This window comes from Populus alba, chromosome 5, assembly GCF_005239225.2.
Source record: "Populus alba chromosome 5, ASM523922v2, whole genome shotgun sequence".
Lineage (NCBI taxonomy): Eukaryota > Viridiplantae > Streptophyta > Magnoliopsida > Malpighiales > Salicaceae > Populus > Populus alba.
Window position 1 is genome coordinate 16060662 of NC_133288.1, and position 52517 is coordinate 16113178.

At 33.4% G+C, this 52517-nt stretch overlaps 4 protein-coding genes across 7 annotated transcripts; 2 read left to right on the forward strand and 2 right to left on the reverse strand.

The window, feature by feature from the left end:
* Positions 1-2478: 2478 nt before the first annotated feature.
* On the reverse strand, positions 2479-3492 carry LOC118029328 (heavy metal-associated isoprenylated plant protein 24). Its single transcript, XM_035033201.2, has 2 exons — positions 3087-3492; positions 2479-2963 (listed from the first exon to the last, which is right to left on the reverse strand). Exons 1-2 carry the CDS (start codon positions 3241-3243, stop codon positions 2668-2670), a joined length of 453 nt encoding a protein of 150 aa, XP_034889092.1. The 5' UTR covers positions 3244-3492; the 3' UTR covers positions 2479-2667.
* A 9421-nt stretch (positions 3493-12913) lies between these two features.
* On the forward strand, positions 12914-14364 carry LOC118029329 (uncharacterized). Its single transcript, XM_035033202.2, has one exon. The coding sequence runs from the start codon at positions 13292-13294 to the stop codon at positions 14186-14188; it is 897 nt and encodes a 298-aa protein (XP_034889093.1). The 5' UTR covers positions 12914-13291; the 3' UTR covers positions 14189-14364.
* A 15772-nt stretch (positions 14365-30136) lies between these two features.
* Positions 30137-32547, forward strand: LOC118029330 (F-box/kelch-repeat protein At1g22040). 3 transcript variants are annotated; one of them, XM_035033205.2, is made up of 3 exons: positions 30137-30327; positions 30485-30632; positions 30824-32547. In XM_035033205.2, the coding sequence occupies exon 3, from the start codon at positions 30870-30872 to the stop codon at positions 32292-32294; it is 1425 nt and encodes a 474-aa protein (XP_034889096.1). In that variant the 5' UTR covers positions 30137-30327; positions 30485-30632; positions 30824-30869; the 3' UTR covers positions 32295-32547. The 3 variants fall into 3 exon arrangements, with proteins under 3 accessions (XP_034889096.1, XP_034889095.1, XP_034889094.1); XM_035033204.2 differs by having other exon boundaries at positions 30493-30632; XM_035033203.2 differs by lacking the exon at positions 30485-30632 and having other exon boundaries at positions 30138-30327.
* Positions 32548-37043: 4496 nt separating this feature from the next.
* Positions 37044-48161, reverse strand: LOC118029331 (uncharacterized). 2 transcript variants are annotated; one of them, XM_035033208.2, is made up of 11 exons: positions 47732-48161; positions 46717-46842; positions 45805-46005; positions 45560-45682; positions 45301-45338; positions 45102-45225; positions 39350-44599; positions 38463-38618; positions 38181-38282; positions 37964-38106; positions 37044-37659 (listed from the first exon to the last, which is right to left on the reverse strand). In XM_035033208.2, the coding sequence occupies exons 2-11, from the start codon at positions 46792-46794 to the stop codon at positions 37377-37379; spliced, it is 6498 nt and encodes a 2165-aa protein (XP_034889099.1). In that variant the 5' UTR covers positions 46795-46842; positions 47732-48161; the 3' UTR covers positions 37044-37376. The 2 variants fall into 2 exon arrangements, with proteins under 2 accessions (XP_034889099.1, XP_034889098.1); XM_035033207.2 differs by lacking the exon at positions 47732-48161 and adding an exon at positions 47186-47597.
* Between the last annotated feature and the right edge of the window lie 4356 nt (positions 48162-52517).

Consider the following 52517-nt stretch of genomic DNA (forward strand, 5'->3'; position numbering starts at 1 on the left):
ATTTTAGATTGTCGTATATCTCAGAGGCTGTATGGGTAGACTACATTTAACATGTGACATCCGCACATTTCACCTGACGGTCACAGTTCGATGCAAAGAACAACATTAGCATTTTCATAGTTCTGTTACCACACATACCAGAGACTCTTAGTAGATCCATTAAAAAATGTGAGGTAGATGGTATGATTTTTTTTATTACTTTCATTTTTTTAATTTGTTATTTTTTATAAGTATATTTAACTGTCAACATTTTTATCTTGCAGGCTATGGTTTTTGGACGCAAGTCAAGCCCGATGGAGTTTTTTGTTGAAACGCATGTGCAGAGTGATGAGCGCCAAAAAGAGTGCAGTAGTTTGTGGATAGTCAAGCTCGACACTTTGTGGTATGTTGGTTTTCAATCATTTTTTTATTAAGTTATAATTTCCTTTAGTTTGGTGAATGTATTTTTTAATAGATAGCCGCTTGAAGGAGATATACGGGGACAATCCTTCAACCCATCTGGATCTCGATCCGGATTTGTGGTTGGAGCATAATCGTTCGGTGGGCCTAATAGAAATCCAGTGTATGGGCTTTTTAACACTATGGTCGAGAATTTACGGACAGCTCGTTGTATTTTGACCGTTAGATGCTTGTAATCGATTCCGAGTATTCAAACTCTCGAGTTCGAGGCAATGTTAGATCAATGAGTATAAGATCACATTGGTCATCTTAATGAAAAATATGAATGACTCACTATAGCTTATGAAAAATTCTGTCGAGTGGTAATGAAAATGAGATCACACATGAGTGGTTCATGTGCTCCTTCTTATTGTATTTGAACATACAAATATTTAAATTTGTAATAAATATTTAATTTTTATATTATTTTAATTACTTTTCTACTTCTGTTTAATATTTTTTAAAAATATTATTAACAGAAAATAATTACTGCAAATATTACCACTACTGTTAACTCTCCAACATAATTATAGATTGTATTTCGTTGGTGATATGTTATATTTATCGACGGACATATCACCGGATAAATAAAAACACCGAAAAAATTGCATACAGTATTCCGTCGATTATATAACAAACTATTCAAGGGAAATACCAATGAAATGAAGCAGATAAATTTTTTAATGTATTTGGTGCATTTGTAAATTCATTAGTAAATTTATTACTGACAAACCATAAATTAGTGACAAAAGTTTTTCTTATGAAATATTTCTGTTTATGAGAATCGGTAAAATACCTATCGATGAAAAGTAAGGGTAAATATTCACAGAAATATGCACATATTACCTTAATGACCACAATTTAAGCGGACCATCGATCAAGTAAGCAATATTTTGCAGATAATGAAACTATAACTGAGATGATTCGAATGCTTATGCATGTCTCTATCTCGTACCAACTACTACATCTTAGTAGATTCTTTTTGTTCTTCGGAGATTTGCAAGCTTTTTTGCTCCCAATTAAAACCTATAATCTATAGAAAATCTACAGCCTCTAGTTAATAAGTATACCCCCTCCCAATTACAGCTAGCCAACAAAATATCTTTTCACCCACTTAAAATTAATTATATTTGCTTTAACTTTAGACGTGGCAAAATCAAATTGGACGATAGTACATGAACTGATTCAATTTTTTAAAAAAAGGGCATAGAAGAACCTCTCTCTCTCTCTCTCTCTATCTATCTATCTATCTATCTATCTATCTATTTATCTCTATCTCTATAACAGAGTAGCTTTGAAAGCTGATGAGATCACACTTAAGATTCGTGTGCAAGCAGTAAATATATGATCTCAATTTAAAATTTTAAAATTTTAAATGGGATTTTATGATATAATTTATATTATTATTTAATATATATTATTAAGTATTATTTAATATATATTATTAAGTATAAGTTGTTTAAATTTGAAATTTGTATAAATTTATTTTATTTTATATTTAAGTTTTATCAAATAAATAAAAATGATAAGATTCAAATTCATGACTACTTAATAATTAAGGTTTTAATATTATATTAAAAAATCATCTTAATTTAATAAATTAAATTATTATATAAAGTTGTAGAATAAAATTTATATTATTATGTAATTAACGAAGATTCAATTAAAATTTTGTAGATACTGTTTACAAGCTGGTTGCTTGTTCCCCTCAATTATCGTGATTTTTCCCCTTTTTTCATAAAGATTTGATGATTAGTTTTTTTTTTTTTTGTCAAAGAGAGAGTTTACATTAATATATTATTTATAATCTTTCATCATGTTGATTTTCTAGTATGCATAGCTCGTTTCTCTAATAAAATATGACATTTTAAACTCATTTGTACATACAAATGTGCTGCACTAGTTTCCAAATAAATAATTTAAATTTAAGAAACTTAGAATTTTATTTATTATCCTCTCATTAAAACTTGAAAATATCTAACGTTGCTTGTAAGATCAATTGGTGGTATAATCAACTAAAATCACACACACAAAAAAAAAAAAAAAAAAAAACACCATTAATTATAGACGTAGCTGTCGCACAACCACCCGCAATATTGGCCATATCTAAACCTCCACGTATCAACCACAAACACTCGAAAATAATTTTTTAAAAAATTTTAGTGAACCAGATTATATATCAACACTATAGTGATTAATTTAGCCTCAAACATTACATTTTATGTAAGTCTACATGATGGAACAGGCATTGGGGTTGTCATCACTAAACATGTTGGTGTAGTTGTCGTCCATGGTGGTCTCGCTGATGGTGGCGGTGACCGGAACGGCTCTGACATGATTAGCAGGTGCTTTCTTGTCATAAGCCTGTGAAACATAGGGGTTTGCCACTAAAGTGTATGGCACATAAGGCCACATCTCCACCTTCTTCTTTGTCGATTGAGCTGCCTTCAACACTTTCTTTGGCTCTGCGTACCCAGTCACAGTCACCTTTTGTTGCTTCATGTCGACGTCCACAGATTTAACACCTAGAAGACAGACATAATTTAGGTAGAAGCTTTGTTTGATCCCAAGAAAAGAAAGCAGAACAAACAGAAAAATAAAGAAGTATGGCAAGAGAAGACCGGAATCTATGCACAGTTAAGAAGTACCTTTAACTCCGGAGAGGACACTCTTGATCTTACGTTCACAGCCCTCGCAGTCCATCCTGACTTTGAGTGCTACAGTTTGCATTTGCTTCCTTTTCTTGCCCTTCTTGACATTGCTTAGTAAATCAGAGAAGTACTCCAAAGTTCCTGCAACTCCCATTTTGTGTTTCCTTTACACACTCGAAATGTTTAATTGTTTATCTTAATTATAGGAGAGACTGTGCTGTTAATTATATATATATATATAGTATGAGTTACTTGAAATCACAAGGATTCAAAAGAAGGCCTTATGGCTTGGTTTCAAAGGAGAGAAAGACTAGCACTCTTAACTTGTTCTTCTTTCAAATGTGTGTCAGAAGAATGCAAGAGACAGAAAAACAAAGTGTAGATAAAGGATGGCAGGTGACCAGAGGATACTCTAGCCCTGTTATATATATAGTAACCAAACTCCAAATCTAAAATATAAAAAAAAGAAAAAGAAAAAAAGATCTAGGGTAAATCTAAACAAAATATATAAAAAGTAAACACGATTAATTAATTTGTCTCCAAACTCCAAATCTTTGCAAGCACTTGCTTGGTCCAGAGTTCATTTCTTCGGGCACACGAAAGATAAAGCAACAGTAACGTCTGCGGGCAACGCTTGATAAAAAGTAGCAGTTAAAAGTTGATCCTGTATATTATTCAAGATTCAAGACTTCGTATACGGATGCATTTAATAATGGGGTGATACAAAGTTGCATGCCACGTTTCATGTGATCCAATTGCCACCTGTCCAGGTCCGAATCAAATGGCTGAGTAGGATTCCACGTGGGGGCGAAAATAAAGGAGGATAGGGCAGCTTCGTCGAGCCTGTTTGAAAGGAGTATTGTTTACTGGTGAGTGTCCGCTAGTGAATTTGCTTGGTTGAATGGAGAATTGATGAATTGGGCGGTGGCAATGTAGAAAAAAGAGGGAGAGAAGAGAATAAACAAAGCCTAAAATGAGAGTGGCTTCTTGACAAACGGCACCTGGCTAAAAAGTTTCCCCATTTCACTTCATGACTCTACCTCCATGAAAATGAAGTCTTTCTCCTTTTAGGTTAGGTCTTGATAAAGAAAATTATGCAGTTATCCTTTTTCTTCCTAACAGAAGATAGGGTTAGCTAGTTAAATGGCAATTATTTTGCTTTGATTAACATTTTTATTGTTGTCAATTTCAAATCATTCAAACGAAATCAATTATATATCGGGATAGCTAACAAGGGTTTGATTTCCGCTGACTAAAAGCAATAACAAATGAAGGGACACGAGCTGGCAGAGGATCTTCAAGCACTCGTCAGCTTCATCAGTAGAACCCTCTGGACAAAATTATGTTGAGCTAAAACATATTTCATGGGTTCCTTCAAAATAATGGGACATGGAAATTAATCACAGACCCAGAACGATGCATCAATGTCATTTTACAGTGCTGCCTGCAAGATTTCAGTAAACTAAGATGTCGGGTCGTGATCATCCAAGCCCAGATTTCACAGGGGAACGTTACTGTGAAGAGGCATTCGTTGGGCTGACCAGTCCCGACAGCTTCCGTCTCCTCGGACACATGCCACCACAATAGAATATAGCAACCAGAATTATCTATTAGCATCAAATACAATTATACATGACAAGCTCCAATGGCATATATACACGTGCCATGCCACCCCTTTGATCGTATTGACCATCACTCTGGCTAAATTCAGGTGTACTTTTGTTTATACATGAAATGTCTCCTGCCGTCTGCCGTATTGACCATCACCCTTGTGGTTTGTAGATGAATAAAAAAAAAAATGGTGTTTATTTTATATTGAAAATAAATATATTTTTAAGTATTTTTAATTTTGAATTTTTATTGGGTAGAAAATTAAGTGAAAGTTATGGTGATAGAACTTTTTTAATGAAATTTATAATGCTATGATATGAATATTTTATAATATCAAAAAAAATAATACTTAGTACTTAATATGTTAGTGAAATTAATTTTGATATTTGTGATTATTGAAATAAAACTGAATAACAATAATTTAATTTAATTTAAAATATAATTGTTTTATTAATAATTATATAGTTTCATTTACAATTATGATATTAAAAAACATAATGTTTCATTTGTCTTATCTTTTTATTTTTTTAGAGATTTAAAAGATTTAATTGTGTTTTAGAGTTGTTTTTGTATAAGACAAATAAACACTTTAAAAATAATATTTTTACGTTTAATTATCTCTTTATTTTTCATTTTAAAAAATTTATCGGAGAAATAGGATGTGTGCCTGAAGGAACGCCAAAAATAACATTTGACGAGCATAATTGGTAAGAAACCACAGTAAAGCAATAGTATTGATAGGCATAATTAATGAATGGACATGTATGCAATTAAGCACGCCCTAGTTTTCTCTGATTCCCCTCCTTTTGGTTCGGTTTGGGTAATGGAAAGAATTCCACTTTAACTTCAAAAAAAAAACACTTCCGTCTTCCTTGAAGGCCCCGAGCTACAGATAACATTAATGTCATGTCACAGACAAGATTCCAAGACTTTAAGGTAAATCAATCATGTTTATTTTTGTCAAATAATCCGTGCGAGAATATATTCTCTTTTAGATGGTTAGAATGGCGAGCGAAATGCCAAACCAATTAAGTTACGTGATCAAACACCATGCGACAGTGGAACAGTCTTCTTTTAGCCTTTGGCATGGAATAAGGTGAAAGGGGTCCAAGTGGAAGAATCTATACTCCTTCAAAAGTTAAACAAGTCCTAAACTGTAAGGAACTCAATTATTGTTCACAACTGTATACTTTTTGCAGCATTCTTTTTTTTTTTTTTTTTCTAGCCATCTAATGGATAGAAAGCCAGCATATACAAAGAAGAGAGATAATAACAGTTCAATATGCTATACACAATTATTTTAACAAGAGACTAATGGTCATTAGTAAGCGAGTGCATAAATTGACAAACTTTATTTACAGTATAAGAGATATCCGGGTGAGTAAAAGTTAGACACTGCAAAGCACCAATAATTTGTCAGTAACAGACAAGATCAAAATAAAAAGTATCTAAGGTCAGCAATAGCTTAGATGGTTAGAATCCAGCCACCTAATAACTATCTTTTCAAAACTTTTTTGGTAACTTTTCTCTCCTCTTTTAAAGTCTAGGGACTGAAACTAAAACAAATGAACTTTGGGAACTCAACAAAAAATCTAAGAATAAAAGGGAACAAATGTTAAAAATTCAAAAATTGAGGGATTAAAATGTAGATTTACAGGCTTATGTATGCATGGGGAAAAGGCTACCAAATTTTTTCAATATCAATGTTGATCAATAATGTTCCTTTAATTTTGTTTTTTAGAATTACTAAAAATCATCTCATGTAAAATTGATCTAACATTTAATCCCAAAATAATACCCAACATCGTAGACACGGTATAACATGTAATCTGAAGAGTGATAAATTTTAGGACAATAACAAAAGAACTTTTGGAAACTAAATTGGAAGAAATTAAAGTTGAATGATCAAATTAAGTGAAGACAATATAACTAACTGTGTTATGACTAATGGCTTATGATTTAAGGCTAAAAAAGAATCTTACATAACTAACTGTGTTATGAATAATGGCTTATGATTTGTTGTGCCCTGTAAATGTATTTATGTTGTAGTTTATGACTTATAAGAAGATACTGAAATAGAGTAAAGGGAGCAGAGTGTGTCGAGCAAAGCGGAACAAAATGAATATGGCATGTTTCTTGAATATAGGGTTTGTTAAAACCTTCTGGGAAGAAGTAGTGAATATGGAATGTTTCTTGATTAATAGATCACCTAGAGCAGCACTAGATAGGCAGTCTAGTATAATACTCTAGTTTAAGAGTGTTTGGATGTTTAGCCTATGTGCATATTTCTAGTGATGAGAGGTCAATACTTGATGTGAAATATAAACAAAATGTATCTTTTTATGGTATTAGAAATGGATGAAAGTTTTCAAGCTCTAAGATTAGAAGGCAAACAAGGTGGTGATCATTAAAGATGTGATTTTTTATAAGAAAATCATATCGCAGCATACTTAGGAATAAAAGAAATAAGTGCTAGAAAATTGAAGTAACAATGACCATAAGGTGAAGGTGGAGCTGAATACTCATATTAAGGAAGAAACCATTGAGAATTCAGGGAGTTCTAGTTCTAAAGATCAATAACATCATAGTATAGCTTTAGGTAGGCCTAAACGTACTATCAGACACCTATTCGGTATGGATGGGTGTTATGCAAGAAGAAATAGAATCTCTGCATAAGAACAAGACATGGGAGTTGGTTGAACTTCCAGGTAGGAAGAGGGTGATAAGATGCAAATGGGTGTATAAAAAGAAAAAAAGCAATATTAGAAAAAGAAGGTGAGAAGTTCAAGGCTCATCTAGAAGCAAAGGGTTACTCATAAAAGAAAGAGGTTTACTATGATTAGATATTTCCCCTTATAGTCAGACATACTACCATTAGGGCAATGTTAGGTTTAGTAGCACATCTTAATATACAGTAAGAGCAAATGGATGTCAAGATCTCTTTTCTCCATGGTGATTTGTAAGAGCAAATTTACATGGTATAACCAAAAAGGTTTAGCCAACCTGGATAGGAACACTTAGTTTAGAGTAAATCATTAATAGACTGAATCAATCTTTTAGTACAAACGATTTGACTCATTTATGATTAAGATTAAATAAAAAATGAGTATAACTATTATGTTTATGTAAGAGCATTGATTATGATTCTTTTATTTTTATTTTCTTTTGTGGATGATATATTGATTGTTATAAAAAAGCTCATCAATGAGACTTCTTTAGGATTTAGGTATTGATAAGAAGATTCTTGTCAGAGATAGAACTACCAGGATATCTAATTGTATAGTGCCCAAAGAAAGATAATGAAGTGAAAGACTACCAAGTTTCTTTCCAAATCCAGGACAACAACATTAGGATGTAGTCAAATGGGTCTTAGAGAGGGGGTACTATAGAATGAGAGTTACACATGTGTATCATGCAATATAGATGTGAGGTTTTACAGGATTAGAGAATCAGTTTCTTTTAGTGAATTGTTGCTTGAGAAAGCTCACACTAGAACAGTAGACATGTTGATAGGCTTGTTACCACATGTAAGTTCATGTATTATTTTATCTTGATTAATAGCTCCATATGCTAGATGAGAGACATCCCAACCTAATATCTCAGGTGGTGTTTTTCCTACTTTTCTCCTAAAGGATGAATATTTGCCAAGATAGAGATTTTTGTAGTTTATAGCTCATTGGTAGATGCTAAAGTGGAGTGGAGCGTACCAAACAAAGCAGAGTAAGAGCAAAGTGACTAGGATACCATTGGTGGTTTAGGGTCACTAGTAGAACGTTTATGTTTATCAATAGAGTTTTCTGTCAATATTTATAATCACAGTTTGTTTCCTTACGAGCTCAAAAATAGAAATAATTCGTCAAAAAAACTCTTGTTGGTGATTTGTGATCTATCAATAATAATTTTACCGATGGATTTATTAACAGAAAAGGCACTAAAAAAATTACCCAATTCCTTTCATTGGTATTTTTATCAATTAATATAACATATCACCAATAGAAAAACCATATTTCATTCTATTAGTGATTTTTCTTTTGTTATTTTCTTTGGTGAATTTGATATATAACTGTTAAATAGATCATTTATGTCATTGGTTAGTAAATAATGGAAATAACATTTGCAGTAATTTTTTTATAACTCTTTGGAATATGTCGACAAACTTAGGCCATCAGTAACCCCATTAATTATAATTTAGAAATTTGTCTTTTTTAAAAATGCATTAAATAGAAATAGAAAATCAGTGGCATTTGCAATAATTCTTTTTCAACTTTTTAAAATATAACGACAGACTAAGTTAATCAGTAACCCTGTTAGTAATAATTTAAAAATATATATTTTTAAAATCTAATATATAGAAATAGAAAATAATTAAAATAAATTAAATTAATATAAAAATCAAATATATATTTACAAACTTAAACATTTATAAGTTAAAAAACAATTAATCTAGAATAGAGGCGATTCAGGTCTTCACCGGGACCTTGGGGCAAATAAAAAGGAGCAAATGTATCACCCATCTGTTATCTCATCTTCATTGTCAATTGGTGAAGTTCAAATGTCTCACCACTAAATCGTTCATAATCAAAAGCAAGATATAGGTTATTTGAGTTTGAATTCGCTGATCTAAAATCACCTAGAACTCTAGAGTTTGAGTTCTCATAATTGATTGCGACCTTTCAACAGTTGAAACACTACAAACCACCTACAAGTCATCAATCGTAGTATTAGAGAGATCGTATACCTGATTTTTAATACTGTCTCCACTAATTTTTTTCGTATTAGATAGTACATGATTAATAAAACCCTAAAACTCATTACAATAATTAATCTTACGCAACCCTTCGGGTGAATATTGATACATCCATGAGTGATCACCCACTACTTATGTCAAACTTATATAGAATATTGATGACAAAACGTGTATTGATTAATAATGTAAATTAAATAAATAACATAACAATGTTTTAGCTCAATCTTATTCAAACTAATTTAATAGGACAACTAATTCATTATCAATTATCTATGTAAATTCAAATTTCTATACATTTACCAAAAATTTCAACTGATCAACAATAAAATTGATAAAATATAAAATAGACCCTTTAAATCAAAAATTATTTATTTCATCGCAAAACAATTAAGTCAAAAATCAAAAATAATTTTCATCAATTTAAAAAAAAATGCAATTTTACAAAATCTTAAACAAACTCTAACATGTACAAATTATACATTTATACAACAAATTTCTATGGAAAAAAGCTATAAAATAAGTAAACACACAAACAAAATACATAAAACTACAAAAATATACAATAAAAGGTAACATTTGAAAATTGAGTTCAAATAAAAATGAGTAGTTTTGCCTACTTAAAATGGGAAATCCTCAAAAAAATTTGAATCAGAGTAGAGATGTTGACAAACTAAGTGTTGGGGTGATTGGATTTCTAGTATGAGGTTGATTTGTGATAAAATTAGTGGGCGGGGGGGTTGTGTCGTTTGTTGCAGAAAAAAATAGAGGAAGAAAAAGAAATGGGAGAGGGAGAGAGAAGGGTCACTCATCAAGTCATAAATTAAATATTATAGACGGATTTACCGATGGATTTAAATTCATCAATAATTTTGTCTGTAAAAATAACTCATCATCATACTTTTAGTTTTTTTCATTCCTTCTTTTCCAACTAATTCCCTTGGTATTTATCAATAGAATATTTTCATCGGTGTGTATCGATGGATATTGTAAGGACATATTTAGTCAGAAAAATTTACCGCAATCTATCAATGAAAATATTTTGTTGTTACTGTGTTTGTTTGTATTTGTTAATTTTTTAATAGTAGGTCTACTATAAATAGATGTAAGGTAACCCTATTTTAATATAGTAAAAATAAAAACTCCTTGTTTTTATGGATATAAACACATTATCACACTATATTAAATTTTATATTCTTTCTAATTTCTCTTCTATTATAATATTCATTAATAAGTAGGTTTTTCACAACAATTTGTTAATGTTAATGTTTGTCAGTGGCTTTGCCTGGGTACTTTTTTCTGCCAACTCAAATTGGATATGGCACAATTTTCATCGATCGAACCGATCACTCTTTATATCATCTTAATTATATCAATTCTGACTCCGAAATTAAAACTTTCAACGGTTAGAAAACAAGAAACAAAGGCAAAAAAATTATAATTGGAATACAGATCATTAGTTCCTAATCCAACAAAAAAGTGGTAACCGCAATTTTATTTATTTTTAATTGTCGTGCGAGTTAAGGAACTCCTTACATGTTAAAGAAATCTGGAATATTTGAAGTCCTAAAATAAACAATTAACAGGTAAGCAAGGGAGGGATTGACCAAGATTGGTTGACACCCTAATACCCCTTAAAACCCGCACTAAGATATGCGACTATTTTCCAGAATCACGCTGATATTATATGGATAAATTATTTTTGAAGTTTTTTTCTTTAAAAATTTATTATTTTACCCATCAAGCAAATAAAAGAACAAATATACGACTTAAAAAAAAGATATAAATTGATAAGAGAATAAAATCTTGGATTAAAGCGTTGTGCCTCTACATTGCCTCTCTGTCTTGGTGCCTCTCGTGTTGTGAGTTGCCCTTCTGGGGGCATCAAGGCATCGTATCTTCCTCTATTCTGTGTAGTGTCCCTTCGTTGTAACAGCTTCGGAGGTGATGCTCCACAAGAACACAACGATTCATCATCTCCTCTCCTCTTTTATATATATATATATATATATATCCTTTCATTGGTAAGTTCTTTTCTATCCAATTTTATGATATCCCTTTTCATCTTTTGTGTATCACATGTTATATTGTTAGATACATGAATACATTCTTGTGATGATCATATGTATAAAATAAATGCTCGATTTTTTTTGGTTGATCTTGTGATATATGATCGGTCTTTGGTTTGTAATGCAGGGTTCCCTTTTCTGCTCATTTTTTAATCTTGTTTATCATTGCCCGTGTCGTCCGGATTATTTGTATCATCTTTTTGCTTGATTTGTTTCATCGTCTTCTTAATCATGTTCGTTCTATTTGTGGGTTTTACAAGTTGTGTTGCATCGGTGTGAATTAGGAGTATGTACTTTTTTATGGTATTGGTGATTTCCCCCGTTTATACTATTTTAATCTTTAGTTTCTGCTTTTGTTTTTATAGTATATTTAAGAAGATTAAACCCTAGAAAGCTTATAATTGCTTTCAGAATAATGCAAGACATCGTGAATAATTTAGTTAATAAACTCTACGCAGCACACAAGAATTTTGATGTTTAACAGCAGTGCATTCGCTGTTAAATACTGTGACCCCGATTGATTATTTGTTTTTTTTTTTAAATTGTTAAAAATACTCGAAGATAATATATTTTCCTAGAATATACAGAAAATTAATCTGTTTAACCTCCCAGAAAAAGAAAAGCTAGCTAGCAAATAGTCGAAGAAATGTCCAGGCTTTGTTTTCTGGCTATTAGTCATCCAACTTTGCATGCCAGATCTTTTTCTCTTCATTCTTCACTTTCAAGCTTATGGACCTTTTTAGACTTCCCTTTCTTTTGTTTTTATCGAATATAAATTCTCATACTGAAAAAAAATTGGGATACAGTTGGTTTTAGTCTTGGATAATCTTCAATTTTCGTTTCTTCAAAATGAGAGAGGTGTGCTGCTTGAATGATCCATCTGATGCTCAGTCATCTATCCATTTGATACCCAGTGGACGGCATTGACGGTTCATAATGAGGCTCTGTCTTGTGGAACCTATGGATATAAGGAGACCATGTACATCTTAATACCTTGGCCCAAAATGCCAGCCTTCGCACATGGAGGCTTGGCTACCGGTTGTTTACACGGTGGTGTTTTTTTAAGGAAAGCATGTTTGAGTCTGGCAATTTCAGTTTTCCTCCATTATAATGTAAAAGGAAAGCCTATCCCCGATGTACAGTATAAGCATGGGAACTAAAAACACAAAGCTAGCTCTGGTAAATTTTCATGTGCACTGAAGCTTTAGAAACTTTCATTCGACCATTTATAAATTGCATAGTTTCTTCTAGAAATTGGTCATTTTCTTGCATCTGTATCTTTTAATAATTTTATTAAAGAGATTCCATTTCTATATGTTATGTTTTATCCTTAGTAACCGTAAATGTTAAACCTCTTTAATTAGTGATAATATTACGCATGCAGTTTCCTGCTTCACAAAATCTTGTCTTAAAGGAGAACATGATTTTGATTGTGTATGGATGTTTTCTCTTGTTGCAGGCAAGTTAGTAATGGTACCAGATTATGAATATCTCAAATCCACATATGGAACCAAATCTTGACGTCACATATATCAATTAGCTGTCTTTTTGCTGGTATCTTTCCCTCTTCTCCATACTTTTCTTATCGATATCATATCACACTGTTTTCTCTTTCTATCTCCCAGCCAACATCCCACCCTTCTCTATTTTGAAAAGCTGCTGGTATTTATTGACCAGCCACACTGCCAACAGCACTGTTCTCTGCATGCAGTTCTTGATTCCCAATCCAATACCGAATCCCAAACTCCTTCGTTTATTTTTTAGTTTCCCCCTTTAAAATGAAGAGCCAAAACCAAGAAACAACATCGCAAACCCATAATTCACTACAACAGTCTCTTTTGGCTCTAAGACTTGAAACCCCAGAGAAGGAAAAGTTTATTAATAGTTGTGATAGCTTAAGTTCAAGCAATAGCATGACTTACAGCGTTTCATCACCATCATCTTCAACTCGCAATGATGAGTATATCGGTATAGAGAGTTGTCTTGATCTCGAGAACAATGAAGATATTTTCGCATCATCATCAAAGAAAGAAGAGACTAATTACGGGAGGTGTAATCGTGAAAAGAGAGATCAACGGTGGGCTAAGAAAAAGGAGTTTCCACCACCAATAACATTGTTGGCTCGTACGGAAAATTTGCCTTCTCATATGCCTTGGGTTTTAAAGAGGTACTATACAAGTGATGGAAGGTTGATACTTAGAGAAGAGAAGGTCAGGCATCATGAGTACTTTCGAGCTCACAGATGCAATGGACGCCTCACCTTGCATCTTGTTCCTTTAGATGATGAAGTTTCGGCCCTTCCTTTTGTTTTTAATCATGAGAGACGCCATGGCATTGAGAATGATCTTGAGTGCAATGATATTGAAGAAGATGAGCAAGTACTCGAGCAAGAACACGAAGAAGAGCAGGAAGAAAATGAAAGCCTGGTGGAAGAAAGTACAGATGTGGGAGTAAATGGCAATGATGGTGAAAATGATTATTGTGTTAAGAATGTTGATAGTGATGAAACACTAGTGGAGGAGGAGGAGGAGGAAGTTGTGCATGATGATAAAAGAGTTCCTTCTGTGGACAGTTCCGGTTGTGCAGGCAAATGCTTGAACTACAGCAGTGTGAGAACAAGCTCCACTTGTATATTCGGGGTGCCTGTACCAGCAGTAAGGCCAGTTCATAGTTAGACAAAAAAAGAAAAAAGAAAAAAGAATTGAATCCCATTTTGAGTTTTGATGGGTCTTTTTTTATTGATAGATTAAGTTGTTACCTCTCATACTCTTTTACGGAGAATGAGATGGATGGTGTATTCTTATTCTTATCAATTTTCAGGTTCATAAGAGAAGAGGTTTTTCATTTTGAAGTTGAGTTTTGTATTCCAGAGATACGGTGTTTCATGATTCATTAATTATATGTCGCCTTATGTGGGGTGCTAGTATCTTACCCGGTACGTGGGGCAAAGCCTCGTAATTAAGACACAGATTGAATTTTATTGCCAAAGTGGCTATTCTTACAACTGAGCAATTTGATAGTTTTGAAGAATATGTAGCTTCTGAGAATCTTCTATAATCTTTGTTAATAAACGTTGATAATCTTTAAAGATCTGCCTTGGTGAAACACAGAAATTCTTGCGCCAATTAACTCTTTCAAGTGACTGGGACGGGTTCAAAACTAGGTGAAGCCTCCTCCACTTCAACTTAATCCTAAGGAAGATAGACGATTAATGTTCCTCACTTCTGTAAATTAATGAGATTAAAATAAATTGCTGTCAGGATTTTTAATCGTTTCATTTGCTAATCGGGAAGACCTTGATAACAAATGAAACAATAATACAGAAATGGCAATACAAGTACGAAGTCTTGTGGGGGTGTGTGCTGGGTTCCATAATGGAGTGTAGAAATGATCACGCCCCTCAAAAAATGCCGAGAGAGGAATCGATTGAGTTGTGGTGGTGGTGCTACAGTGATGAAATGCAGTCTGGCAGTGGCTGCATCAAGTACACGGGACCGATTTCCGAGGTACACAACACTACTATTCATTTGTTTTTTATGTAAGACAGGTTGGAATTTGATTTTCTTTTTCTTAAGAGGAATGGAGATAGATACTAGTACTAATTGAATCAAATCTTTCAAAAACATCAAGTAAGCCAGTTCATAATACATTGGCTGCTGCTGTTGTTGATGATGGGATGACAGGGAAGGAATTCGATTTTGAAATCATCATGTAGTACAGCTATCAATCTCCTGTCATTCTTGTCAGTCCTCATGATTGGCTTCCTTTGACGCTTGCACAGTCTCTCACCCATTCTCTTTTTTTCTTTGGGACTCGTATCTAACACCGCGCATCCACCACTATTGCTCAACCGGGTCGACCCGTTTTCATTCCCTCCCACCATCATTTTTTAGAGTTGCCCATTATTATTGTATATTCTTAAGATCTTTGGCCAGGTGGGTTATATACTAGCTCTATGGTGCCTGCGCTCCGCCGCAGGCATTCTCTCTCTTTGTTGAGCTACGGTGTTCGCAGCGGTGTTAACGAAGAAAGAGCAGCAGTAGAACGCAAAATCTTTCTATGAAGTTTACAATCAAAAAGCAAGGTTGTGATATTTCATGCTAAATAAAACATTTTTAAGTCTCTTTGGTATAAACATAACCAAAAAACTAATAGAGAAACCAATGCAATGCTACAAGTTACCCAACAAAAGTGAAAAGTCCATGAACTACTAGAAAGAAGAAATCCAAGGGAAAGGAATTGGGATTGGATGTTTGAGAAGTTGATGATGAGGTGGCAGCAGTGCAAGCCTGGAATTGCATTTCATGTTGCTCTTCCGAAGCTGGCAAGCCCGGTAGTCACTGCCCCCGCATGGAAAAGAATGCGTCAGAACCTGTCAAGAGAGGGAAAGGAATTCAATGTAAATTAAGGTGGTGGTTTGAGGTTAACACATGGGAGGGAAAGCAGGTTAAGGTTTCGTGCATGTAGGTTGAAAGAGAAGGAAAAACAGTGGCTGTAAAACTGAAGGTTAATTGAAAAACAACTTAAAAAATGACCAAGAAGATAGCTGCATGGCAATAGAGGAAGCTGCAAGTCTCATAGCACAGGTCTCAAGCTAGACAGAAAAATGGAGGTCGTGCTTTCAGTGCAAGAAAGGAAGCAGCATGGACTCTCACAGCGTAACAAAAATAAGTGCCAACAAATGACGCAGAAATCGAACGTGAGTTGTGAATTCGTGGATAAAATTCATGAAATTAATAGACCACAACATCCAATACCTAAAAGAAAACAAACAATGGCAGCTTAAAAAAAACATCGAAAATGGATAGAAATCAAGCTATAAGAAACACAAGAGGGTGCGATAGCATGCAAGAACTTTTTATCAATGGCTAACTTAATTAATGGCTAAAAATTGCATCATGATAAGCAAAAAAAGAGAGTGTATATATAATTCACTACTGAAAAAGAGAGTCGTTAGCATTGGATTTCAGCAACCAAATAATTAATATGCTAATTTAGAAACGGATTAATAACGGATTATATATATATACACTAGCTTTGATACCCGCGCGATGTCGCGGGTTATTTTTTTTGTATAAAAAATATTTTAAAAAATAAAAATTGAAAAATCTTGAGTTTTTCTGCAAAGTTAATTGAATTAATTGGGTTAACCTTTTAAACTAGGTTATCCTGTAAAACCTGGGATTTGTGTCATGAAAGTTTGATAACTAAATAGAAAAAAAAATGACGGTTTACCCAGAATTAACTGGGTTAACCCATCAAGCCAAGTTAACCCGTCAAGCCCAGGATACATGTCATGAAAATCTGATAATTAAATAGAAAGAAAATTAATTTTAACAAACTAAACTAAATGAAAAAAATAACTCGTTAAATCAGATTAACCCATCAAACCCGATATTCATATCATGAAAATATGATAACTAAATAAAAAAAAATTAACATTAACAAAATAAATTCATTAAAAAAAAATTAAAAAGAAAAAAAATAGTCATATAATATAATACAATATAATAATTATTATAATGAAAAAACGTGGGGAAAGCTAAAGTTAAAGCTAAATTCTCAACCAACTCAATATTAAAAAAAATAAATTTAACAAAGATAATTTAAAAAACAAACATGTGGGGGAAACACTGCAGCTAAATAAAAATCATGTAAGGGAAACACTGTAGTAATCCATAGTGTCTTTTTTTTCTTTTTTGAAAAAAGCTACAAAGCTAAGTTCTCAACCAGCTTAATATAGATAAAAACCGAGATCCATGTAATGAAAGTATGATAACTAAATTAAATTTTTTTTTCACATTAACAAACTAAATTAAACAAAAACAATTCATTAAAAGAAAAAAAAACCCATGGGCAAAACGAAAAAAAAAAAAAATCAAGTGTTTCACTGTGTGCACAATGATACATTATATGTAAAAAACAGAAGAAAGAAAAGCAAGGAAAAAAAAAAACAAAGTTGCTACAGTGAAAAAAACATTTTAGCTATAGAAAAAAACCAAAAAAAAAAAAAAAGCTTTAGCTACAGTGAAAAAACATGACCCGCGCGATGCCGCAAGTCAATTTTTTTTGCATAAAAAATATTAAAAAAAACTAAAATCTAAATGCATTAGGTTTTTTTACAAAGTTATATTTAAGAGTCTTAGGTTTGACTGTAACGTCTAACCCAAATGTAATATTTATAATAACATTAAACTTGAAAGACCAAAGTTTAAGTGGGTGTGGCTGCAATACAAAACCCAATAGTCTTGGATATGAGTCTAGCTGCAAAGTTGTGTCATAAAAATATAATACTTAAATAGATTAATTAAAAAGAAAAAAAAACAAAGATAAAAAACCAACATGAAAAAAAAAGAAAACTGAATTAATTGGGTTAACCCGTCAAACTTGAGATTCGTGTCATGAAAGCCTGATAACTAAATAGAAAAAAAAAATTAATATCAACAAACTAAATAAAAAAAAAAAGTTAATAAAAAAAATAAAGGCATCAACATTTTCACCATGGACTGTATTGTGCAGTCCATAGTGAAAGGCATAAAAAGAAAAAAAAGCAAAAAATAATAATTAAAGACATCAACCTTTTCACCGTGGACTGCATATAATATTAAAAGATGAAATCGAAAGAACAAAACTAATAAGGAAAAAGAAAAACAATCTGAATCAATTGGGTTAACTCGTCAAACCAGGGATCCGTGTCATAAAAGTCTAATAATTAAACAGAAAAATTTTAATATTAAAAACTAAATTAAAAGAATAATTACAAAACAAAAAAATGAAGAAAAAAATATTTAAAAAAAAAATAAAAGCATCAGCTTTTTCACCATGGACTGCACTATGCAGTCCATAGTGAAAGGCTTAAAAAGGAAAAAAAAAAAAAACAAAAGCATACGCCACGGGTTATTTTTTTTTTCTTGCATAAAAAATATCAAAAAATACTAAGATCTAAGAGTGTTATGTGTTTCTGCAAAGACATACCCAAGAACCTTTGGTCTAGCTACAACGCTTGACCCAAGAGTAATATTTATAATAATATTAAACTTGCATGACTCAAGTTTAAGTAAGTCTGGTTGTAACACCAAACTCAAGAGCCTTGAATGTGGGTCTGGTTGCAAGGTCGTGTCATAAAAGTGTGATAATTAAATAGATTAATTAAAAAGAAAAAAAAATCAACACGAAGAAAAAACCTAATGAAGAAAAAGAAAAAAAATCTGAATTAACTGGGTTAACCTTTCAAACTAGGATAACCCGTCAAACCTTAGATTCGCGTCATGAAAGTTTAATAACTAAATAGAAAAAAAAAATTGACGGGTTAACATGTCAAGCTTGGAATACGTGTCATGAAAGTCTGATAATTAAATAGAAAGAAATTTAACATTAGCAAACTAAACTAAATGAAAAAAATTGATTAAAAAGAAAAAAAGCAAAAAAAATAAAATGTATAGTTACCCAGTCAAACCAGGTTAGCCCGTCAAACTCGGGATCAATTAACAAACTAAATCAAACAAAAAAAATTAAAAGGAAAAAAAAACTAAGAAAGAAGCAAAAAAAAAAATCCATAAAGGCATAAAAAACCAAAAAAATACAAAAAAAAAATAAAAACGAAAAATAATATATATTATAATAATAATTATTATTATTATATATTATATAAGTATAATTAAAAGGCATGGGGAAGCTACAGTGCTTTCCCCACGCTTTTTAGAGTTCTTTAATATATATCCCTTTCTTTCTTCTTCAAAAAAACCCTTAACCCACACATATGTCATTTCAAAGAGGATCAAAATCTATAAAGAACAATCGGCTACTAAAACAAATGACAAATTAGATATTCATTCTAGAGGTACTACATTATTTACATCATATCGAGCTAGCATGGTATGTTTGTTATAATGAACTTAAAATTTTTATATTTATCTTTTCTAATTTTATTTTTTTTTTGGGTTGATAGCAAGAAAAAATAGGTGGAAAGGAACCATTATAGGATAATGTATTTTTAGTGTTGCACCAGAGTTTCAAACACTACCACAATCTTTAGATATACCGACAGAATTTTCCATGGTATTTATACTATCATTCTGTTGGTAATTAATTTACTAATGAACTTACCAATACAAATGCTCCATCGGTAAATCTTTCATTGGTAATTGTTTTTTGTCGTAAGTCCATTGGTAATAAAAAATTATTATTACCAATGGATTTACTTATGGAAAGGCATGCAAATAAAAATTATTCGTTTCATTATGTCGGTATTTCCCTCGGAGAAATACCGTATGTAATTCTATCGGTAATTATTTAAAAATATTTTTAAAAAATCCATTATACAAGACTATAAAATAATTAAATTAATATAAATCAACACTCTATAATACTCAAAACACTAGGGGAAAAAAGAAGAAAATCATATGAAAAAAATCCTACAACAATAGTCATACAATTATTAAGAACAAAAACAATTAAAAAAAATAAAAAACAAATATAGTGAAAAAAAAAAACAAATCTTACCTTAATGTGGTTGCAAGTGAAGCTAAGAAGAAAAAAATAACAAATTCGTAAAGTATATTAATTAAAAAACTGAGAGGAAAAAAGAAGAAAGGAGAAGAATACATACCTAAGCATTGAGGAGCAGAGAAGGAATTGAGGACAGAAGAGAAGAGAAAGAAATGGATATTTATGTTTTTTCTATGTGGAGAAGAAGAAGAAAGGAGCCCCGTCTGTTGTGAAATTATGGATTCTAAACTTTTTATTGGGGTGTTTTACCGATAGATAATAAATATTAATATTTTTAATCCTTCCATCAGTGATTCTATAATATTTAATTAAAATTTTTAATTTAATTAAAAATTTTCAGAAACCATCAAATATCACCAACAACTTTTCAATCCATCGGTAATTCTATCTGCAATATTTAATTTAAAATTTTAATTTAATCAAAAAATTTTAGAAAACCACCAAAGAACACCGACAACTTTTCAATCCATGATTTTTTCTGTAATGAATAGTAATTAACAATGCAATTAGGAAGTGAACAGTTCCAAAGCCCTCTAGAAAATATCAATGGAATTTTCCGTTGGTGATTCCCTTTATAATTGACATGATGAATAGTGTTCATAGTTTACCAATGAATTTACCAGTAGATTTTATTCCTCATTTAGCTTTCATTACATAAAAAATGAGAGGAGCAAAGAAGTTTAGGCATTTTGGAATTAAGCCCTCATTTTGTGCTAAATATGACATCATGTTTAGTAACATAATGGCCACGAGACAATATGCATGAGATCCCTCTTAATGAATGTTATCTAATGAAGTTAATATATGTGCTGGATTGAGGAATACAATAACAATGAAATAAATCTTGAAGAAGGAAGTGGTAACTCAAAAGAGGATGTTATTCCTAATTTTGTATATGATGTTAGCAACATGGTTATTGGTTGCAATGTTGTGAGTAGTATTAGCGACCATAGTAGTGCTAAAAGAAAAGGCATACTACACCTCAAAGTTAGAAAGAAAAAAAAAAGATCTAGAATGGGAGCACAATTATTCCCATGTTTGGATTGACTTGTTAACAACATTTTGATGGTCGATGATTGCACATTAACTTCTAAAGATAAGAAATGATGTAGTATTAAAGAGGATATGTAACAAACACATTCTATAGATGGAGTTAACTTTGATAGTGAATTGCATACCTTTTCTACTATAATTTAACTTATGTACATTACTATTAAGATTGAATTTTTATACACAATATTAGTTCTTAATGTGCTCATATCATCCTAACTTGGTTGTGTAACTGTTTTCCACTAGTATAAGCTTTAAGGATTGTCTTTGTACAACAGGTAGTATAGGTAATTACAATGTGTTTTGTTGAATTATTTATTGCAACATGATTCTTTAGTATTTAAATATGCTTTATTAACCATATGTTGATGTCTAGATTTTTTTTCTCAAAACAATTTTTTTTTCCAACAATCCAAGCTTTCAGTTGGTGCTACTGCTTACTGTTAGTAAAAAGAAACATGGTTTAAATAAGTAACACCAAATTGATTGCAACCTTTATTTCTTGTTTGTGTTGTTTGTTGTTGACAATACTACAATTCAGTCAATCTTCACTTGTCTTTATTGTCATTGTAATGTCTTTTTATAACTTTTTATGCTCTTATTCTAATTGGATTCATTTCGTGCAACTTATATAAGATTGGTTGTAAAACATCACTTTTTATTGAATTCAAATGGCAGTAAGTTATTATAATTACATATTTTACACAATATTTTAGGATGATAGAAGCATGTTCTTGTATTTTTACTGTGATGTAACAATCACTTTTAATTTATTATGTCATTTAAACACAATAATTTATGTCATTGTAGATATTGACTCACAATGATTTGATGCGCTTTTTGAGGAGGATTATAATAATATAATGAATCATGTTGTCAATTATGTTAATTATGGTAATGGTGCCAGTAACGATGGCGGTGTCAATGATGATGAAAATATATAAATGATGATTGCTGTGATGTACAAGGCATCGAACAACAGGTCTACCTCCTGAGTGATGGTGAAAAGAGGTCCTGGATTTAATCAAAAAATTATGATTATAAGGTTTATGAGTAGCCATTTGGTATTATGGTTACTAGGAAACCAATTATCTATGAGAGTTTAGGTAAGAGACTGGTTGTATAAAGGGAAAACACATTATCACCAGTGCACCCTATTTAAGATAAGCTACATTGTTGTTTAATTGTCTTTTTAGGTCATGTTTATGTCTATTGATCTTGTCTAAGGTTCAAGGTAGATCTCCTTTCGTGAGAAAGTCTCTACCTTACTAGGTTATATCCTAGTCGTTCTAAGATCTAAATTTTAGAATTACATTTAGTTTTCATTTTGTATCTTTAATATTTGAGTATAATTTACAATGTAATTTTATACCTCAAAATATTAAATTCTACAGTTAAATCCTAACACTTTAAATATAAAATGAACAAAATAAATAGTGAAGGGTTTTTGATATTTTGATCAAACCCTAACAGATAATAATAAACTAATTACGATATCCATTTTGCATTTTAAAACATGAGAACGATGCAATTTTTGTTTCTTATAAAAGTATGCTTAGAAAAATTTTATGATTTGATCGTATGCACGAAAACAAAATATTTTTTTGTGTGTTTTTGAAATAAGGATTTTTTTCATAAATTTCAGAGATAATCAGGTATTTTGTACCAGTTTCCTATTTTATATTATAAGCCTGATATTGAATAAAATTGGTAGAAAAACATGCGAAAAAATCATGAAATTTCTTTGAAGTGACCTTTGGAATTTTTTTGAATTTTTTTTTGTTTTATTATTATTATTATTATTATTATATAGGCTAGGCCCAACCCGGCCATCCGACCCTGACCTATGCGGATCGTGTTGGCACACATATGCATAGTGTGTCTTTATGTCTCTAATCATGAAGAGTCTCCATGAGATTTTCATGAAAAAGTCTCCATTAATTTTTATTACATCGTCACGTTCTTGTGACTAGTTTTCCCTAAGTCTAGTGACCAATTGTCTCCAAGTCTTAGTTGCGATTAAGATGTCTTAAGGTCCCCATGAACACTTTCTCCAAGTCTCGTGATCATTTGTCTCCGAGAGATCATGGATCCTTATGCACAAAATATTGATTAAAAGATCTCATGAATTCACCAAAAATGATAAATATCTTAAGGAATGGAACATTTTTTGTTCAAACATGACAAAGGAAGGATTTTACATTGTATGCATTTTCTAGTCTCTTTATCTAGTTAAAGTCTTCCAAACATGTATGCTTACAAGACTTGGAGGGAAAATGATAATAACAAAAAAAAAAACTATGAGAATCTCAATTGGGCATCCTAATCGAGCTTCAACTCAAGCTCGATTAGACCACAACCCAACCAAGCTATTTTGGCTCTGTTGGGCCATGACCCAATCAAACTAACCTTTTCTCTCATTCTTTTCTCTCTTCTATTTCTCTATTTTATTTTACACATGTACAAGCTATAACTTCAAATATAGATACCTAGTGAAAATTACCAGCAAAGAAAATTGTCACATTTCCTAGTGAGCTACACAAGATATTCTCCAAATATTTTACAAATATAGGTTTTGAAAGAGAAAATAAGGATTTGATATGAATAACACTACACTTAGTATATCTTTGCTACACTAAAAAAAAAAGATATATTTAATTGTTTTGATTTTCTGCATGCTTGTTACTTGATCAAACAAACTCTAATATTGACTTAAGCATTAAAGTATATTTCATTTAACGAGAAACTTGTTTTGTAGGATCAACACATGCCCAAAACTCATCAGTCAAAAAAATTCTATTTTTAATGAAGTTGTTCCCAAATTTCATCACTTTGAAAGTTTGAAATCCTTTTAAATATTCATGCATCTAAAATTAAATGTATGGTATTTTTTTTATGAAATGCGTGTTCATTAATTTATTTATATACTCATTTTATTAACAAACTAAAAATTATATGTTCAAGTATTGAAACTAAAATACTTTGAAATAAGCTAATAGTTCAAATGGTGAAATTGAAAACAAAATGAAGCAGGATGGAGACCCTAGAAATAATATATGATTTGTAGGTTCAAGGACGATAAGCCTTATGTGTTTGGTATTGTGGTAGCTTTTATGGTTGTGGTTTGAAAAAAAATTATTTTATAAAAAATACTTTTAGTTGAGGTTGGTTTAGTGTTTATACATGTTTAGTTAAAACTGTAGTTGAAATTGAGGTTGAACAAAAAATAATTTAATGTGTTTGGTTAAAAATACTTTTTAAAATGAGGTTGTAAAATAACTAATTTAAATATTATAGATTTAACTACTACTATTACATCATGGAATAAAAATAATATTTTATATAAAATATTTTTTATTGTTCTATTAAACTATCTACAATTCCATTACTACAGTTTCCATGGTTTTTTTAGCGTTGAACAAAATCAGATAAAATATCATCATGAACAAAATTAGGATTATGATCAAATTATGTAAATATTACGCCATCATGTGATCTCCTTTTAATTTATGTAGTGCCATTAAATAATATTAAACACTAATTTTTTATTTGTGTGCAGAGTTTAATTCACTCTGCAATTCACTTCTGTAATGTGAACAATGAGTGCAGAGTGAATTAACTCAGAGCATATTAATTCACTCTGCAATCATTGTTTACATTAGAAAAGTGAACTATAGAGAAAGTCATGCAAATTACCTTTTAAAAAAATTTAAGATCTCGCATGATTATTTTGCAACATAGTAGATTTTAACTGCAAGACCATCTAATTTCTCCCCTCTACTCCCAACCACTTCCACACGTTCTCTGAATTAAACTATGCACAAGCAATAATTTTAGCTTTCAGAAGATAAAAGGTGCATAATGCTAACAAAAATAACAAAAAATAATAATTTTTAGTTTTAGCATGAACTCATTTTTCAGTGAGACTCACCTCTAAATCAAACATTAACTTCTTTAACCAAAACAGCTATAAATTGTGGTTGGACAAAACACAGTCTCAACTACAATACCAAATGGATGCTTTTTCAATTAAAAAAAAAAAAAATTCAGTGTAGTTGAAGGGTGCCATGGCCCCCTCGAGCCAAAACAAGCATAGACCCGCCCCAGATTAAAGAAGGGCGTAGATTTTACATGGAGAGCCATGTATAGCACTACAAATAGAAGGGTTATACGTGTCTTGAAAGGTTGTGAGTGGAGGAAGAGAGAGGAACAGAGATGGCATCATACATGGATGCCAGAGAGATCAAAACCAGACAAAATCTGTTGATGGATAGTTCCCCGAGTGATATTTGTAAGCATCTCAATGCACTTTCAAGAAACGCTCCAATCATTCATCACCAGGAAATGGCTTCGTAAATCTTGATTTGCCAAAAGACGAGCATCAACTGCCCAACCTGGAAATACATCGGTTGCAGATAATCCAAAGTTCAATCAATAAGCCATCCGTTTTCACTTGGAGGGTAGTGTAAAGTGTAAACATTTTTTTTTTTTTTAAATAGCAGTAATGTTCACAGCCGGTTAAGGGTACGAAGTGTTCATAAATGCCGTCGAAACAGTGTTTTTTTAAATTAAAAAAATATATTTTTTTATGTTTTTAAATATTTTTATTATACTAGTATAAAATTTATTTTTAAAAATATTATTTTAATATATTTTTAAATAAAAAATATTTTAAACAACAATCACACCTACAATTAAAAATACCAACAATAAACTCTAATAAGTGTAACTCAACTAGTTAGATTTTAGGTTTGTTTTTTAGAGATTAATAATTTGAGTCTTATAAATTTTATGTCTACTGAAAACTTATATGTTGGTTAATTTTAAAATCTATAAAATTAATCAAGATCCATAATAATTAACTTAAAAACTCATATTAATTAAAAAAAAAAAAAACCACCCCCACTAACTTTAACACAATGCCTTAAAATTTTCTATAAATAGGGACACCATGCTTGAAATGATTGTCCAGGAGAACAGGTTCTCTTTTCGAAATGAGAGAGTTTTAGTGCCTTTCCATCCACATGATCTCTCTCTCTCTCTCTCTCTCTCTCTCTCTCTCTCTCTCCCCCCTTTTTTCTCCACTCTATTTTCCAAGTTACGAATCAAATACATGGACTAATTGCCTGGCAAGGAGGAAAAGGGACTAATGTATCTCGTACACTAGTAATGTAAGATGCCCTTCTTCTCTATTTACATTTTCTCTCTCTCTCTAGATGCTTTAATTGATGTAATACTTGAGATTTTTATTTATTTTTATTAGAACGTCTTGAAAATTAGTCTTGAAAAAATCATTAAAGATATATATATGTATGATAATATTATTCCGAATTTACTCGCTCAACTTGTTCTGTATGCTCTCTCTTTAGAGAAAAGCGATAGTTTTTCTATAGGAAAACACAGTCTTTTCTCATCTGTAAATCTTATCTGAAGGAAACAAATTGAAAAATACAAAATCTCAACCATTGGCCTCCTTAAAGGCAACAAGATATCTTAATGATATGAGAAGTAAAATTCAGTACGTACGTGAATAGGCTTAAGAATATGACTAGCTAACAGAAAAGGTGAAGAAAACATTTGATATCAAGACAAGGAGATCTGTTCATTGGTAAATCTTGTTTTCCCGCTGTCAAAATAATCAAAAAAAGACAGACAACATAAGTGATGTGTCAACAAAAGAGCAGGTGTCTGCTTCACCCTTCAGATAGGGCAACAAACATGTATTTCCATTACATTTTCCTCCATCAGGATTCGATAAAAACAATGACCTTCGACGATAATAAATGGCGGTTTTCTTTTCAAGGAATTCACTGTTTGTTCTATATATTATTATTATATATTAGCAAATGAATACAGCTAGCGAGTATTGTTTTGAAGAGGCACAAAAGTTTATCCTTGGCCAACTAATTTCTTTTGGACGTAGCCACTCTTAATTTCCAGAGTACACGTATGCTTTTGTGTGTGTATTTATTTGTGTATTTTGGTTATACATAACCTTCTTTCTTTCTTTCTTTCTTGTCTTGCAGTTGCAGGTAATTAAGAAGATTTTACGAGATTAATTATTATCCCTTTGGTTAGCTAGCCGTCTGTCATAAGGAAAATCTCAGTGAAGGCAGCTTATTTTGCAAGGCTAAATCTGTAGTTTCAACTCTTTTTGGAATCATGATATGGACATCAGCATCGCCATCTCCCATGCGATTCCCAAGAGAATGGCCAGCCCATTCTGGTCTGAAAACCCTGTTACATTACTCACGAGGACCTGATCAAAACCTAACTCATACTTGCTACATTCTTCATTCCTACATGATACCTGCACCTTCACCACCATCGTGGTCTACTTCTCCACCTCTAGTTCGATCGCTCACTAATTCCTCGTCATACTCCTCTTGCTCTTCTGCATTGGATGATTTGATTGGGACTGAGAGTGGTGTTTACATGAACGCCAATATTGAAGAAGAAACTGCACAAATGAAGAAGCTTTCTCTAGAATCTTGCCATAACCAAGACAAGAGAAAACAGCGTTATGCGACGAGAAAGAAATACCCTCCACCTTTACCATTACTTGCAAGAACGGGGAATTTGCCTGGTCATATGCCATGGATTTTAACTAGGCACTACATCGATGGAAGGCTGGTCCTTGTAGAAGAGAGAGTGAAGAATCGTGAGTATTTTGAAGCACAGAGAGAAAATGGTCGTCTCGTTTTGAATATTGTACCCTTGGACGATAAGATAACATGTTCCCATTTTGTTTCTAAAAATGAAGAGGAGAAAGATCTTCAAGATGTTGATTTTCTTGGGAAAAACTCAGATCAGGAATTCGATGAAGAAGAAGAAGAAGAAGAAGGAAGAGAAGCATATCAAGAAATTGAACAACTTGCAAGTGATGATTATGTTGGTAATTTGGAAGACAGAGTCGCGGTGGATGATGAGGTAACAAATGAGAAATCAGTGACAGCATCTGCTTCTTTGCCTAAATCAAGTTTGAAGAATGGGAGTAAGAAGTCTGGAGATCTACGCAAGTGTTCTACTTATGCGGGTAGGATGATATCCGACATTAATCTACCTTGCAATGCTAATGCCCATCGAAATGCTGGTGAATGTATGAATAATATTCATGATCACCCGGGCAAGGAGGAAATGGGACTAATGTATCTCGTACACTAGTAATGTAAGATGCCCTTCTTCTCTATTTACATTTTCTCTCTCTCTCTCTCTCTAGATGCTTTAATTGATGTAATACTTGAGATTTTTTTTTTATTATTATTAGAATGTCTTGAAAATTAGTCTTGCAAATATATATATATGTATGATAATATTATTCCGAATTTACTCGCTCAACTTGTTCTGTATGCTCTCTCTTTAGAGAAAAGCGATAGTTTTTCCATAGGAAAACACAGTCTTTTCTCATCTGTAAATCTTATCTGATGGAAACAAATTGAAAAATACAAAATCTCAACCATTGGCCTCCTTAAAGGCAACAAGATATCTTAATGATATGAGAAGTAAAATTCAGTACGTACGTGAATAGGCTTAAGAATATGACTAGCTAACAGAAAAGGTGAAGAAAACATTTGACATCAAGACAAGGAGATCTGTTCAACGGTAAATCTTGTTTTCCCGCTGTCAAAATAATCAAAAAAAGACAGACAACATAAGTGATGTGTCAACAAAAGAGCAGGTGTCTGCTGCCACCTTCAGTTAGGGCAACAAACATGTATTTCCATTACATTTTCCTCCAACAGGATTCGATAAAACAATTCATGTTCTTGTCAGAAAAGGAAACAATAGCTAGCTCGTACTTGTTACTTTTGATGACAGCAGGAGCTGCCTTTCGGTTGATCTAGGACAGCCCAGAATTCGCCATGCATGCATCTGTACAAGTAGCTAGTCACATTGCTGTAACTCTTCCCTTAATCTTGATAATGCGTGTCATCCTTCCGCTGTTAATTCCTTGTGTGCGTCTTGTTTATCCCTCTACAGGAATCCATAGGCCAGGCTTGAGGCTTTCTTCTGTCAATCTTGAACAGATCCTGTACGAAACTTGGGAAAATTTACGAAAGTGACCAGGTTTCGAATTCAGGAGAATAGAAGGCCGAGCTGATAGCAGAAATAAACAGATAATAAGGTCGTCTTGGCCCACTTATGCTCTAGACTTAGCTGCCTTATTCCTAAATTTTCAAACAAGCAACACAACTTCAATCGAACGAAGCAATTCCAAAATATGCATATCAAACAAGTTTTTTATACCAATTACAACTCTAATCAATTTAATTATTATTTTTTAATTCGTTACTTTTATTTAGATTATCTTAACAAAAAACATACAAGTTCCGTAGTAAATCACGTTCTCTATCACAAAATATAGTAAATTCTCAATAGAATCCATCACCAAGATAAAAAGACTAAATTGAGAATTTATGAAATTTAAATAGTGAAATTGGTATAAAAAGTTATTTGAGAGTACTCTTAAGAAACTATCTCAACTTAATAGCTTAAGCTGTTAGATGAGATTCTATAATATAATTTATATTATTCTCTAACACACACCCCCAAGTGAAAACCATTTGGGCTTGAAACTTGCACAGGCCTACATTACTTTGTGCTTAATTTTTATCAAATAAATAGGAATGATAAGATTCGAACTCGTGACTGCTTGGTTATAAGGTTCTGATACCATGTCAAAGAACTATCTCAACACAATAGCTTAAGTTATTAGGTGAGGTACCAAGATATGATTTATATTATTTTTTAATAAATACTACCCGTTTGTTTTTGTATTTTAAAAGTGTTTAATTTTTTTATTTTAAATTAATATTTTTTTGGTATTTTCAGGTCGTTTTAAATTAATATTCAAAATAATTTTTAATAAATAAAAAAATATTTTAAAAAATCAATTATCAAAGATATTCCCTAAAAAAGCGCACACATATATTTATATCAAATTAAAAAAGAAAAAGAAATCGTGAATAAATTGCTTCGAAGAAGTCAAGCAAAGATTCCTTCCTTGCTTCGGTCGTGGCAGACTTTTCCACGCTTCAATATCCAATAATATTTCAGAAATGGAAACAGAAACAGAAACATGTAAAATCAGACCAGACAGCCTGAAGAGGTTGATTCTGCTACGCGTATACATACTATTACCTCAAAATGTAAAACATCTCTATCTAATTATATTTACACACACATTTATGTGCTATACCTTTATCTGTCTCCTTCTTCTTCGTTTTCTTGGCTTACTTCTCAATTTGCAGCAAAGGTAATTCTCGATCAAGTCTTTCTTTATTTTTACTCGTAAGATCCATCTCAAAGCAAACTCTGGGAATCTCCCCAATTTTGTTAAAGTTTACGAATTTGGCTTGATTCTTCTGAAACTATTGATCAGGGTTTTACTATTTATTTATTTTTTTAATTAGGTTTGCAGTTTTGGGGGAATTTGGGATCAGTAGACAATGATTGACTTGTTTCTGCTTTTTTAAATTAAAAAAAAGTGCTGTCGGAAAATTTATGTTTCTGTAGAAGGGCGATGAAATCTATTGATGCTGCTTGCTTATTGTGTTTGAGGTGAGCGTTTTGACTTGAATTCTCCCTGCTGTTAAAGGATTTATGAAGATTTAATGATTAATCTTCTAGTGAATTGTTGAAGTGTTTCAAGACTGTTCTCCTCGTATAAATGCTCTTTTTTCACTGTTGTCCATATCTTGTCGATCTAGTTTCTGATTAGTTGAAGTAAAAATATGCCCTCTTTTTTGCAGCATTTTCCAAGTTCATAATTGGTGCTGCTAAGCTGAGGGTTTCTAGATGGGAGGTGTTTTGAGTTTGGTCGGTCCCAAATGCAGGACAAGCGAGTATAATGAGATGTTAAATAATGGAAGCTGCAAGAGGCAAAAGACATCCTCTATTTTTTATGATGAGGAAAGCCCAAGATTGATTCCGTTTCTTCCTGATGAGTTATCCATCCAGATACTTGCTAGACTCCCCAGATATTGCTACTGCAACCTGCGATTGGTTTCAAAGAAGTGGAAGGCAACGTTTGAGAGTGCTGAGCTGTTTAAAGTTAGAAAAGAACTTGGATTAACAGAAGAATGGCTATATGTATTGATTAAGGATGAAGCAGATAAACTATCATGGCATGCTTTGGACCCTTTGTCAAGAAATTGGCAGAGATTGCCTCCAATGCCGAATGTTGTTTGTGCAGAAGAATCTAAAAGTGGATTTTCTGGGCTTTGGTTGTGGAACGTTGTTGGGTCAGGCATTAAAATTGCTGAAATCGTAAGGAGTTGGCTGGGGCAAAATGACACGCTGGATCAAATGCCTTTCGGTGGTTGTTCCGTCAGTGCTGTTGATGGATGCCTCTATGTGCTTGGTGGGTTCTCTAGAGCTACCACCATGAGATGCGTCTGGCGGTTCGATCCAATCTCGAACAAATGGAGCAAAATGACTTCCATGTCTAAAGGTAGGGCTTACTGTAAGACAAGCATTTTGAATAACAAGCTATATGTTGTTGGTGGGGTTAGTCAGGGCCGAGGGGGATTGACTCCTCTTCAATCCGCTGAAGTATTCGACCCTTGCACGGGTACATGGTCTGATGTTCCAAGCATGCCATTCTCAAGAGCTCAATTGGTGCCCACTGCCTATTTGTCTGACCTGCTAAAGCCTATAGCCACTGGGATGACTTCTTACATGGGAAGATTATTTGTCCCTCAAAGTTTATACTCGTGGCCCTTCATTGTTGATGTTGGTGGTGAAATATACGATCCTGAAACAAATTCATGGACTGAAATGCCAGCTGGCATGGGAGAAGGCTGGCCTGCACGGCAGGCAGGTACAAAATTGAGCGTGGTGGTAGATGGTGAATTATATGCATTTGATCCGTCTACTTCTCCAAACAGTGGTAAGATCAAGGTATATGATCAGAAAGAAGATACATGGAAAGTTGCCATTGGAAAAGTCCCTGTTGCTGATTATACAGAATCCGAATCTCCATATTTGCTCACGGGTTTTCATGGAAAGATTCATGTCCTCACAAAAGATGCCAATCGTAACATTGCAGTTATGCAGGCTGATGTGCAAGATAATCTGGGTTCCCCATCTTGCTCAACTTCTGTTTCTTCCAAGTCCTTGCATGAGCATCCTGACTCATCAGAAACGGTTTTTTGGAAGGTCATAGACAGTAAAGATCTTGGGTCTGCGGAACTTGTCGGTTGTCAAGTTCTTGATGTATAGGGCTACCCTGAGTAGTGTTTTATATAAGATATTGGTGCGCCTTAGAACCCGCTCAGGTGACCAAATACCAGAAATTGTTATTCGGTGTCTGCCCATAAAGACGGCTTCCAATTGTATTTTTATTCTTAGAACATGAGGTAATTTTCATGATCCTTTTGAATTGCCTTACAAGACATGTATCCGGATATTTATAAACTAAAGGTGTGGTACATATTAAGAAGACGTCAAACAGTTTGTCAGGTTTCATTTTCAATGCTGGATGTGGTTTTCTGCACTTAAAATTACTCAAGCTGCCATTTTTCTTCTCTGGAGTATTGGACCTGTGAGGTTTAAAGGTGAATAGTAGCCTGTTGCCGTAATATTCAACAATTAGGACGTGAAATAACATCTTGAATTCTTGAGTTTACAATTTCTCGATAATGAAGATTTCGTGTGATTTATATTTATAATGGTCGGTCCCAAATATATATATATACACACACATGAACACACAGAATAAAAGAGACAGAATCTGTCCTTGCTTTGCTTGGCCGCACCACAAGATCTTGTGTTTGTTTTTGGTGGTTTCTGCACGATACGTCCTTCAAAATCTTCCCTGCATTACAGTCTGTGTAGCCTACATACAAGGGCCGGTTAACCTCGGGAGCATATATACAGCTCTTCTCTCGTCAGTTCGCCAGAAGAATATCTTGACTGCTTGCTGCTTTATATCTATCAGCAAAGTAAACCATTTTATTGAAAATCTAGGCAGAGGGGCCAACTCTGCTACAAGCCTTGGAATAAAAATAAAAACTGGTAAGAAAATATAAAAAAAAGTCAACTATGGAGCTAGTCAAGACACTGGATGGGGCAAAATGCCCCCACTTACTGCAATTTGTTTGTCCATACCAGTTATTTTGTGCAGATCAGCTCTAAGATGAGACAGAAGAGATTTAATGGAAGCTAGGTGAATTCTAACATGAGAAGCGAGAAGCATTATGACCCTATGTCCCTATCCATATTTCCATGGGTAGCAGAGGGATTATTATTCCTCTTTTCCATTATAAGCAAGAAAATTCAAGTCACCCAAAACCATACGAATACCGAATATATCAAGGATTTATTGGCGATAGTGGAAATATATGCTTCATAGGTTCTTTTCTTTTTTTAATTTGATTGTCAGAAATTATTCTTAGGCTAGTCTTTGCCATCGAAACTGAATCCACTTTGCTTGAACCAGTCAAAAACAAATCATCGTAATTAAAAAAATAAAAGTTCACAACTAGTTTGAAATCTAACCTTCCTTGACAAGGCGGGAATCATACCTGGTTGCCAACTAAGGGTGTATTTACACAATTTGTTTAAAATTTGATTTTTGTTTAAATTATTTTTTTAGTGTTTTAAAATTATTTTGATGTGTTGTTGTGAAAAATAAATTTTAAAAATAAAAAAATTTATTTTAATGTATTTATAAGCAAAAAGCATTTTGAACACGTAATATTTACCACACTCTCAAATATCTACTAAGCCAACATAGAGTAATGTATTCATTATTTGAAGCATATAATTACATGTATTTAAAAAAAAAAATTGACTTATAATTAGAGGTGTTCAAAAAAATTTGCTCATATATAATATTTGCATTATTTATCCAGACCTGACTTGACTCATCAAAGTTGAATAATATAGATATTATGGATGATAATGAGATAAAAAAAAAAAAAACTAATAAATGGATATCACAAATCGAATGCAAGTTAAGATTTTTAAAACTCAATCAACCCAATTCAACTCATATAACTCAATGCAAAATAACCTGAATTCTTGATATAAATAATATTTTTTCTTCCCTCTCTTTATGTTTTTCCTCTCTTGCCTTAAAACTTATAACTCACCCCTACACCACATCAACAATATCTAAAGTTTTCATAGATAATGTATTCAAGTTGCATTATTTTCTAACCACAATTATAAGTGATAGGGATCCGGTCTTTTAAGCCAGTTTTGGAAGGATCTTTTCAAACACCAAAAGGTTTATCTACACTATTCTACAGCTTACTATCCACAGTCTAATGGGCAAACTGAGGTAGTTAACAAATGTCTTAAGAACCACCTCAAGTGTATGACCAGTAACAATCCTACAAGATAAGTTAATTGGTTGTCTTTTGTTGAGTGGTGGTACAACAACAACTTTCATTTTTTAACACGGTGTACTCCTTATGGGGTTTTATATAGGGATTCCTCCTCTTATTCACATTCTTTATATCCCTAAAGACTCATCAGTTGAAGTTGTCGACGAAATGCTAACTAAGAAGGAAGAAAAGCTTAATAAAATCAAGCTAAACTTACTAATGGCTCAAAACATTATGGTTCAACAAGCCAATCAAAGAAGTAATAAAAGGACATTCAATATGGGAGATTATGTCTATTTAAAATTACAGCCTTACAAACAAATATCAATAGCAATCAGAAGTTCATAAAAGCTAGTGGCAAAATATTATGGGCCTTATATGGTACTAGAGAAAATAGTCATGGTTGCTTACAGATTGGACTTACCCCTATCAGTAGGGATCAACCCTGACTTCCACATTTCACAACTGAAGAGGCAAATGGGCAACAAGGTTGTTCAAACCGATCTACCAAGTGCTCATCCTTTATAGAAGCTTCAACCACAAGATATCCTTAACAGATGTTTGGAACAAGGGAATCAAATCATCACCCAAATCTTAATACACTAGAAGGCTCACTCTTCTTCAGACACTACATAGGAGTATGCATGTGACTTTAAACTCAGATTTCCAAACTTCAACCTCGAGGACAAAGTTGGTTTGAAGGGAGGGAAATTGTCAAGAGCCAAAAACAAAAAAATAGAATAGGAAGTAGGCATAACATGAGAGGACTTGATTTAAATAAGTTGATTGTTACCTGATGGACCATTATTCACATGAACAAAGAAGGAGGCTTGTTTGGCAACCACCCAACCTTCTTAGGTAGCCACCACCATGTTTCATTTAGCTGGGGGACTCATTACAACTTTCTTCTACCTCTCCCGTATTGCTTTACTTATAATGATTAATCCTTACTTTAGCTCATTTTTATGTTGTATTTTACTATGATGAATTATTCCCTTATTCTTGCATGTTCTGGAAATTCATTTTAGAGAAGTTGCTTTGTAACAGATTTTTTTCTGGCATAATCATATGAATAAAAATGATGAGTTGAATGACACTCTTGGAATCCAAGAAACCTAACGATTTTCTCTTTCCTGATAACCACTTTTCATATCATTCATTGTTAGACCTTGAGAGTAATAACTCTTCCTTCCCACTTACATTAGCTAACTTTCTTCCATACCTACTACTGGATCAGATCCAAATTGCTTGCTCCGGTGTTCTTTTTTTTTTTCTTTGGAAGTTAATAGAAATCCTTTGAGTTGGGGGTTGTTATGAGAGATTCGTCAATGACAACACCAACTTTGATTGAGCTCATATACAGGCTACCAAATGGCAATGATATTGGGCCAAACAAGTACACTGCAGCAGCCACCGTAGCGACACTTAAAGAATATGTAATTTATCAATAACCAAATAGTTACAAATCTTAAATTCTTTGCTTCAAAACTAAGAAGGTTTTTATTATTATTATTATTATTATTATTAGGTTTTATTCTTGTTCTCTATGATTGTATGGTATTAGGATTCTTTGATGTTAATATATCTTGTAATGTCTTGTGTACACTGAGTTCATCTATTATACCTTTCAATTGCCTTCCATGTAGTTTTGCAAGTTGTTTCACGAGTTAGATAAATTTATTCTTATTTTGACTTCTCCAACATGCAACCAATTCTGATATCTAGAGTCTATCGGACATTAAATACTCTGCAAGAAAGGAAACCCAATGGATTTAGATAATTTAATTGCCAAATTGGTTGGTCTCAGAAAATGCAAGTACTGCTTTTCAAATAATTTTCTGGGTGCTGAAAGGAAAACCTGAAGTCTAGAAAGGCCGTTGCTGTCTTTGTTAGTAGTTGTTGTGCATTGTTCAAGTTATTTGTAGCTGGCAACAAAATCCCAGCCCGTGATTTCCAGTGTATATGGAAGTAGAACACGAATGGTCACAATGCCAAGTTTTGAATGTTGAAGTTGTAACTTGGCTTTTCCTAATTATTGGGTTAATCTAAACTTGTGTTATTCTAATGTTTTAAGGCTCCTGATCTGCATTTTGTGGTGGTAAGCCCAAAGCTTATGTCTGGTGGTAATTGGCAAATGTATTGATCTCTCTCTCTCCCTTCTGTGTGCGCTTGTACAGATACAGAGAATAGGTAAAGAGTTAGAGAAGGAACATATAGAAACTTTCCTGCTTTCAATCTTGACTTGTTATGTAGTTTAGTGTGATCATCGAGATGATGTTGAAAGGCGGGAGGGGTGCTCATGTGCAATCTTGTAGTTGCAAGTAAAAAGTATTCTGAAGATGCTTCAGATGGTATTGGTGCCTCTCATATGCAGTGTGTGGCTTTGCTTTGATCTGTTGTAATCACACTGCCTTCTGAAAAGGTACAGAGAAAGTGCAGCAAGCATCATTATACTTCATTTGATTTATGGAAACTCCGATTGACGTTAAATTTGAAGCATTTATGGTTTTCTTAATCTTGGATTATATGGCCATTTTGTTGACTTGGTAGAGTGGAGGGAGAGGCATTTTCAGCAGAGCAACGAGGACGAATTGGTTCAAGACATTTTGCGAGCTTTTGAGTTACGAACCAAAATTGGTTTCGCTGATCAAAGAATTTGATTTGCTATACAGGATAATGAGTTACAGAAGAGACCAAAAAGGTCATAATGTTATAACTATACCTTATGATGCAAGCAACCAGCAAAATGCAATTTTATTTACAGACGATGCATCTGCCTCTACGCTTTTTGCATCCATTGCAGGCTTGTCGTATTGCAACTTGACTTGTGACAGATAATTAGCCAACGAATAGTAACCAGCAATCTACATAATTAAGTAGTGATGGAAGTATGGGAATATTAACTTCTGAACTCAGTAAATAGGATTTCTGAGACTGTAAATAAGGCACTATAGGAGGCTTGTCAAAATGGCTATGAGGAATGGTCCCCAAGGGAAGCTGATGAGGACCGGTTTAAGCATAGGGCTTTCTTTGATGCCCGAACATTCTTGAGAGTCATCGTGAGCTTCTGCCTCTCACCTTCAACCTCTGCAAATTGAAGGCTTAGCTGAGAATAGCGGTCATGCATCTCTTTCAGTTGAGTCTCCACAGTTGTATACCTTCCCTTTAGTTCCAGCATGTCCTTGATCAACTCATTGATGTCTCTAAAGCTTTTGAATACAGCTTCCTCGTCACTGTGTTGTTTAGAGAAAGAACTGGTATGGAATGGGAAAATTTCATATTCATTAGCTTTCTTTAAGTTTAGGTTTTATCCTAGAATCTTGTTAGCTCTTCTAGTGTATAGCATCATCAAATATATGTTTCGCACGAGGGAAGTATCTATAAAAAAATATTATATGAAAATCTCTCCTATCATTCTTGAACAAGTTTGGCCATCTACTATGCAACCTAGTGCAAGGCAAATGAACAAGGTTAAGAAGAGAAGTTTCTATACTTCTACCAATGCCAAAAGCAATTCTAGTGTCTCAGGTATTTTCAAAGCTGTATTAAATGGCATACCTCTGAAAAAGGATGCTTGATCTCTTCTTTGCTTGCAATGCTTCAGCAAGCTCAATTTCTAATGCAAGCACCCTCTCTAATGCGTTTCCACTCCCTGAGAATTCATTAAACAAGGGGAACATGCTTCCTAGTTCTTCATTGGCCTGAGCAAAGAGCAGGAAGTTAAGTATCCAGAAGAAGAGAACTATCACACTAAAAGGTGGGGATAACAACTTACCTTCTGTAGCTTCGTAAATTCACTTTGTAAGCCTGGAAACTTTTGGTCAAAATCATGATCATCTTGCAACAACAGTGAATTCTCGTTTTTCATCCTTTCTAACTGCATGCAGAAAAAATAAACATCAGATAGTAATCAGAAGTTAATGTTGCAAATTTGCATTTACCAAATGGCCCTAGGGTGATCTAAGACCTATGTTCCATTTCTGTGAAAAAGATTATTTGACAGATGAGCAATATGCAGGCATCATCTCCCTTGGTTTCAGAGTGCAGATATGTGTACCTCATTACTTAAGTGGTCCATGCTAGACTTTAAACTTTCAGCTCTGAAATGATCATTGATGATAGCTAAATGCTTCATGTCACTATGCAGCAACCTGTCTTGATTTGTAAGTGCAGAACTTTTAAGCCCATTCATCCCACAAGACGCGAGAACATCCTGATAAGCGATTACACAAATAAATAGTTAGAGGCAAACCTTCCAACATTGTAAATTCTGCAATACAGAGAGGTTGAAGAATAAGGATACCAAAATACAATTTTCTTTACAGAAATTCAAATTTTTTATTGGCTCGCTAAAAGATATGAAATACTCCTACTTCAAACCATTGACTGATCAATAATGCTCAAATACAAAATAGTAAACAAGAATTTCAAGGAAGTACAAAATCAAAAACGATACTAGAAATTTTTTAAAACAAAAACCACTACAAAAAAAAAAAAAAAAAGGACACGGATATCCAATCACAATTACATTATTTCATTTCCTATTTAGGTTTTCTTTCATTCAACAAGTTCTTCCAAAATAAAGTTCTGTTATTTTTTCACTGGAAAGTAACAAAATTCAGAAACAGCAAAGCTTGGACTTTTGAGATTGCAATCAAAGGTTTTTTTTTTTTAACTAACACGTCACTAAATGATGATACAAGTGAAAGGTTGAATAGAGAGGTACACTTGCAGCATCTATAAAATTCCAATTGTGAATATGCAACATGATTCAATTAAGAAACATTGAATTTTCTTCTCAATTTACAGTAATGCAGATAAATATCTATTACCATGAACTACTCACGAATATACTTAACTATCCTCTTGCAATAACATAATTGAACTTAAGATATGCTGAACAAATTTTAAACAAGGTGACCAATTTTTCGCTTAATTCATCACCTGCTCAGGTTGTTCATGCATAAGTGTGTTCGAATGATCAACTCTGTCAACAGAAGCAGGGAATGCAAGTTCTGCTTCTTCACAATTCCTCAAACCATCTCTTCCCATGCACTTCTGGTTAGGATTCCTGGATGGACGATTCAAAGGGACTGTGTGTGCTCTCTTTTTTCCATAGTTTGAAGCGTCCACAATAAAGCAATCCACTTTGCAAGATACATCATTTTGTTCTTCCTGCATGTTCCCTGGTGATTTGGAATTCTCTAGCAATTCTTTCATCAAAGTGAGTTCAACAGCAATTTTTGACTTCTCCTCATTGCATTCTTCCAAAGAAGCTTCGAGTTTTTGTTTTTCTTCCTTGCAGCACTCGAGACTTATTAATGAGCATTCCATTTCAGCTTTCATCAGGTCATAAGCCTTCACTTTTTCACGTTTGTCAGAAACTACAGATTGTAACTCAGCCTCCAATTCCAATATCTTCATTCCCAGTTCTTCATTTTTATTCAGATGAGAAGCTTCAGATTTCTTCCTATTCTCAATTTCATCAATCGCATCTTGTAATTTCCATAGCATTTCCTCACTGTGCTTTTTGGAGATGGACAACTGCTGTTTCAGTTCTTGCAGCCTTATTTCGTACTGCTCTTTGATAAATGCAATTCTTAAGGACTCCTGCATGGCCACAGGTGGTCCTTCAGGTTCTCTTTTTTCACGAGCCTGGATACACTCAGCATCAGCTTTGTCTTTGAGCTCTTTCAAATGGACAGACAAGTTTCTGAATTCTTCTGTCTTCAAAATCTGATCAGAAAGCCTCTGGTTAAGCTCATTGCAGTGTTTCTGTACCATCACTAATTCATCGTAGTATCCTTCACGCATGATGATCTGAGCTTGCTGTTCATCCAATTTGGCTTTAAGTACTAGATCTTTTACTTCCAGCTCAACCTTGGAGAACACCAGATTATCAATCTCTTCTTCAGATGTCACCAACATGCACTTCAGCTTTTCAACCTCTTGAGAATGTTGAGTTTTATCCTCCTTATAACTAAGCACAACATTTTGAGAGTAGTGTTTGAATTCCTCAAGCTCAGCTCTTACAATTCTGTTTTTCTCAACAAGTAACCTGTTTTCAGCAATAGAAGCCTCTAGTTCAGACCGAACAGAGTTGAGATTTGTCAACAACCTCACATTCTCTTCAGCATATTGGGTTTCACTTGCAAGACACCGATTAAGGGTGGTTTCCATGTCAATATGCTTCTTCTGAAGTTGGGCAAGGAGCCTATCTGTGGAGTGTAGTTGACGAAGAAGCACTTCAAATCTGCTGTCATATTGAGTCTTTGCAAAAATGAATCGAACATCAGCAGCTATTAGAGGTTCATGCATCTCAGACAACTGAGTTTTTAGTGCAGAAACGGTGGAAGCTTCTTCACGAGCATTATTAAGACATTCTTCAGACTGCAACAGAAGATGGCAAACTCTTGCTTTCTCAGATTCTAGATCTGATACCAGGTGTTTGAGATGAGCCAATTCAGACTCTTGGTGATCAAATTGGAGCAACTGGCACTGCTTCTCGTTTAATTGTGAAGTTAGATCCACTATTGTACTCTGTAACCCCTCTCGCAAGCTTCTCTCATCATGCAGCTCATCACGCAGAGATTGCAAACTCTCTCTCAAACTGATCAAATCCGAAGCAAGCTGGGCAGACTCCTCAGTTTTATCCTGTAAAAACACCATCAAAGCTTGCTTTTCATGTTGCAAAGTATGCAGGCATTCTCTCAAACTGTTTAGTTCTGATGCAAGCCTGGCAGATTCCTCTGTCTTATCCTGCAAACCTGCCATCAAAACTTGGTTTTCACAGTGCAAAGATTGTGAACTCTCTTTCAAAATGTTCAGCTCTGATGCAAGCTTGGAAGATTCCTCAGTTTTATCCCTCATAGATATCATCAGCGCTTGTTTTTCACCATGCAGAGATTGCAAGCTTCCTTTCAAACTGTTTATCTCTGACACAAGCTTGGTAGATTCCTCCTTCACATCCGTTGCGGATGTCATCTGAGCTTGATTTTCATCATGCAGAGTCTGCAAACATTCTTTCAAACAGTTTAGTTCCATTGCAAGCTTGGTATGTTCCTCCTCTTTATCCTGTGAAGATCCCATCAAAGCTTCATTTTCATCACGCAAGAATCGCAAATTTTCTTTTAAACTATTTAGCTCTGATGCAAGGTTGGCAGCTTCCTCAGTTTTATTCCGTAAAACTTCCATCAGAGCTTGGTTTTCATCATGCAGAGATTGTATGCTATCTTTCAAGTTGCTCAACTCTGAAGCCAGTTGAGCAGACTCCTCCTTCTTATCTTGTGAAGATGCCATCAGAGCTTGGTTTTCATCATGCAGAGATTGCAAACTTCCTTTCAAACTCTCGAGTTGTGATGCAATCCCTGATGACACCTCATTGTTATCCTGTATAGATGCCATCAAAGCATGGTTTTCTATCGCAAGTTCTGCTGCAACCAGTTTAGTCTTATCAAGTTCACTAGCAACAGTATCTAATGCCAAGATTTCATGACCAAGGTCCTGGTTCTTAGAAATAAGTTCTTTCAACTGAGCTTCCAAGCGATCAAGATCAGAAAATAGCTCATTGTGTAGCTGTGCATATTTTTCTTCAACTTCAGAGCTAACCTTGAGTTTGTAAGCAATACCCTCAACGTCCAACTGAAGCTGCTCAACCAAAGCATTTGACACATTGAATTTATCCACCATGTTCAGTATATCACGTTCAAACTTCTGTTTCAGCAATGCAATCTCTGATTTAGCTGCAGTGATGGACACTTGAGCAATATCTCTCTCGTGAACCAGACCTTTCTTCTCTTCCATGAGCAGGAGAATCCTTTCACATGAATTATGCTGAAGCTCTTCCAATTGCATCATGACACCAGTTAAATCCTGGGGCTTTAAATAATGATCGCCAGATTCACTAGGAGGCAATCCATTTATACTTTTGTCATAGGACGCCAGCAAGTTCTGCAACTTACTCTCCATGAAATTGACTAGATCCTGCAGCTTTTCCTTCACAGAAGCCAGATCATCAAATTCAGTTCTGAAAGTTTTCAGCTCTTCCTGCAAAGAGAAGATTTCATTTTGAAGATCACAAATCTCTAGGGTTTTCTTTTCCAATAAACATGCCAACTCCGTGTTCTCTGCAGCAGAAGCCTTATACATGCTCTCGTAACTTCTGTATTGCATCACTAGAGACTCCCATTCAGCAATCTTCTGCAAAAGAAGGTGATTTTCACATGTGACATTTTGCAAATTTGCTTCCAAAACTTGGTTTTGCTGAGCCATATGACTGCACTTGGCAACGCAACTAGCCCTGTGCTCATTTAAGGCATGAACATCATTCAGTGCAGAGTGCAGCTTTTGCGACAACAACTCCTTGGACTTGGTTGAAAGCTCTAGCTGCTGCATAAGTTTGTTTATTTTCTCTCTCATACATTTGACATCGTCACTGGCCTCAAGCAAAGTTTCCTGTAGAACATTTGAAAGTACATCCAAGTATAAATTATCAAAATGCATTTCACAAGCTTCTTCTTCAACCTTTCTGTAAAGCCCTTCCTGCAAATGTAGAGATCTTTTCAAGTCATCTAAAAGAATATCACCACCCAACTGCTGTTTTTTCTTCCCGACAAGCTGATTTTGGAACTGAAAGAGTTTCCCCATGCGAACTTCACTTGAACCAGATCTCTGGCTCTCTGTGGTTATTGGGTTTCCTTCAAAGCATGATTGTGAAGAATCTACAAAAGCTTGCCGGATGAGATTCTCATTAGTCTCAAACATAGACAAAACCTGGACTGAGAGCAGTTCCAGATCCTTCTGTAACTGGTCGACAGCAATTGAATAATTCAGGCGTGCCCGTTTGAGTGCTGCCTCTGCAGTAACAGTCCTTCTTTCAAATTCCTTGTTCAGAGAATCCAAATCACGTTTTTCTTCAACAAGTCTTAATAGCTGGTCATTCAGATCTTGGCGCATTGTCTCCATCTCTTCCTTCGTGGTTGCAGCTGCATACAAGCAAGTAGCATGCTCATTTCTGAGATTCTGCAACTCCCCCAGCATCTGCCTCTGATGTTCCTCAAGCTCCTGGACAAGAGCTTCATAGTAACATTCCATCTGGTCCATTTTCTTTGCAAGGCTCTCCTGTTCAGCTTTTGATTCATCCAACTCCCTCAGAAGTTCAAATATTTTTCCTTTCATTGCATTGGTAGTATCTATAGAGTCAGGCCCATGAGAAACCAAGCCAGGAATGTTAAGATAATGAAGCATGCCTAGTTCTGGTTGATATAAGTCCACATCAAAGCCAGATTCACTTACAAACTGGCTATTTTTATGTAAACTCATTTCTCTGATCTCCTTCAGGCTAGATCCTTCACAAGGTACCAAGTGGTTACTGGAAATTGGCAGCCCTGTTCCTTGCTTAAGATCCTGCAGCACACCAATCAACTCCTCTACATCTGAGCGAAGGAATCTGAAGTCACTTTCATGGTATCCCAAGCATGTATTATTTTGAAGCTCTTTTATCTTATCTTCCATGGATAAAAGCCCCTTTATCCATCTGAGCTTCAATTCTTGAAATCTGTGATCCTGTAGGGGTTCTGTAGCATTTCTGCTGCTAAATGGAGGGCATAATTGAGAAACCTTTAACTGTTCAAGATCAGCTTTCAACTTTGAACACTCCGACTTCAGTACAGACACTTCTTTCGCCATATCTTCTCCAGAAGCAATCTCAGAGGCAAGTTGCTTAGCAAATTTTTGGGCTTCATAACCTATTTCATCAGCATGACCCTGTAAGGAGCATACCTCCTGTTTAAGCTCAAGAAAAGATGACTCGGCCACTTCCAAGCTTCCTCTAAGCCTACCATTCTCTTCATAAGCAGCTGCCAAGTCATTATCTGCAGAATAGTCTGAACTCCAGGCATGAACCCAATCATTCGTCCCCTGTGCCAAAAATCGATGATCAGAAGGATCCCCTTTTTCCAGCTGAGGACTTTGGCTGAGGGAAAGTCCAGCTAAGTCACCAGAGACGGTACTCTTAAGGCTATCAATTTCATGTGTGCTGGAAGTATCATGCTTCTCTGCGTATAAACTCTCTGATGTATTGGAAGAACCATCAAATCCAACAGCTGAGTCTGCATATTCTTCATTTGGCCCCACCTCTTCTTCGAGTGAAGCAAGGTCTTTAGATTTTTCTTTAAATCTAACTCTGATATTTACCTATAAATCAGGCCAAAAAATAAATAACCTTATTGTTGATTCAAATCATGATGAAAGAGAACCATTTCAATCATCGGGAAACACTGAGGCAAAAGAACAAGGACTTCAAATATAAATATCAAGCTGCTTTGTTTCACATGGCAACTCAAAAGCACTAAAAGTACATGCATGCATCATTCCTCAAATTCTACAACTGCATCAACTCAGTTATTAAAACAAACACAAAAAGGATGCCCCACTGATTTAAAACAGATCTTATCATCCAACAGCTGACTGACACAAGGCATGAACAGCATGAGAAATTTGAATTATATAGTTTTATGAGGAAAATGAGTAAGCAAGAATATGCAGCAGGTAACATAAGCTCATACTTACAAGGTTATGTGAACAGAGCAAACAACATTCCTTTAGATTCAGGAAAAATTGAGAAAGCAGTTCATAGTGTGCAGTGTGCAGTGTGCAGTGGGGAGCATGGATATGTAAATAAAACAAATGATCTAACCTTATCTATCTGATCATTGATAATCCCTTCAGAAGATGATACTTTTCCACTAGAGGATTCATCAGGGCTATTTTGGTCAGTCTGCAACCCCCTCTCTCTGAGTTCCCTCTGCTGCTCAAACTCTCTGGAAGCAATTAAATTGCAGATAAGTGGTTGAAGAAGACAAGCATTAAGTTTGCGTGTTTTTATGTATTATTACCGGAAACCAGTTTTTGAAGTGAGCAGTTGCACAGTGACCTGGAAATGAACAACACAACCATTAAGATATGTTGGAGTAAATGATAAATCTCCAAAACTGAAAAAAAAAAAAAAAAAAAAGTTTCCTAAAACATGCTAGAATAAGATGTATGTTGAGAGTAAATATAATTAGGATCACCCAATTATTGACACAATAGAAGTGTATTATTAAACCAACTTGCTTAAGACAATGTTAAGAAAGCATATTCAAGAACTCTTACATGTAAAGTAGTTCCGGAATCAGATCCATGAAGAGACAGGGCAACAACAGAAGGTTTTAACGCATCAGCATAATCAGCAAGGTTGATGGTAGCCTCACCAAGGACACTAGACCGTGATGAACCCTGATGTTAGTCAGATTCAGGTCAAATAGAATTAATCTCGGGGAATTTACATGAATTAAAGAACAATCTGTTACAAAGATGTCAAGGGACCACATGATAAAATAGGGGAAATAAGATATTACCATCGAAATGACAAGCTTATAGAGCTTTTCATCATATCGCTTGGTTTTAACGTCTTGAAGAAGCCTTGTGGTCTCGTAGATAGGATCTGCCCATTTGCAGGTCCCGTTTCTTACATTGGCTTTAGTTGTTTTTGCAGTTGCTTTTCCAGAATCAGCAGGAATGAAAGATATAAAAAGTTTATCCCATCCTGGATGAGGAATCTGTGTTGCGTGAAAGGGATAAGAGATTTAGTCATTGCAGAGAACAATAAGTGTCAGATGCAAAGATAAAACAATATTTTCAATCAAGCAGAGAGAATATGCAAATTAAGCCATAGCTATAACGAAGCTCAAACTCAATATCATGCATAATAGTGACTGATGTGAGCTGCATACTTCACCATTTCTGTTAACCATCAAACAAAACCAGTTCATGTCTTAAGGTAGTTGGTTTGGTGTTGGTTACAGAGTAATAAACGCCTGTATTATTGAAAATAAGAAAAGAGCAATAATTTATTTTCTTTTCTGTTAACATATTTTAGAAAGCTGAGTGTTTTAGATATGCCCATCCCCACGCTCAGAATTTCACCAGGCCAATGCTCTGACTTTGCAACCAAGATGATCAATACTTGTGGCATTCACCACTCTATGGAATTGTACAATAGAATATATAGATTGCTAGAATCAGATCATTAATGAATATGTAAGCATGTTGAGTGCACATCTGATTAGTTAATTGATGGAGCACATTATTAATTGAAAAGCCTGTATACAAGCATAAACATATGCCGATAGCCATATACGTGCACCCAAGTCAATAAAAAAAATTGATGACATTCTTGCGTCTATTTCTTGTGTGATTTAATAAAATTCATCGAGATAGTAGCAAGCAACAGCTAGACAGATATTAACATCGTTAAGATCAAATCTTACATGTGTGGCATGGAACTGCAGCCGAAAGACCACTTTCACTTTAGTTTTCTCATTCTTCCACCTAGTAATCCTCGACATTGCTGGATAAGAAACTAATTTATCATCTGCTGAATGACAGTTCAAACCCTGCAAGATCACGCACAATCACCAGACATACAAGCAATATTCACAACACTGCCATCACTGTAATCCTACAGATCCCAGAACTATAGAGATCTTAAACACGCCAAAAAGCCACAAGAAAAGATAAAATTAAAACAAAGAACGCAAATTCATGGGCCTTAGATCCTTGAGCTAGTCAAACTAATTGATCAGGTCAATTTGAGTAAACAAGCCAATGAACACTACAGCAACTTATTTTCCTCCATTTCTCAGCAACCAAACAGAATATAGGAGAATGCATGCCCCCTCCCCCACCCCTACCCTCAAGAATAAAAATAAAAAATAAAAATAAAAGAGCAACTCGTACCTGATGCACAAACTTTTCTAAAACGCCAAACCCAAAAGTTATTCAAAAAAATTCCCACGATTAGAAAAGGCAGCTTCGATCTAAACCTCGTAAAAACACACAGAATATTTTTTTGTTTTTTTCAAAATTCAACAGAACAAGAATACAAATAAGAATCAAATGCACCACCCACTTCAACTGTGAGAAGACCGACAAGAAAGAGTAAAAGAGTAAAAGAGAATCCGGAGCCAAATGCCTCACTAAATGTCGATAAATTTGCACCCCTTTTAATCTACTATGCTATTTAAAAAAAAATAGGAAAAAGAAATCACTGCTTTCTTTTTTTTTCCAACTAAAAGCCAAAACAAGTGCTAAAACACAGTACGACAGATTTTACCTTGTAATAACTTCTTTTTCCAAAAGAAAGAAAAAAAGTAGAGAGAAAACGCCAAGAAATGCACAAACCAGAAAATGCAGGCAGGGAAAAAAAAAAATCTAAGTGGCACTTGAGATTCAGATGATACCAACTTCTTTTTTAAAGAAAATAAAGATGACAGACACACTTACAGTTGTGGAGCGTGAAGAAAATAAGGGCAAAAAAAAAGGGAGGGAGTGGGCACTAAGTTGTGGATCTACAGGTGCTTAGGGTGGAAAGGAGAGTAGGAAATCCTCACAGGGAAGGTTCGCTCTCCTTCTCAATCCTTTCTATGCGCTGTCTCACACTCTGACTCTCTTCGGACACAGAGAGATTTACGTTTTTACTCTGTCAAGTGTTGTGTTTTGTAGGTGGTTGGTCCCATTTTTTTTAAAGAACGTGAAAATAGGAATTTTAAAATGGTGGTTAAAGGGAGGCCAGTAGATTTAATTATAAATTATAAATATAAATTCAAGAAATAAAAAGGTGAAATGGAGGGGGTGGTCGAAGGTGAAATATCAGCTCTCAAGATTTCTAGATTATAATACTATAGACTCTTATGACTTGAAGAGGAGAAAAGAGACATCCCGCCAAAGCTTAGAAGAACTGTTCTCCTCATTCTTAATTAATTTTTTATTAGTATCATCTTATTATTATTATTATTATTATTATTATTATTAATATTGATTGACGATGATGAGATATACTGCTCTTTTTTTGTATATTATATATATTATTGTGGGCCGCTGGACCACCGACTGGGTAGGGTTTTATTGACAGGTGGCATTTATTTGACGAAATAAAATTGATTCACTGGTTTCCACTTTAGCAGATTTTTTATTTGATGACATGCACATGCTCCCTGCTTTACTGATTTTTGCCATCTCGATCTGAGTATATTTATTATAATTTGGAAATTTAGTTCAGCCCAACAGTGAACCCAGGATCCAGTTAACCTAGAGCTGAAATTAAATCAGGTTAAAAAAAAAAAAAAAAAAAATTTAATATGATCTGGCTGACTTAGTAGAATGACAGGGTTGACTCAGCAAAACTTAATTGTAACTCATTGACTTTTTTTTTTACTAAAACAATATTGTTTTGATTAAAAAAAATTGACTCAGGCGACCTAATCAAAACCAAGTGACCGAGTCAAAACTTGAAACCTGAACCAACTACCAGGTCGGGTCTAAAAACTATAATATTTAAAATAAATTATATTTTTTTATTTTATCATATTTCTTTTCCATTTCTCAATAGGGCTTTAGATTCATAGGTAGAAACACTCCCTTGTAATTGAAGTTTGCAGTTTCCATTCCTTGAAAATGAGCCAACTAGGTTTTTAGGTTGTTTGGGAATATAATAATATTTGCTTTTCAAAGTGTTTTTTATTTTAAAATATACTAAAATAATATTTTTTAAAAAATTATTTTTGACATCAACATATCAAAATAACCTGAAAACATCAAAAACATATTAATTTAAAGTAAAATAAATAAATAAAAATTTCAATTTTTTTTTAAAACCGCTTTTGAAACACAATGTCAAACACTATCTTTTAGTTTGTATCAAATTCAAGAATGAAAAAACATGCATCATGATGTTTGATCTTTCTATACATTTGTCTGAATGGACTTGCCAAGTTCTCAATTTCATTGCAAAACAAAAGCTTTTATCAATTATGTCTCTAATTTTTTGGGACTTTTAAGATATTAATAGACATTTACTAAAGGCACAATCAAAAAATATATGCCTTGTTGCATACTAAATTATAAAATATTTTGTTTTGAGACTAAATGGATAATCAACTAACAAATTGTGAATAACATTGAACTCTTTTTTTTCATTTTAGACCATGGAAAAATATCCTGGAAAACAAAACATGAGCAGCTTATTTTTGTTGATGATATTTTAAAAGATCATAAACTAGCAAGAGTTAAAACAAAATCCTAGTATGAATACTAAATAAATAATAATATTGTAAAAGTGTATTTTGAATTAACAAAGATCCTAGCATATGTACAAGATAAAGTGATTATCTTTATATTTTGTTTTGGTGATGGTGGATAAGATAGAATAATAATAATAATAATAATAATAATAATAATAATAATAATATATAAAGCATATTTAACAATTAATATATATTGTTATCAAACTTATATATTTTTAAAATTTTGATATTTTTTTTAGTTTATATCGAATGTTAAAATTAATAATATTATAATAGCTCCAATTATACAACTAAGACTAACTTGACAAGTTAATATGGGGCCTAAACTGATCTTAGTTGAAGAAAAAATAAAGGATAAATTGACTTGACTTGGCACAGTAAAAAACCCAACCCAGGCCAACTCAAGATAAAACACAAGTAAAAAAACTGTTGACTTTTTTAAAAAAAAAAAATTTGGGTTAATCGAGTTGACCCTCTCGACTAATGACTTAAACCTTACTTTAGGTCGACTTTCGAGTCGGGTTTTGAAACTATAATAATAACCATTTTTATCCACACATTGTTTTGGGTCAACCCGCATTAACTCTCCCGACATGTGACATGGACCTTGTCTCGATTAACCCTCGAGTATGGTTTTAAAACTATGAAAATAATAATTTTTATCATTATATTAACCCAGGTCAATCTAGATTGACTTTTTTTATCTATGATTAGGGCCTTACCCCAGATTGACCATCGAATCGAGTTTTAAAATTATGATAATAATCACCTTTATTTTATATTGCCCTAGGTTAGCTCAGGTTGATCCTCCTAACACATGACCTGGGCTTTATTTCAGGCGGGTCGACCTTCAAGCCGGGTTCTAAAACAATGATAATAACTATTTTTATTCTTATGTTGACCTAAGTCAATGATCAACCCCATTTGTGACCTGAGCCTTGCCCTGGATAGACCTTTAAATTGGATTTCAAAACTATAATAATAACTATTTTTTCTTACGCTGACTTAGGTTAACTTGGGTTAACCCAACCTATGACTCAAACATTTACTAGTGAACCGAGTCTTACCCTAAATTGATATTGAGTTGGGTTTGAAAACTATGATAATAATAATTTTATTTGTATCTGTTTTAATTAGAAAATTTTGGAATTGAAAGATTTTTACTGGAATATTTTAGGAATAAAATATAAAAAATATTATTTTTGAAGACATATCCTCACATGTACCTTTATTTTTTAAAGTACATAAATTCACTTCAAAACTGTGCGATAGACAAATTTATTTTTATATATTTATCTTTGTCTCATCAACCAAACATATTTTTGTCTCCGCTATCTTCGCCCCATTTATCCCAAGACAATAACCAAATGCTACCTTAAACTGAATATCATGTAAAATGAGATGAAACTTTTGAACTTGGCATATCAAGAACCTTAAATTGATTATCTTAAAATCCAGAAATTTACCGGCTATGAATTTTTTTTTATACCGGTATATGTAGCTTTGTACTTTTAATCTAAAACTTTTTATAGTACCTTTGCACTCTTGATTGAATAATACACATCATAAAATGTGTTATTCAAGCAATTCAAGATATAGTTCATGCACACAAAATAACAATAATTCCATGCATCCATAACTACCATAACAATAGGTTAGATTTATTATCTAATAGATTTGGTGTTTCTCCAAACAAGAACTTAACCAAGTTTAAAGTAAGTTGGATAGAATGACATCTTTTATTGTCACTTCTTGAACTTTTTAGGCCATTGAACTTTTCAATGTTTTTTTTACAATGCACCATAGAAGATGGTGATGAAATCCTCTTTATGAAAGTAGTACTTACCGAAGTAATATTAATTTAAGCAACCAAATCTTGAATAGAAACAATTTATAATCTTTAACAACACCCAAATATATATAATCAAATATAGCTTTTAAACATGCAATACACAAAGAAACAAATAAAAATTAAACTAACTTTGATATTTTATTTTGATATGATAGCGAGAAATGGAAAAGAACACAAGAAATCAAAGAAACTAGTTTTTGTTTTAAGATTGTTGGTGATATTTTAGTGGTAGCAATTATTTAGTGTAAATTGCATTTAATTTTATAACCAAGTGAGATAGCATAAACCTCTAAAAGATTTAAAACAAAATCCTAATATGCATATTAAAAAAATTATAGAATAGGTAAAGTTGTATTTGAATCAACAAAGATATTGGCATGCATACTAACATATATAAACCCATATACTATACTTCAACTAAAAACAATATAGATATTAGTTTCTTATTGAAAATAACTAGATGAAATAAAAAAAAATATTATTAAGGATTAAACCCTTTGTCATTAAAACTAAAATACTCATCACATCACATGGTGTAAACAATATTCTTACAAATAATCTCCTAATATTCCAACTACAAAACTTTAAATAATGCCTTTAGTTTACTAATCTATGAACCATAGAAATAATGAACTCGCATTTTTTTTTTAAAAAAAGACTTGAATTTAAGCTCTGGAACATAAATGACAAAAAAGGTAGAAGACAAAGCAAAATAAGGGGAAAATATAGAGAAAAATGCTAGAGAGCTACTATAATGTGTGTAGAGCATCTTCCTTTTGACCCCTTTTTATACCTGTTTTTTGGAACCAAAAACTAATCCAGAATTATTATAATTAATTTTCACTATTTTTCTTTAATTACCTATTATAAAAACGGGCAAAAAACTTTATAGTTTTATCTTTAAAATTCATAAATTTTGACTTAAAAAATAAAAATGTTTAGGACGTGAAAGATTTTTATTTAAAAAATAATTATTTATTTCTAGGTATACGCCTGCAACCCGAACCCAAGCCAAATTAAGTGAACGCATGCGTGGCTTAAGCATAAAATTCACTTTGCTTATACTCACTTTCAATTCTTCTAACTTTCAACTCTTCTAACTTTTCAATGTATATACTACAAGAAAATTAATTAA

Excerpts from the sequence above, each read along its gene's own strand:
- LOC118029328 (XM_035033201.2), bottom strand. The coding sequence starts at position 3,243 with ATGGGAGTTGCAGGAACTTTGGAGTACTTCTCTGATTTACTAAGCAAT. Across the intron at positions 2,964-3,086 it reads TGTCCTCTCCGGAGTTAAAG|GTGTTAAATCTGTGGACGTC; the intron begins GTACTTCTTAAC and ends TCTGTCTTCTAG.
- LOC118029329 (XM_035033202.2), top strand. The coding sequence starts at position 13,292 with ATGAAGAGCCAAAACCAAGAAACAACATCGCAAACCCATAATTCACTA.
- LOC118029331 (XM_035033208.2), bottom strand. The coding sequence starts at position 46,794 with ATGTCGAGGATTACTAGGTGGAAGAATGAGAAAACTAAAGTGAAAGTG. Across the intron at positions 45,683-45,804 it reads ATAAGCTTGTCATTTCGATG|GGTTCATCACGGTCTAGTGT; the intron begins GTAATATCTTAT and ends GACTAACATCAG. Across the intron at positions 45,339-45,559 it reads ATTCCGGAACTACTTTACAT|GTCACTGTGCAACTGCTCAC; the intron begins GTAAGAGTTCTT and ends GTTCATTTCCAG.
- LOC118029330 (XM_035033205.2), top strand. The coding sequence starts at position 30,870 with ATGGGAGGTGTTTTGAGTTTGGTCGGTCCCAAATGCAGGACAAGCGAG.